A 72089-nucleotide genomic window follows, 5' to 3' on the forward strand; every position below is an offset into this window, starting at 1 on the left:
GAGTTAGTAGCACTATAGTCTCTAATTCAGTTATAATGTTCCTTCCTAGTAAGGGAGTAAGGCTCTCTGGTATTATCAAGAAAGAATGAGAAAAAATTAGTTTTCCCACAGGCATCCCTGGGGCTGAGAGAAAAATTTAGTTATAAGTTTTCTAAAGATGCCTCTAATCATTATGTTGCATTTGGATAGTTGGCCTGGAGTGGAAAGGAGGACAGAAAAGGTGGCTCCTGGTATTAAGAAGGAAAAGAACCAGCTTTCTAGTTATCTGCGTTTTCCAGAGTTATCAGAGGCTCTGGGCTCCCAATAAACAGTTAGTTCCAGTGAGCCACCCTGAAGAGCCCCAGGCCCCATCTGTCCCTTTCAGGGACACTGGTTATCTGAGCCCTTAAGATAGAGGTCCCCAAGGGCATTCAGGCTTCTGGTGATTGTCTCCACACAAGGGGCACGGCTTGTGGGGCTTTGACTTCTGTTGACCCTTCCTTGGGCAGCCTATTTTCCAGTGCCCACATAAGTAGCATTTGGTGCCAGGACCTATGGAAGTCTGGTCTGACATAGTGCCTAAGGCCAAGACTAAGGCCCCAAGTTTTTCCTAAGCCTCCCTTCATTTTTTATTTTTTTTATTTTGATCTTGGTTGTATATACCCACTTGGCAGCTCACAAGGGCTCTTTCAGGGTCCCTTCCAGGCCAACACCCAATTTTTGCATTTCCTCTGAATTTCTAGGGATGATCGAAAAATTTGTCCTTTAAAATAACCTCAGCCTTAGGGGTGTCTGAGGAGATAGCTATATATTTAAGGAGAGCCTCCCTAAACCTCTCCAGGGAGGCCATCGGACTCTCATTCTGTGTTTGTAAAATAGTGGTTAATTTAGCATAATTTAAGGACTTAAACTTGGACCCCCAGTTTCTCTAAATTTCTCTAAATTTCTTAATTTCTCTAAAGCACAAGCATGGAAGTCATGGTAATAGTATTTATTAGTGGGATGATCATAATCCCAATTAGGATCTTGGGGTGGAATTACCTGGGGACTAGTAGAAAATGGTAAGCTCCTATAGAGCCTCCAGTGGTGATAATTAAGTTGTTTTTTGTTTGTTTGTTTGTTTTTCAGAGTTTATGGATCAAAATAAGCCTAATTTTTCAGAATGCATCCCAAAGGAGTGCTGGCCTTGGTTGGGGAATTGCCCGTCTATAAGAAAAAGGAGGAAGAGGTGCTCCTTATCTTAATTTTCCATAGTTGGCCAGGAGAAGCCTCATCATCTGGCCCTGTGTTTTGGTGGCTATTCAACTGGCAGCAAAAAGCTTTGTCAGTCTTGTGAGGTGGTAGGAGCAGTCACTCTTATCAGGCTTGACCCTACATCCAAGAGTTGACCTTGTCTTCCCTAATTTCTCCTATCCCTCTGTTTTCTGCGTGTGGGGCTTCAGGCTATTGACTGTAGCCAAACAAGACTTCCCTGGTTGTAAAAGGATGCACTAATTTTGTTTTGGCCCAACAGTAAACCACTTTACAAATCTATTTTAAAAGGCTGGTGAAAACATTTTTTGTAGGGATAAAATTAACTGTCAAGGGAGATAAAAGGGCCAAAGTCAAGGTCTATTGTCTTGCCTTTTCAGCAGTGCCCATGTAGATGTGTTCCAGCCATGGGGATATCCATTTTAGACTATCTAGGTTGTTACAAATTGACATACACTGGGCTAAGTGTAGCAAAATGGCTCCTATGTACTCCAGTAAAAGCCCAATATAAATCATAGTCATCTATCCCTTATATGGCACAGGCATCCATTCCTTTGCTAAATAACATAAATGTGGAACATTCGGAGGCTGGCAGTGAGGATATAATCACTGTCTCCCCAGCCTTTGGATCAAAGGAGGGACAATTTCAACCAAGGCTTGGGAAAAACAACTCAAAACGCTGTGCTGTCCTGTTGTTCTGCCCTTTTATTTTAAAAAAATATATTTTTTCCATCTTTTTGGGCAGACAAAAGGGGAAAAAACTTTGTTTACCTTTTTTTTAACCCAAAGTACACCAACAATCCAAGAAAATTTTGACTTTTTAACAGAGAGTAAATCAGAATTTTAATCTTATACCAGTATAGTTTTAAAACCCATTTATTTTAACTTTAGTCCATCCTAACCACATATAAAATTTCCTTTAAAAATTTATCTTCAGAAACCTTCTACAGCTTTCCTTTACTTTCAGATTTTGACCTAAGCCCTTTTACTCCAAACAACCGGTCTCATCTAGGACAAAACTACTTTCACCTTCAACAAAAATGTATTCCCATTTCTTATATCTTTCTTACATACCTCCTATTTTTCTACATACAGTTGCTTTCCTTATTTTTGTCTGTCTTAATCACATTTAGCAGAATTTAACTCTTAGAAACCTTACTTACTCTCCAGTGAAAACTAACTAGTAACCAATTATGATCTGCTACATCAGAATTTTTTTAGATAGCCAACTTACGAAACCATTTAGCATAAAGCATGTTTCTTTTTAACAGATCTAAATATCCTTTTTTTGACATAAGAAGCCAAAAGCATAAGCATAAACCTATATTTAATAAGCAATGGTTTAGCATTCTATTCGAGTTGGAAGAGGCGTAAATATCCAATGAATTTAATTTAGTTTATCATATATAATATATGTGATATATAGGTTTTCTTATATGTATTATAATATATATTATATATAAGCAAAACTTTAAAATAATTGCACCCCTATACAACACTAGAAAAATTCAATTTGGCCTTTTTTAAAATTTCAATATATGAAATTATGCTAAATATTTAACATTTGTCTTTCAAATGTAAATGTGTTTCAAACTTGAACCCTAAAGGATTCAATTATACTAGTAAAACAAATGATGCATTTAAAAAAATTTAATGTTTATTTTTGAGAGAGACATAATGTGAGCAGGGGAAAGGGGCAGAGCAAGAGGGAGACATAGAATCTGAAGCAGGCTCCAGACTCTGAGCTGTCAACACAGAGCCCAGTGTGAGGCTTGAACCCACAAACTGTAAGATCATCACCTGAGCTAAAGTCAGATGCTTAACTGACTGAGCCACCAAGACACCCCTACAAATCATGCATTTTTAAAAGTAAACATACACTTATTTCAGAAAATAAATGCAAAATTTATTCTACTGCAATAAATTGTTGTAATGCAAAATTTTGTAATGCAAAAATTGTTCTACTGTCCTATTTATAATAAATTACACTCTTGTCCCATTGGAATCTGTGGAGCCTACTCTAATTTGAGAATCAAAGATAACTTCACATGCAAACGTTTCTAATAATATAAGCAGATCCTCTGATATTTAGACAACTGGAATAAATTTTCCTTAGATAATTTGACACTCAAAATTCCACCACCATGCTCAAATTGTAACATAATTTTGTCTTAAAATCAATAATAAAAACAGCTTACAATAAACTATTTTTAAAAAAAGAATAAAAACAGCTTAATACTGTAAATGTTTTCCTTATGGCTTATTAATAGTTTAAACTTAGTACATCTGTCTGAGTAATTAGTAAATTCAATTGGTTAAAAGTAATCAATCATCACACACCAGGAGTAATCAAGAGTCAAAATCAGTTTTCCAAGCTAGGGTGAGAAACATTTTGATATTAATTAAGGGAGAACTAGAAATGAAAAATTTTTAATCAAACCCCAAATAAAGGTTGGGAAAAATTTTCAAACCGAAACCATAAGAAACAACTCAGTCATTATTCTAAGGCCAGATCCAATTATTTGTGGAGCAATAAATCATAGTGGTTGGAGGATTATAGGACTAATGTAGACACAAACTTCACAAAAATAGACCAAAAATGCATGAAAACCCTATGGATTTGACAGTAATATGATATTTCTTTTACTCAAAAATTTCTATGTCAATCTATTTCATAAGTTTATTAGCAAAACTTCTTCCTATTTTCTAGAAATTTGTGACAAGGACTCAGAGCTGAGGATGACTACCACCATTCGTTTTTCACTTTAGGCTTCAACTGGTATACAGAACTCAGGGCTAAAAGAGTATAACTTTGTAGGAGAAATCTGACAAACACCACCTCAGCCAGGCAATCAAGATCAATATCAAGTTATAAGTCATCTCAAAAGTATGTATGAACCCTACATATGAAAAGATGGAAAATGGTACTTTACCCCTGCTTCCTCCCAAAACCCATAACCCCAGTCTATGAGGAAACATCACACAAACCCCATGAAAGGACATCTCAAAAATGCCTGACAAGTGTTCTTCAAAATAGCCAACTTCATCAAATACAAAGAAAGTCTAAGAAATGGTCACAGTCAGGAGGAGCCTAAGTAGGCTAAACGTAATATGATACCTTGAATGAAATCCTGAAACAAAAAAAGAGGAGGTTAGGTAAAAACTAAGATCTGAATGTTTAAATAATAATGCATCAACAATAGTGCTTTACTAATTGTGACAATGTAGCATATTTATATAAGATTAATATTAGGGGAGTCTAGATATGGAGTATATGGTGCAACTACTAGTTTTGTACTTTTCCTGTAAATATACAATTTTCTAAAGGAAAAAAAACTTATCATAAGCAAAACAGAAAAGAAAGTGTAGAAAAAGTAGTAGACATTAAAATACAAAGGAACTTATTAAAACAATTTTAAATGTTTCATTCACCTAACAAACATGAATGAATTGCATTTTTCCTTTAAAGATTGTCAAATTGGCTTCAAATAATCCAGTAATATTCAGTTTTAAAATACACAAATATAGGTCTAAAAATAAAATTAAAATAAAGCACTGTATTTTACCTATTTTAAGCAAAAGAAATCTAGTATGTCTAAATTTGTGGTAAAGGATTTTATTGCAGAAAACATCTTTAGTAAAGAATGTTGTAACAAAGTGAAAACACCTAAAGCAATTTATGACAATAAAATGTTGAGATACAAAATATGAACCTCTCAATACACATAAAATTTATAGAACTCATTATGGATTTATGGTAAAATTAAATAAAATAGGAAGAGAAAATATTTTGTCTTATCCAATCATACCATTAGAAAACACTTGCACACACCATCCAAACTCGGTTACAAAGCATTTCTTAAAATCAGACAAGATAGGGACACAATTGCATTTATCTTTGTTGGTGCCAGCCTCATAAGGCAGAGTAAGAAATTAAAGAATTTTTTTACTGTTTATTTATTTTTGAGAAAGAGAGAGAGCGTGAGCAGGGGAGGGGCAAAGAGAGAGGGGGACAGAGGATCTGAAGCAGACTCTGTGCTTACAACAGAGAGCCTGATGAGGGACACAAACTCACTAATCATGACATCATGACCTGAGCCAAAGTCGGACACTCAACTGACTAAGTCACCAAGGTGCCCCAGGAGGTAAGAATTTTTTACTGGAATGTAGAAAGTAAAACCTGAACTATTAATCTGCAAACATAAAATCCACTTTACCAAAACAAACACTAGAAAATATGTAAGAAAATACAACTTACACTAGCATAAAAAGCCAAGTACTGTATCTAAGAATGAATCTAACAAAGGAGATAATATTCCCTGTGAAAACTTTTGAAGTTTAATTCTGAGATGCTTTTAAAAGGCTAAACATGAATATCCCATTTTATAGGAATAATAAAGTGCACTATTTTGCTACAGTGCAAGCATAGAACATAGACTTTAGAAGCCTAAAACCTGAATGTTCTTCATTTTTCTAAGTTTTCTTGTTGTTTGATGTGAATAAATCCTGCTTTTTGGATTGCTGAGATGATAAAATGGTGGTAAAGCAAAGCTCACAGTTCTTGAAACATAGTAAGTTCTTATTTAGCCCAACTATTAACATTAAAAAGACAAATTATAAAGTTTGAAAAGTGACATGAAAACATGTTTATGAAAAAAATCTCTAAAAAATGGGCTTTTGAGAACACTAGAAATCTGAGGATCAAAGATATTTTTGAAGGGTTCTTAGCCACTGATTTGATTTGAATTTCTAATTTAAAGTGAAAATGTGTCTCTTTGCTAAGGTAGAGGTTGTTCTATAAAATAGGAGATTCAAGTGACTATAGATATTTCTTTAATGGACGCATACAGATTTTTTGTAAACCTCAGTGGTGAAAGTGCAGTGACAACTGAGCTCATCCTCTCCAGCAGGTCATTTCCTGGGTCAATGTCATAGCAGCAGCATGCCTTCAGTTGGAACTCCAGAAATGTGGGGGACCATGACATACCAAGTCTGTTCTTGTTCACTGTGGCCACCTTGATTCTATTACTTTCTATACTCTTACTTAAAATATCAGTGACTTGATCTTATCTTACAGGGGGGTATGTGTGATATCAGTCACTGGGATAAAACATTTCATGTATGAAATGATATTAGGGGACAATAAATTAATGCTTGCAAAATGACTGCAAATTATACAAAGAATGAGATTTTTTTAAAACTTAAAGCATGTATGTTATTTTGGTGGTTTCATCAATTATGTAATTATAATGTATAATACTTAATTCAATTAAATTTTAATGAAAATAGGAATAATTGTACATTTGCTTGAAAATAAATTGTTTCTTCAAAGGAATCCCTTAAGAACATGCCAGGTAAACACATTCAAAACAACAGAAGTGATTGATACAATTTTATTCTTCACTGCTCTTTCTGGACAAATTGGATCGCAAAGTATCCCTACCAATATGTTGCTGATTTTCAGCCCACAGCACTGTATCAATACAGAGTGTGGTTCTCTACAAGGATTCTTATAAAGAGTGAGGACCTCAACCAAAAGTACCATTAATTAAAGAGGTTTGCCAAATAACATTTTGGAGTAGATAACGTAAAACAATGTGATTACTTTAAGAAGGAGATATATGTGTTGTCTTCAAGAACATAATTTACCTTCCACTTTTATGTGTCTTTTGAATAAATATACCAAAGGATTTTAATTATTCAGGGCAAGGCATTTTCACTTTGTCAGCTGAATTGGTGCTGGGTATGTAATCAAATGGTGGCAGGGAGCAACTCTTGACTCATTCCAGATCACAAGCCAGTGGTCAGGACTTTGAGACAAAGAACACAAAACTATTCCTAGTAATCTTCATGAATGTTGAATCAAGGGAGATATTCCACCCATATTGGTTTAGGCTGAAGTTATATAGCTCTAAGTATGCTAGGATGATGAATAAAAAGTCCATTAAATTTCAAAATGTGGCTTCTGCAACCATATGAGACAGGGTTGAGGGTAATGTTAGGTTATGCAATAAAATCATTATTAAGATCAAGATATAGCCATTCTGATAATTATCTGAATCGTGCACCCTTTCATGTCCAGCCCCTGCACTTCTAAGTCTGGAAAAGAGCCAATACTTGTATAATCGCTTAAGGCCTTCCTAGCTTCAACGTGGTGAAATAAAGTATCATTGCTTTTAACAGCACCCTTCTATAGATCTACAGATCTAGAAATAACATTTAGTAAGACAGTATGTTTAAATATGTTCAATTCTTTCAAGATATGGTTTTTATTAGGTTTCCAAAATGTTAGTCAATATATAATATCTTCAGTTTGCAAATTATTTTTTAAAATAAAACAAAATCAAATAAACTGCAGATAATATATTTCCATATCAAGTTTATACTGTCCTTTAAAAATACTAGACTGAAGATAGTTTTACATTTTCCTGAATTGGGCTTTCATAATTATTAATAAGTTTATTTAACTTTGGATAAAAACCAGACATAGTATATAAATTTAGAATTATTCCATTCATGTATTCATTCAACAAGACATTTATTGAGAACCTATTATATGCCCAGTACTAAGATGTTCTATATTTCTCTCTCTAGTCAAGCTGGTTGACAAGCATAAATAAATCCAAAACGTGCATATGTGTTTCTCTGTGTGTATATACTTGTATATGTTACATATACACATATATGTAAGGGTATTATGAAGACAGTTAGTTAGACACTAACTAACTGAAAGAGGAGAGGAGAGCATTCCTAAGAGCACTGACCCTTCACAACCTCAGCAGTACTACAGCAAAACCACCGGAAATGGAAGGGAGAGCTGCGAATTACAATGTGGGCAGCAGCCTGATCATAAGGAGTTCTGTGTAGTCATAATTCAATATTTATGACTGTTTTTTCTATATAACAGTTTGAAATTCAAACATTCACCTCAATTTTGACTTTGGCAGGAGACTTTCAAAGGAGATTTGAGTAACAGACATGTTGTAATACTCAGATTCATATGTAAATACAAATACACATGAGGATATTAAAGGGAATGCACTCAAGCTAGAGAAAAGTCAAATACTAGTGGCTCTAACAATTTTAAAATAAACATTGTCTCATACCATCAACAACTATTTCTTCATATGTACAGGGTCTAGGTAATGTGCAATACAACACCATTTCTGCTTTTTGCAGGCTCCTTAGAAAGACACCAGGGTACTGATAATACAAATACATTTACACTCATACAATGGGAAGAGCATCATACACAAAAAAAATACAGGCTAAAACATAATACAAATTTCTAATTTATATTGGGCAAAAGGAAATAGCTCATAGAGATGGTAGTGATCAAACTGAAAACTAAGGATAGGCAGGCAGTAGCTACAGAAATAAAGTGATAAAGCATATTGTGTCTCAACCTGGCAAAAGGCATTAACTGATACTTTTAAACTTCACCGCTTTAAAAAAATAAATTGAAGATTAATAAAATAAAGAACTTTTATAAAGACTACACATTTTGAGTCAATTTAGTTGAAAACTGAATTTCACAAGTTCAACACTCTGTTCCGCAACTGAATTTGAGAATTTCTCCACTGGACAATCTGATAGTTCCCCTTCTGTTTTCTTTCATTAAAGATCTATTAAATTCCTGAAGAGCCAAGAATGCTGCTAAATGTGGAGGAAATGATCCCTGAATTTATAGACCTCACACTATAGCATGGGAAACAAATGGGAAAATGTAAGGGTGTTAATGTTGGAAGTGCCAATTATACATGGTCAGTAAAATAAGCAGTCGCAAATTCAGTTCTTGGGTTAGCAGGAAAGTTTAGAGCTAAAGTTACAGTTTAGAATGGGTACTGGAGTTGAAGGAATGGAAATGAATGGCATATCTCTCCCCAAATTGTGTTAAGCAGAGGTGAAATATATAGCCACTCCCCAAATGTACCTGTCCAGAATAAGAACTCCAATTCCTAGTAAAAATCCTATGTATAATCTTTAGGCTACTACTAACATATTATTAAAAAGACTTTTTCTGGCAAGCCTCATGGCATAATTCTGCTCTTGCCACACTAGACTTGATATCTTTGAGGGAGGTTGCAGTCAAAAGCTCAGGCCACCTTGGCCAGACATGCATTGATGCATTTCTGAAATACTAATGCAAACATCTCCATTCAGAAAGAGCCTCCATTACCAAGGGGCCTCCTTACCATGGCCAGCCATGCCCTGATGTATGCCTGTATTCCTAGTGTAAGCTCCATTCAAAAACTTCCTTGCTGCAGGGTCTTGGCCTTCCCCAGGCCCCTCTGCTGAGATCTTACTGGAAGTAAGAGGAGGGCCTTAAAGATACTCTTAGTATTCAATACTTCTCCTCTTAGCCTTACCCCTTTCCCTACACCAGGGCCTAGCGTCTATAAAACAACAGAAGCCTTTTGTAGGATGTTCCCTCAGCAGTGAGATAATCCACATTGTGTGCTAATACATCTGAACCTCCTCGGTGTATTCTTTTGGTGGGGGAGGATCACTGAGGGAGCTGGTGCTTCCCCCTCTCCCTGAAACTAGCACAGTGATTAAAGGTTTCAGTGTACTTTTATTTTGGTGTGTTGTCAAAATCCAAAAGACCTAGCAGCTCTTCTCTCTGGGGCAGCTCTTAATACACAGTACATATTCATAATTAATCATGGCACTCCTTCATGTGGGTTTTGGATAAGCTCTCAAAACTCTTCCCAACAGTTCTTCAGTCTATCAATATCAATTGTTTAAGGTAGTCATGCAAATTAAAATCTACTCATTCTGGATATGTAAAGTAAAAATGAGCATAGAGTTTAACAACACATTAATATTTAAATATTTAGAAAATAATAGACAGTGGGAAGTATCATCATGTTTCAAGACTATGAAATTGCTGACAAAGTAATTCCATGGTCTTTAGAAAACCTCAATTAATGTCAATGCTAATGATGTTAAATATGTATAGGGGCTTACTTCTTACAAAGCACTTTTCAATCAATTTCCTCACTGACACAGAAGTGTATTTCGTAGAGGTGGAAACTGCCCAATAAATGGTATGATCTTTAACATCATTTAGGCTATTCTACAGAATTCTGTTTTTGCTTTGATATTTTAAATATTCAAGCCAGTTCTACTGTAGTGGCCCTTAACTGTAAGAAATTAATTATGAATATATTAGAAGATTTTATCAGGTGACCATCAATAATGATCACAAAGTAAGGTTTCATTAATTCAAAAATTTAAGGTGTAGGTTATGTATGAGTGGTTCAGACTACAATGGGTTAAGAATAAAAATTAATGGACATGGGTTACTTCCTTCTAATTACAAATGTTGAGTAGGTTTTCATCCAAGGGACAAATAAATTTTTTAACTGAGTTTTAAAAGCAGTTGTATTGATTAAGTCTTGTATCTTTTAAAGCTTTATATGGAATATATATATACAGTTGACCTTTGAACAATGCAGGGTTAAGGGCACTGACCCCCTACATGGGCAAAAAATTTGTATATAACTTGACCCCCCCCAACTTTGCTAACAGCCTACAATTAGCCAAAAATCTTACCAATTACCTCAATTAACATACATTTTGTATGTTATATACATTATATCTTATAGTAAGGTAACCTAAATATGTTGATAATCATAAAAGAAAATACATTTCTAGTACTTTACTGTATTTATTAGAAAAAAAACAAACCCGTGTTGTTTGAGGAGCAACTGTACTTAATTCAGTGCCAAGGATATATCACTGATAGACAGATATGGTAAACAGAAATGTATATGTCAATGTATGTGTCAATTCATTTATCAATAATGCATGCTATTTTCTTGATGTTTGAAGAATACAATAGACTTAAGTTACACAAAATTATACGATTGCGTATTAAAGGTACAGAGTGATCATATTTACTGAAAGGATAGGGAAAACTTTCCTAATGAATTTATTAAGATAAGCTTTGAATGAAATAAAGCATTTACCTATCAAAACACTAGAAGGAACACTGATGAGGAAACAGCATGGACACAGGCAGGAGTACCTTTGTTATGGTGGAAGAGTAGCAAAGGTAGAATACTACTTTGCTTCAAGCTTTTCTTAATTTGTGTTTATAAAATGATTTAACTGCACGTTAAAAATTGTCACATAATTTCACAAATAACTAAGTAAGTAAATATAAAATGGGACAATAATCTAGGTATGATTTCACTCACCTATTCAATAAATTAGATAAAACAGTAATATAAAACTCATATCCAAAGTATCATAATTTGCATTGTTCTGGTGGTTGTGACATAGCTTTAAGGGACATGTGCTTTAAAAGGTAATTTCGAGTGAGGCGCCTGGGTGGCTCAGTCGGTTGAGCCTCCAACTGTTGATTTCAGCTCACGTCATGATCCCAGGGTTATGGGATTGAGCCCCACACTGGGCTCTGTGTTGAGCCTGAAGCCTGCTTGGGATTCTTTCTCTCTCCCTCTGCACCTCTCCCCTACTCACTCACTTTCTCTCAAATAAAAAAATAACAATAAAATAAAATGAGTGCATGTTTAACAAAAAGAGTTACTTTTAAAAAAGGATAATTTTGAGAAATAAAAAAAATGTTGGTGTGGATATCAATATTTAAGGAACATGGGATTAAACATTCATTATAGAAGTGATTATTAGATACTAAGTTTGTTTCTATGCAACCCTTTTCCTTGTTTTCTTATTATTTTTACTTTTTCTACTTTATAATACCAGTAGTGATTTATCATCTCATTTATTTAAGGTTATTAGTAACTATTGTTTTAAAATGAAATAGGAAAGTGTTGAGGTTGTTTGATTTTAATAAGAAACATTTCTATCCATCCAGTTTGAGAAAATCATAGTTATGTGTAAAATAATGATTTGTTGCTAAATTATTTTAAAAATATCATTTCATGCTTAGAAATAATAGCTTTCATTAGCATATACTTTATTCTGCAGCACACAACTTCAATATTCCAGACAGATTATATGTTGACAAAATTGACCGAGTTTTCTATTTGAAAAAATGAGCCACAGTATGTTGCTTTCAAAAGTCATTACCTTTTAGATGGGCTCCTTGCTTCCTTAAATGCATTGACAATAATCTCAGGGCACAACATGTGGTAAAGCACATGGTTAAGCATTAGCTTTCTTATCAGAAAAAATCCAAATCTACATTTCCCAGAGATCCCAGCATATGTGGGCTCACCAGACAGAAATAAAATGATGGCAAATAAAGAAATAACTACAGAACCAACACCTTGCTTTTACTCTTAACTTCAAAGAAGGTCACGATGAGTTATGGGACTCATGGCCATCCTAAGGGACATGATTGTGGAACATTTCTCACATCAGAAATCAAATAAAAATGCCCAGAGCTGTCTTAGCAGAGAAAAGTTAGATGTGATTATGAGACTACAGATAAAGTATTCAAAAAATGGGGGATGCAAACTAGGGAACTGATTACAGGCCTGCACAAAGGTAATTAAATGTAAGATACTTTTAACTTTTTCCAGATATACATATGTGTGCCTGTGCACACATGCATGCATGTGAAACTAAACTAGACTCTTTTTCTGAATGATTGCTTCTCCAACTTTCTTCCCAGGTACTACTATTTGCTTCAGTGCAGTCCCCTCCACACCACTTTCCAACCTATCAGTTTAATTCAGAGAACTCCAGGAAAATCTGCAGATTTCAAGGAGGAAAGAAAGGAAAGGAAGATATTAATTTTACTCTTACTTTGCCTCAGCATCTATTGATTGCTTTTCTAAGGAAGCTATCCCAAATGACGTTGGTATAAGGTAAATGTCCTTGCAAGTATAAAACAAACAATTCTACAGCTTTGTTAAGGTTTCATAAGGTCTGCTTGCCTATTAGAACACCCAGTGTTCTCAGAATGTCAGATCAGCTACACTTTACTTCAGCCAAGTGCATTTATGCTTCTACGTTCTGGCACCCCGCCACAACTGAGTTGCTTTTCATTCATCAAACACTGCAGCACAGCACTCTAACTAGGCAACTGCTCCTCATTTCTGCCCAAATCTCTTTATCATGGAATTGGGCTCCTTTCAAAAAGTTTATCATGTTGAAAAGGGCCTGCAATGCAAAAGCAATGCCATTTATCAGCTTAGGCAAGGAGACTGCTAGAAAATGATAAATTTTCCATACTTGGCTGTAGTTTATCACCAGTTTATTTTAACTTACCCTTGTACTTGCTGGATACATTTGTATGACAGGTAAACTTTAAGTGGCTCATGCCCCTTTTCACTGATGAATGTGTTTAATAATGCAGATGTGCATTTATAAAGTTGTTTCCTACCATGGAGTGTACAAGAAAGGCAAACTGTAAGAATTATAAAATGTTTTAAGAATACATGATCTTAAGGATTATTCAGTCCAACCTTCTAATATGTAAATAACATCACTGAGTCATCGACGGTCAAATAAGTAATATAAGATCTTTAACACAATTTATGACAGAGGCAGGAACTCAAACCAGAAAAAAATTACTTCCTATTCTCTCACATGAATAAATTGATATACTATGATAATTACTTCATTAAAAAATACTTCTTAGGGGCTCCTGGGTGGCTCAGTTGGTTAAGTATCAGACTTTGGCTCAGGTCATGATCTCATGGTCTGTGAATTTGAGCCCTACATAAGGCTCCACACTGTCAGTGCGGGAATCTTGGGATTCTCTCTCCCTTTGTTTCTCTGCTCCTCTCCCACTTCTGCTCACTCTCTCTCAAAATAAATAAATAAATAAAGATACTTGTTGAATGTTTACTGGTATCAGATCCTGGTTACTATATATATAGGAAATATATGGAAAACATATTCATGTTATACTAGAATTTTCAGTGAGTAGTAGAGATGCTACACAATTATAAAAAATTATGATAAGTGCTTTAAAAAGTACAGTGAGAGGGGCGCCTGGGTGGCTTAGTCGGTTAAGTGTCTGACTTTCGCTTAGGTCATGATCTCGCAGTTCGTGGGTTCGAGCCCCGCGTGGGGCTCTGTGCTGACTGCCAGCTCAGAGCCTGGAGCCTGTTTCAGTCTGTGACTCCCTCTCTCTCTGACCCTCCCCTGCTCACGCTGTCTCTCTCTCTCTCTCCTAGAAATAAAAAAAAAAATTAAAAAAAAAAAGTACAGTGAGAAATAATAGGCAACTTAAACTCTGTTGGAAAATGTGGAGAAATGAACATTGGTGGCTGGTGGTCAAGGACAGGGTCTTTGCAGATTTGTTATCTGACATAAGACCTGAATAACACTTTTTGAAATAAAAGTTCGAACTTCCTTGTTCTTGATCATTTCACATAATGATCTTGTTCTCTGCCTAATCTTACTTTCTTCCATGATAATACTTCACTCATATTTCAACTGGGTGAACATTTTACAAAGCATTGAGATCTAGAATTCATTTTCTGGCTATGAACTCTCAGGGCTTCAGCTAACTTATAGTGTCCTTTCTCCAACAATCCTTGGACACCTCTGGGACCTCTCCCCAAAGTCAAAATTCACATAGCCATTGCTAGCTAAATATATCCATTTCAGTATCTAATGGTTATCTCAACATTTATATATGAATAAAATTATAAAATATAGATAGAAGATAAGATATTTCTAAAGAGGTAGAATAACAGGTAAGAAATTTCGTATCAGTTATTGGGACTTCTATGAAATTATAGAACTGGTACATATTGACATAGTATGATCAGTGGTATAAAATAGCAAGAAACAGTCCAATATCCACACTGAATTTCACTTGTGACAGAAGAGTAATATAAGATCATTTAGAACAGGAAAGACTAGTTGATACATAAAATTAGAAAAAAACTAGCAAAAATGTAAACTTACATTTTTAGAAGATAACAGAAAATGCCAGACTAAAATGCAAGAAAAGGAAGGAATAAGAAAAGAGCATAAAAGAACTAAGGCAATTTCAAAAAATGTAAGATACACATAATTGGAATAGCAGAGGGAGAAGAAACTAAGAAATATTTATAATAATGACTTAGAATTTTCCAAAACTCATGACAGATGCCAAGCCATGTTTACAAGAAGCTCAAAGAACATAAAGTAGGATAAATTTAAAAATGCCAAGAAAGCTACAACTATACATATTATATTCATGTTTGTAATAAAGCATCTGACATTTTTTTAAATGTTTGCTGAGAGCCGGTAGGCTGTGTCCTCCCTCTCACATTCTTTCTCAGGTCCAGGCCAGTTGAGAAAGCCAAAGTTTTCCCTCCTTTGGTCCCAAGGGGAGATTCAACCCTGTAAACCACTTCCCATTAGCTAGAACTCTCAATCCAGCTCTGTAACTACCATAAAAATTCTAAACCAGTCTACATTCTCTGATTTCTCAAACCATTTTTGGATTAGGTAGAAGGGCAATTGTATTCCACAGAAACTCATTATGTGAACAACAAGTTTTTTACACTTTCTTGGTGTGTGTGTATGTGGAATCATCAGTTCTGATAGTTGAACCAAGTTCTAGTTGTGGATTCACCCCATCATTGCAGGACAGTCCACACAAAACTACAGAGAAGCAAAGGTAGAAGACCTTGAAAGAAATCAGGCATGGATGGGGGAAGAATAAAACCAGATTATAATGCAACCCAGATTAGAATTACGGTGACCTTCCTGTTAGAAACCATATAAAAAAAAAAAAAACAGTGAGTGCAGTTTAATATTAAAATGTTGAAAGAAAAACAAATTCCAACCTAGAATCATACATCTAGTGAAATTATCTTTAAAAGAAAAATAAAACTTACTTTCATGAAGAAACTGAGCAATCATCGCCAGTTGATTTTTCCTTGAAGAAGAGGTGAGAAGTTCTTCAAGGAGAATTATATGGATCAGGAACTCGAATCTGCTTAAAGAAAGAGAAGCAATAAATGGAGAGAAATTATTTCCAATTGATCTAAAATATAATTGGTTATTGGGGTACTTGGGTGGCTAAGTAGGTTGGGCATCTAACTCTTGATTTCAGCTCAGGTCATGATCTCAGGGTCATGATCATGCTCAGCATGGGACTTTCTTAAGATTCTCTATCCCTCTGGTCCTCTCCCCTGATCACATACTCTCTATAAAAAATAACAATTCTATACTATACTATACTAGGTTATTTAAGGTAATAATGGTAAATGAGTTAGGTCATTATAGTATCTGAGGGTATGGAAATGCTTAAGGAAAAACAAATACAATCATAAGAATATACATAGGCTACACACACACACACACACAAACCAATCATACGAAAATAAAATCAAAAGAACAGAGATGCAAACTGAAAGATCTTCCAATGGCCAAAGCTGGAACACTTTAAGCAACAACAAAAGAAAATCAGGTAGTATTGGATTACAACCCAAAATATAAAATAACCATGAGTCCATATTGTTATAAATAAATGAATACATAAATAATGTGGAAGGAAAAACATTCTCCTGGTGAGAGAATTCCAAAAAAAATTATGTAGATATTTTGCCTTCAAGGACATAGAACACACATTCTTAATCTTTAAGAGTGGGCTGTATGCAGTGATCTCCTTTTCAAAAGTACAGTACAGAAAGGAGAGGTAAAGAGTAAGGTACACTTAAGAAACCTGGAAAACCTCATTCAGCTTATGAAGGTTAACATCAATGGTGATACATCATGTTGATATTCTGTATCCTTGATATAAGATGATGAAAATGATATGTTAGTAGTGGGAGGTAAGATGGCAGCATATATTAGGAAGACTCTAGGGTCCTCTTTTCTCTCCAACACAACTAGATAACTATCAAATCATTCTGAATACCTAAGAAATCAACCTGAAGATTGACACAACAAACTCTACAACTAGAGGGAGAGAAGTGGCTATGTCGAGGAAGGTAGGAAATAGTGACAAGGTTTGGGGGAGACACAGACCACAGGTACGTGGAAGGAAGGGAACACTAGTTGTATAGCAAGATGAGAGAGAGAAGAACATACAGAGGAACACAGAAGGACATCATTTTCTCAAAGCCACTGGGCGGGAAAACAATAGAGGTTTATTGTCCTGAGTTTTCCCAATGAGCTGGGATTAAAGACTGTAGTTTAAAGGTTGGTGGGTTTGGCTGGGATGGAGCCCTGAGGGCGCAACCTTAACTACTGGACAGAAGTCAGGAAAATAATCCCTGGACAGACAGCATGGAAACAGCAATCTGAAAAACACCTGGGACACACAAGGAGGAGATTATTTGCTCTTCTCAGAGTGGTTCCCTAAGAACAACAGACGTGGAGACCCCTTTCCGGGGACAATGGAGTTTGCTGGCGTCATTTCCCTTCTCCAACTATTTGCATAAACACAGAACCACTTGTGATAACACCACAGCACTGAAACTGTATGTCTAACCTGCTTATACCAGGTCCCACCCCCGGCTGTTCTGGAGATATTGCCCTTCTCTTTCAAGTTTGCCTCAGCTCCAGTGTGGTCAGCCCCTTCCTCAGAAGACCAGCAGAAACTGCTGCCCACACCATGTCTCCCAACCAAAGTTCTGCAAGGCTTCAGTTCTAGTAGTAGTAGTGTCAGGTCTCATGTAATAAGCACTAGAGCATACCTAGTAAAAAGTCACCACGCTCTGGCGAAGGTCCCAATGCAGTCCACAGCAGGAAGCCCCTGCAGAGGACTGACCTGAAGGATACAGTAGCCAAAACATAGCAACACAGGGCACACAGCAGACACAAGAAATGCTCCCTGAAGTGTCAGGCCTGGACACTATATGACCTGTTCTTCATAAACCCATTCCTCTAAAAGGCAGGACATAACAGGCTTTAAAATACAGAGAAGCCACATATATATTTTAGACATGTGTAGAAACATAACAATTATCAAGACAATGATATTCCTAATTTTGGGATAGCACTCACTTCCAACATAAGGATGCAAGCCAGTTACATAAGAGGAGGGAAATACTTGCATTAAGTGATTTTCAGTTTTGTTATACTTGAGTTGGTTTGTATTTGTATATGTGTATCATTGAATAAGCACACAAATTTATATACATTAAAATAAATATAAAAGGTTATAAATAGACCAATACTGATAGCAGGGAACAAACAAGGATATCAATCAATTCTTTGCACCTGAGGTCTATAGCAATTAGTCACATGTAAATGAATGTTTAAAATATTTACCTCTTATGCACACTTTACCTTTAAATTGTTACAGCAATACTGATTCCAGTATATTTCTAGTATTATAGTTATGCTTATTTTCATAGTTTTCATGTATTGTGCCAGAACAAAAAAGCCAAGAATATCAAAGGAAGAATTGCTTGCAAATAAATAACTGCATAAATTAAATTGTTAGAAAATGTTAAATGTTAGTGGTGTATAGTAAAAATGCAGACAATATTTAGGCTTATAAATGAGCCAGTATTTGATTACAAACAGAAACCCACTATGTCAATGAGAAAATATAACAACAGTATATGAGAAGATAACTTACAAAAAGTAACACTTACTAGGAAGCTTCCAGAAGTACTGGAATTTCAAGCTACTCTGTCAGAATCAAGTACATTTCAGGAGTGGTTCTTGATGAAACATCAGTGACACTCTCACCAGGCATAATCTCTAACTGTGACACTCTAGCCCCCCTAAACCAGATGTCCCTGAAGCTGGATTCCCAGGAAGACTCAGTGCAGTCCCTTTTTCATCCCCTATCTCCAGCTTCAATACTACAGTTCTGGGTAAGTTCACTTGTTTGGGGGAACTTAGTCTGCCTGTATGGGCTCAAATGCAGTGATGCTCAGAAAGAGTTTCTAGCTTCCATTTTAGGAGTACATGAACATTCACATGATGAAAAATTCCTCTGAACAGCTTTTAAAAGAGTCTTGCTAAACAACAAAGGTACATACTCTAATGTCTCGGGCAAAATTTGCTTTGTTTGTGATTATTTGTCTAACTACTGGCAACTCCTAGCTAGAGACAGCTAAACTGTGCTACTTGTATATTTCAAGTAAGCTGGGTGATATCAGATTATTAAGAAATAAATAAATTCAATGGAATAGGACCAGAAACCATTCTTATTTCCTGCCATCAGATAATATATAACATGTTAAGAGATTTATCCTAATGATACCAACTCTGGATGAAATACCATCTTAATGAGGAAGCATGATTTATAGTGAGCTTATACAATTCAGTTCATAATTGACTTCTGACAATAAGTCAAAGTTCAATGAAAGCTCAAAACAATTACAGTTCTCATAATAGAGTTCTCTACAGAACTGCTGCCTCTAAAGCTTCATTGCTTTTAGAATTTTGCCTGATAACCTTTGCAAGTGATCAAGTAATTAAATGGTATGAAGCATTTTACATAAAAGCTAGTGTGTAAATATATCTAAGAATGGAGAAAAAAGGCTGTTCTCTTTTAAAAACAAGGCAAAAAAACCACTTTTGGCTTGTTGCAGAGGATGCCAGGACACAGAAGTTCACATTAGGATACGTGTTTTGAATAAAATCAAAATCCAAGACTATTATGCTGTAGTTTGGGTCTTTTGGCAGGAAGGAAGCAAAAAAAAAAAAAAAAAAAAAAACAGACTGGGGAGGCTTGCATAAGCAGATATATGTTTGAGGTGGCTCACTGCTGAAATGCTGAGGTAACTTGGAAAGCAAACCTGAGATCTCCTGGGAATTTAAGTCTATATGAAGAGATGGGAAGCAGTGTTATTTGGTGTATGTTCCTTGCTATTATTGTTTTTGTAGACAAGATATTTATAAAAATAAAGTTATTAGCAAGAAGAAACAGAGATGAATAGAAGTTTCTAGAAATCTGAGAGCTTAGCAGTTGGTAAAACCAACTGCTTCTAAATTCCAATGAACAATTTAACAGTGGGAAAAAGTTTTTTTCTTTTTTCTTTTTTCTTTTTTTTTTTTACTATTTTTTCAGTTTAGAGAGAGAGAGTGCAAGTGAGGGAGGGAGGCGCAGAAAGAGAGGGAGACAGGCTCAGAGTAGGCTCCAGGCTCTGAGTTGTCAGCACAGAACCCAACACAGGGCTCAAACCCACGAGCTATGAGATCATGACTGAGCCAAAGCCGGCCACTTAACTGACTGAGCCACCCAGGTGCACCCCTGAAAAATTTAAGTGACAAAAACCAAACCAGACTTTTAACTGAACAGAAATTCTGTACATAGTTTAAATTACACTTTTTAAATCTAATGCTTTTAAATATCTTAAGATAAATATCATTGAGAAGGAGGAGGAAAAATGAGGTGGGGAGAGGAAGAAACGGGGAAGGCAGAGAAAAGGAAAGAAGCATGGTGTGTAAAGGTAAATCAGAAATTTGTAAGAGAAACTTTGGATTTGTTAACATAGCACACGGGACTAACCAAAATTCAATAAATAAGAAACCTAATAATATTTTTAAGAGAATTATATTCCCAAAGAAATCATAAAACTGGATAAAGGATTCTATGCTGATAATTTGAACTTCATTGACATTAAAAACACCATCTCTTTAAAAAAAAAAAAAAAAACACTGTTAAGAGGGGTGCCTGGGTGGCTCAATCTGTTAGCGTTTGACTTGGTTCAGGTAATGATCTCATAGCTGGTGAGTTCAAGCCCCATGTAGGGCTCTGTGCTGACAGCTCAGAGTCTGAAGCTTGCTTCAGATTCTGTGTCTCCCTCTCTCTCTGCCTCTCCCCCACTCACGCTCTCTCTCTGAAAAATAAACATTTAAAAAATTTTAAATACACTGTTAAGAAATGAAAATGCAAGACTCGATTGGGAGAAAATATTTGTGTGATTCATATGTCTGATGAAAGAATGATAGCCATAATATAAAAAATTCACAACTCAGTAAAAAATAAACTCATGCCTGAATAGACTTGAGACTTGAACAAAAATTTCACAAAATATGACAGTCAAACAGATAAAAGAATATTAGAGATTCTTAATATAATGTTTCCTAAGTATTTTTTATTTTACTTTTTTTAATGTTTATTTTTGAGAGAGAGACACACACAAAACATGAGTGGGGGAGGGACAGAGAGAGAGGGAGACATAAGAATCCAAAGCTGTCAGCACAGAGTCTGACACAGGGCTTGACCTCACAAACTGTGAGATCATGACCTAAGCCAAAGTTGGCCGCTTAAGCAATTGAGTCACCCAGGCACCTCATTAGTTTCCTAAATTTAAACCACAATGGAATTCATTTTATTAGAATGCTTCAAATGAAAAAGGTTGACCAATTATTGCTGAGGATGAGCAATAACTAGGAGCTTATTCAGTTCTGAAGGAAATTCAAAATGGTATCACCACTTCAGAAAACTATTGTTTTTTTTAAATAAAATGAAATATACACTTAACATATGACAAAGCACTTCAAATCTTAAACATTTTTCCTATGAAAATGCATATTTATACAAAGGCCTGTACAAATATTCCTAAGAGTTTTTCTCATTGCAGACAAATTGGAAGTAATCCATAGTTCTATAAACCAATTTTGGTCTATTAATACTACTCATCAATTTCTGTAAACCAATTTTGGTCTATTCATACCATTCAGAAACAAAAAGAAATTATTGACACAAGTACTGATACATGGATGAATCACATGGCCACATATAGATAAAACATTTGATAAACACCATCCCCAAATCTTCAAAATTACTCAGGATGGAAGCATGCTATAATTACTTACTAGCCATGAAGCAAGGCAAATGTCTAACAGTCTCTTCAAACAAAGACAAAGGGAATGATGGAAGAAGAGAATACAATCAGGGAGCAAGAAAAAGGAGTAACTCCCAGAAACCAGAATCAGAGCCTACTCAAGGAAGTTCTGTTCCACCAAGGTAGAAGCCTTCTCTTCTCAATAATTTTGCTTAAGTAACTCTTCCGGGTCTCCCATTGTTCCATTTTTGGAATGTTACACATCTGTTCACTGTGTGTGTGTGTGTGTGTGTGTGTGTGTTTAAAGGGTTGGGGTCTTACAGAGGTAAATTATTATTATTTCATAAATGTTAGAACTATCCTTAATGTAGATGAAAACACAATAGCCAGAACTTTTAGCCTTTGAGCAGAATCAAATAATTGGATGAGCCTTTGGTATGCCTCTTTTGATGAGGAAGAGAATGTACTTTGTGCAGGAGAAAACAAACAAGTGAGTAGTGAAAGAAGGATAATCTGTTGGGGGGGGGGAAGCATTCCTCATCCTTTGCCTATCTCCTTTTCTTTCACTGACATAGAAGTAAAATATATTTCTCAGTCTACCATTATTAAGTGGAGCTCAAACACTGGGTTCTGGCCAATGGAATGTTAGCAGAAGTGATACATGAACATCTCCGGCCAACTTGAAAATGACTCATGCAATCTTCTATAAGTTTTCTTAACTCCTATCTGTTAATTTAATGTCAACCCCAAGGGGACCTTGAGAATCACTTACTGAAGGAAGTACCACAAAGTTGAAAAGTAAATGACCTTGACTGTAAGCAGCAGAGCTCTCCCAACCATCTGCATTGGACCATGACATGGGTGAAAAATAAATTTTTATTTTGTTAGGCAGTGAAAATTCTTTTTTGTTGCAACACCTCACATTATTCATTCTGACAATTTCAGTGTTAAATCATAATTATACCAGAAAAGTTTATAAAAAGTATAAAATATTCTGATATTTGAAATCTACCATTCAAAATCCTTGAGAAGCTGTGAGGGCAAATATTCTATATATATTTATCTTTCAAGTACATTGCATTATGTGAAAGAATTTCCTGGAAGTACTCAAAAAGCATTTGAATTATAGTTAGCCTTGAGTTGTAAAGCTAAGAAAGATAAATATCATTGGAAATCTGAGCTACTGCAGTAGCTTTCACTAAATTCATCCTCTAAAACATTGGTCTTAGGCTCTTTCCTTCCTGTTACTCTAGTAGGCAAACTCAGGTCTTCACAGTGAAGAGGAGGTCTAATTTTATTTTGTTCAAGATTCTGAAGCAAAAAACATTTTAGAGTATCATTAAATCATAGCACGCTGGGTTCCTCTTCTGATTTTTGTTTTTCATGTTTTTAAATTAACATTTTCAGCATTTGGTTATTTTACTGCCTAAATGTTTTCTAAAACCACAAGACCTTTCCTAACATCAAATTTCCACAGGCAAAAGATGGATAAAAGAGGCTCTTCAAGGATGAACAGTCCAACAGAAAAGAAACTCTGCTTTGACACCATAGAAAAATTGTTTTAAAGTAATGTACTCTTCACCAAGCATAATTACCCAGTCTAATCATGAAGACCAAGTGCTTCAACTATACTCCAATAGTTGAAGCAGCATCATAAATTTATTACAAGTCAAAAATAACTATCTTAAGAGTGGTGATGATGTAGACAGACTTGATGTAATATAGCTGTCTATTAGAGAATCCAGCTCTGACAGAGAATTTCACTCTGGGTCTTAGGAAAACATGGGTAGATTTTCCTTAGGGAAATAGGCTCACTCAAGGGATGAACAGTATCTAAAGATCCAATAACTCAGTTAAATAAGGCATAGATATAAATTATTTATGAGCTTGGGCTACTGTAGTTTCAGTCACATAGGTTCATTCAAGGGTAGCATTCACCCATTTTGTTGAGTCCTGAAAAGCAGAAGCACAATGGCAGAGAGCTTAAGTTGTAAGCAAAATTTTTATCAGTACTGAATCAGTTACACAGTGAACAGAAACATGAACCATGGTGAACAACGTGTTTATAAGGCAGCTGGCCTTACAAGCTCTTGAACTTCCTATGTAATTTTGACCAAATTATTTAACATCTGTATCAACAGTAAGAAATAACATCTTATCTCCCAGTAAGAAATAATGGTAGTATTCATCTCACCAGAATTTTGTGAAATTAAATTGTTTAATTTAATACATGTAAATATTTAATAAAAATGACTTCTGTTTAATACATGTTAAATGTTTAATAAAATGACTTCTATTAACTCATATGCTCAACCAAATACAATTTATATATTTACTTGTCTCTTATTTGATGAATACTTATTGAGCACCTATATTTTCAGGTACTGGTCTACATGTTGGAGATGTAACAGTGAAGATCTGCACACAAATTTATGTTCTCATTCATAATTTATTGTACTGGGAGATAAACAATAAGTAAAATATTTACCATATGAGACCATGATAAGTGCTATAGGTTAAAATAAGGGAGTAAAATTTGGAAATAATGGAAGAAATTAGAATTTTAAAAAGGAGAGTACATTAGTTACTCAGGCTACCCTAACATAGTACCATAGACTAGGTAGCTTGAACAATAGAAATTGATTTTCTCACAACTCTGAAGCTCAAAGTCTAGGATCAGCATGCTAGAATGGTTGGGTTTGGGTGAGGGCTCTCTTTCTGGGTTGTAGGTGTATACCTTCCTGTGTCTTCACATGGTGAAGAACACTTTCTGGTATCACTACCTCTACTGATTAAGGGCACCAGTTCTATCAAGTTGAGGCCCCACCTTTATGATCTCATTCAGCTTCAATCACCTATTTATTTTTTTTTAATAGTTTATTGTCAAATTAGTTTCCACATAACACTCAGTGCTCATCCCCACAAGTGTCCTCCTCCATGCCCATCCTTCAATCACCTATTTAAAGACCCTATCTTCTACAGTCATATAAGGATTAGCACTTCAGTATATTCAAAGGGACACCATTCAGCCAAAAGCAGAGAATTCAGGAAGTCCTTATTGAAAAGATCATATTTAAGAATGTTTAAGGGAATATCTGGAAGTATGTAGCAGAATGACCAGGGGATTATGTGGGGAAGAATAATTCAAGGAAGAAATGAATTATTCAAAGATCCTGAGTGGGGAAACTTGCTGGGCAGGTAGCTGTAACAAATGAGGGGAAGAACAACCAGAAATGAAATAAAAAATAAGTGGAAGGGCAGATTAGATCCAGCTGTTAGACCATTATAAATATATTAATTTTTAACTATGAGATAGGAAGCCTTGGTAGCAAGTAAGTGACTAAGTTTTAACAAGTCATTCCAATTACTATATAGAGAATATATTCAAGGGGGAAATGGGAAGTATGTAGACCAGGTAGAAAGCTATTAAAATAATCCAGGCATTACAGTGGGTTGGGCCAAAGTTGAAGCAGTACAGAAAGTAACAAAAAAAGAAAAAAAAATCAAATTTTTAACGAATGCAAATGGTGCAGCCACTGTGGAAAACAGTATGGAACTTCCTCAAAAAAATTAAAAATAGAATTGTCATATGATCCAGTGATTCCACTACTAAGTATTTACCCAAAGAATACAGAAACATTAATTCTAAAAGATATACACCCCCAACATTTACTGCATTATTTATATTAGCCTAATTATGGAAGCAACCCAAGTATTCATTGATAGATGAATGCAGATGAATGACTAAAAAAGATGAGATATGTGTGTATGTATGTGTATACATATACACAATGGAATGTTATTCAGCCATGAAAATGAATTTGGCCATTTGTAACAATATGGGTAGATCTAGAGAGTATAATGCTAAGTGAAATAAATCAGAGAAACACAAATACCATACAATCTCACTTACATAGAGTGCAAGAAACAAAACAAATGAATAGGAAAAATGAGACAAACCAGAAAAGAGACGGTTAACTATAGAGAACAAAATAATGGTTACTGGGGGTAATGGGTGAAATAGGTGATAGAGATTAAGAGTATACTTATAATGAGCTCCAAGTAATGTATACAATTGGTGAATCAATATCTTGTACACCTAGAACTAATATAACATTGTTATGTTAATTATAATAACATTGTTATGTTAACTATACTGGAATTAAAATTTTTTAATCAATTTTTTAATAAAAATATAAAGATCTTTTGGTACAAGAGATGTAGGCTGTTAGAAAATAAGGAAATATATATTATATAATATATATATTATCTAAAAAGTCAAGTATATAATTAGTGCAGATTATCAACAAAAATTTCAATAGAAATCTATAACTTCTGGGTTTTTAATAGACAACTATAAATAAATCTAAAATTATATAATAAACTATGTTGTAAATATACTCTCTTATCTGTAAGGTCTACATAACAAATTATTATTTTTGGTACTGGTATCCTGTTAGATGTTTAAATTCTAACCTCAGTTAATAAAAATACAGAAGAAAGGCCATGAATAATTTCAGAGTATATTCAAAGCTGTATGGCTTCCATAGAGAACAGGAGTGAAGACCTGTATCATAATTCCTATTTTCTCAGTCTAGCAAGTACACACTATTTTGTAAGCATAGGCAACACATTCCATTGATGGAAATTAAAGTGGGTAACTGTCCTGCACAAGTTTAGCATTAATTTGCAATCTAGTTTACCACTGCCCTTAAAAATTGCAATGTAAGATGTTCTTAATAGCATAAACAGAAAGAACTTGTTACGAGGCCCTGTGAAATTCATATTATATTTTTGACCCAGCTAAAATCATAGCATGCTGAAAATCTCACAGAATTTATAGTGGTTTCATAGTCTTTGAGCTTGCATATAAAAGTAAATTCTTTCAGTATTTGTTTTCTTATTTAGATTTTACCAAATATACATTTTAAATACAAAATGTGTAATTGCCTAAGTACTAAAAATAGTAAGATATTTTATACTGACTTTATGTTCTGATGAGTAAATTATTTAATATTTTATATCTAGATTTTAATTACCACGTAAGTAATTTGACAAAATTTTAGTCCCTGCTATAAAAATGATATGAAAGTTTAATGTAATAAAGTATTAACACTTCAAGACATCCAAACTGAATCCAGTTTTTAAGAGCAATAAGGAATAAATTTAAAGAGGATATAGATTCGTTATAAAATATTTTAATTAATAATGTTTAGCACTTATACAATATTGCCTTCATGGTATTTTACATTTGATATTTCATATCTACTTCAAAGCTACCCTATGATATAGGTATTCTTTAGGTTTAGAAATAACTATAGGAGACAAGTACTTAAATCATAGGAGGTAGTAAGTGATAACTGTGAGATTTCACCCTATTTCTCTTTGATTCTAAAACCTGAACCATGAACCATAAAGTAATATTATTGCAAATTTTTAAAAATATTTTTGGTATCATATAATGTTAGAATTTTCAAAACATCTAAAATCTCTAAGTAAACTGTTTAAAGGTGTTTTATGTGAATCTAATTCAATCATTTAGAACTTTTGTTTTATGTTTAAACCACATACATTTTGGGTGAAATTCAGTGCTTTATTGTGTGTGTGTGTGTGTGTGTGTGTGTGTGTGTAACATATAACATATATATATGTAATCATAAACTTTCTTTAAATCTTACAGGGTTCTTCCTGATTATCCTCTAGTATATATAATTGCTATGATAACTGTTCGGCAGCAAGACCAGAAGAAGAATGGGGATATATCTTCACATTGATCGCTAGCCCTGATTCACCTGATCCAACTGGGTATATAGTGTCTCATTTTTCTATACTCCATGGATATACTTCCTCAATTAAAGTGCTTTTTTGAGAAGTATTACCTTTCAATGAAGAGTACAATATCCTTCAATCAAGGACATTTGACTGCATTATCCATGCCTTGTGCCTACGTACATTCTTCCCAGTCTCAAAGAAATAAATACATAGGTGTTTAAATAACAAATGGGAATCTAAGCCTATCCTAAATATAATGCTCAATCATCAGTCTTCATTAAACTTGAATTATGAGCTGTGCTGACGCAGCTGATCAGTCTCCTCTCTTGGGAATTTTTTCCTCCCCTTGTCTTTGAGGCTACTACATTCTGTTCAGATTTAAGACTCAGTTCCCTCCTCTCTGTCCACTCTCAAGCACTTAGTTTTGCCACTTCCCTTCCATTAAATTTTGACTACTCAAAGGCTCAGTCTTTGTACCTTTTCTTTTTACTAGTTATAGTCACTTGCTAAATCAATTCATTCCATCTCATTACATTAAATTCCCTAAATGAGATGATGAATTAAGTTTGTGTATCTAATCTGGACTCCTATGAAACACAGACTCATATTCCAGTGCCTGCATTACCACTGAAATGTATATTTACCATCTCAAATTTAAAACTGTCACAAGGAAGTGAGGATATAAATAGAAGGCTTTTGTTTTTGTTACAATTATTCCCATCACTACTAGTGAAATTCTTCCAGTTGCTCATGATTAAAATCTTGGTTTCATCTTTGTTATTCATTTTTCTTTCAAACCTTATATCTAATCTTTTGGGTAATCCTGTCAGCTCTATTTTCAGAATTTATCCAAAATCAGAACAGTTCTCATTTCATCCACTGTTATCTCTGTCCTCCTAGTTACCAGCAAAGATCACTTGAGGTGTTAACAATAGCCACCTCTTGATCTTCCTACATATACTTTTACAACCTTTATTCTCTTTCCTATTCAGTTGCTAGAGTTGTGAAAATACAAGTTAGACTGTGTCACTCCTCGACTCTGAAGTTTTCTCTGGTTTCACAGTTCATCAATGATAAAAGAAAAATTTAATAGCCTAATTATCTTAAAAATTTTTTATGTCCTTTTCCCGTATGACCTCATATCCTTCTACTAAACCTCTTTAGCCTCCAGGTTGTAGCCATAGGGCTGGCTTCCATGCCCTTCCTCAAATAAGCACACCCCTGCCTCAGGGCCTTGTCACTTGTTTTTCCTTTGAAAATACTGAAATACTCTCTCCTCTTGCTCCCCTACTTCAAGTTTGTGCTCAAGTATCTCTTCCTTATGAAATCTTCCCAGGCCACTTTTTAATAAATTGCTATCCCAAAATAATACTCTCTTTTACCTCTCTTTGACTTTTCTTACCACATATCACTAATGTAGTATTTTTTTGTTTGCTTATTTATCTTGTTTATCCTGTCTCTACCTACTAGAAAGTACTCTCCATTGGCACAAACATGCTTACCTCCTTTATACTATTTGATCACAACAACTGAAATATTCATTAGAGTATAATACGTAAAATATTTGTTGAAAGAAACCAAAAGATAACAATGAAAAGAAAAACATTTTCATATATGTTTCATTCAACAAGTATGTATTAAACCCTTATACTGCGATAAAATTCATTGTAAAGCTAAAGTAATGTAAGAGCTGACAAAACCCAGGGTCTTCATGGCCTTAGAATTTAGTCAGTGAAAAGGTCAAAAAGCCAACAAGTAAAAATTTTTTAAATATGTTCAAATTGGTAGTCATCACTATGAAAAAAATTACAAAGAATTCTATGTTAGAATGAGCCTCAGCTATTAGAAGCTATGTTCATTAGCATGATAAGGGAAAGCCTCTTTTCTATTTCAAGAAATGTATTTAAACGGAGACTTAAAAGATATAAATGAGGCAGCGAAGGCAAGATGTGTAAATATCATTCTGTACCAAGGATAAAGTAAGAACAAAATAGAACCACAGGAAGGGTAGCATAGGTCTAGGAACAAAAGGAATTAAGTGTAAAAAGACTGTCAGGACCAAGGGGAAAACAAAAAGGATTTAGGCAGGAAAGTGATAAATTTGGATATTTTAAAATTTCATTCAATGTGTCTCATGGAAAATGAATTGTAGTAGAACAGAAGTGGTAGCCAGAAGGTGACTAGGAGGCAATGCTCTTATTTAAGGATATAGATGACAGTTTTGAAGGCTAAGGTGAGGGTAGTGGAAACTAAGAAAAGCATATAAATTTGAGATACATTTTAGAAGTAGAGTCTACAGTACTTGCTGATGGATTGTATGGGAATAAAGGAAAGAGGAAGATAAATAATAAATGTTCAATTTTTAGGCTGGAGCAACTCTGAATTTTAGCATCCCCTTTAGGGAAAAATTCAAGAATTATGTTTAGTATACATCATGTTTGAAATGTCTATTAAACATCCTAGTGGAGATGTAAGTGGGCAATTATAGGCATCTGGAACTAAGATGAATGCAAAGCTGTACCTGCTGGAAATATTTGCTACTCCATCTCCACTGACTAGATCAGTGCCTTGCACGTAGTTGAAGATCAATAAATATGTTGAATCAAAGACTGTTCCTCACTCCTCCAAATATACATGTGGAAAATCTTATCTTTGTTTACAATTCCCAATATTTAGATCTTTAGCAGTTTACTCTCTACTGTTGGCAATAACAGGATCAAAATCTAAATCATTTGTTTTCAAATTATTTTCTTAAATAACTGAAAACTATTTCTTTAAACACAATGAAATTATGCTAATGTATGTCTAAACGACTTTTTTCAAAACAGACCATTTGCAAACTCCAAAACTATGTTAATTAATACATATATTAAGTCTTTAATAATCAAATATCTTGTTTGAAACTCTTCTTTTGGGACAAATATTTATGTTTTTCCTCAGTTTTATTTTGGAATTTTTGCTAGAGGTTTTACTCTTTTAAATATGATAAAAGCTTAGTATAAATGACAACAACACAACACAAAACTTCTATTTTGCTTCAGGGATCTAAAATCCAATTATATTTGATTGTGACAGTTGGAATAAACTAAAAAAAAAAAGTAGAAAACACCCAATACATCTTATACGTGAAGCAATTTCCCTAGAGACAAGAATAACACGTATCTTCCGACCTCATATATCTTAGCATTCAGAATACTGTGTACAAGATTTTAAATAAAGCCAATATGCTCATCTTTCTTTTTCCCCATGTGTTACTAAACCTTAAATAACTTCATTAAATGTTCTTAAATGTATAAAATGACATCCTGCCCCCTCTTCAGACTAGGCACTTAATCATAATTGTTGAATAAACATATAATTTCCCTGTCAAGGTGCTATTTATTACCTTCAGCTTTAGTGGACCATATACTTTTAGATGTGCACATGTTCTGATAGGGGTTTGTCTAACTGCCCCAAGCAATATCACATAGTCCCATGATTAGAATGTCAAAGTGGGACAAAAATCAAAGGAAATTGGAGAAAGGCAACAGATATTATGAATACATACATGCACATATGTTATAGATGTGCTTTTCATGCTATACTGTTAGAAATAAAATACTGTTGTATTGAAATATTTTAAGATTCTTCTAGACATTGATATTTTTAGAGCTTTTAATAGGCTAATTAAGTGGGGGAGGTAGCCTTATCTTATCCACTTTTGCCTGATTTTGACCAAATAAATCAATCTGATATTACAGTACAAACACAACCACCATTCTTTGTTGTTATTGTTGTTGTTGTTGTTGTTGTTGTTAAAAAACTAAAGTCCATACATTTAATTTTTGAAATTTTTTTAATATAATTTATTGTCAAATTAGCTCATATACAGGGTATGCAGTGCCCTCTTGGATTCAGGGATAAATTCCCATGATTCATTGCTTATGTACAATACCCAGTGCTCATCCCTACAAGTGCCCTCCTCGATGCTCATCACCCATTAACCCCTGTCCTCTGCCCTCCTCCTTGCCCCCCCATCTACCCTCAATTTATTCTCTGTACTTAAGAGTCTTATGGACAAACCACCATTCTAATGTATGGCAAACCGTATATTCCTGGAATGTTAAAAAAAAGGAAAATTAAAAAATAACACATGGATGTATATATTAGAAAGGTAAATAAAATTTAAAACATCAAACTGCACAAGAAGTTAATCATTATGTTTATTTTGTTATATCCAAAAACAATTATCATTTTCTTTGTAGTAAATATTGAAGTTTCAAAATCGTCTTTAGTGTGTATGGCTTCTCTCTCTAGCCTCCACTGCCACTAATACCCAGGTGCACAGGGGCTTTACCCTCACAGAATATCTTCCTTTCTTCCCTATTTCAATCTTTCCTATTCTTAGGGCAAGAAGAAGTTCACTTTGCTCTGTAATGCCTTTAACATTTCTACTGACTTTCATTTCCTGAATTTTATTTCATTTCCTCAATATTATTTTCTTCACATTTTCTAAAAAAAAAAAAATCCTGGAAGAAGGAACCTAAAGATTATTTAACTTATACATCAAGTGCTATATATATAACTATTGTCCCTTGTAACATCACTAATAAACATTCTACATGGATAATCATATGAGCTTTGATTCATATAATTCATGAGGCATGTCATTTAACACAGTTTAAATGTTTCTTCCCCCTTGTATAGATTCAACTCTGCTCTCTACTTGGTAAGTTCTTATCTCATCATTCACATAATATGTGAAACTTGTTTATCAATTCCTAGATGGAAAGAACACTGTGCAATTCAAGTTGAATAATGCCTGTGCTAAATGGAACAGATATTTGTTGACCTGTGTTTCAAAGCATAGGTTCTAATTTTCTAACCAATGCTACAGGTGATGTCTGGCTAGCATGTAGGGTAACATATATAGCACTTGCTTTGTGATGAACACCATACATTTATTTATGTGGACAACAGTTACGCTATACATTTTGGCAGAGCCACCAACACCAGCATTAAATTGTTTTGAACCTTGAAATCTTCCTCATATTTTGTGATATGTAGCTTTGCATCTCTCAATTTGAGATGTTTTAGCATAGAGTTACTATTTCCTGTTTATACAGCGCTTGATAGACAGTAGAACGTCCATATTTTTACAGAATGACCTTAGAATGAAAGAATTTATCAAAGAGTATTTTTAATCTTAGAAAGAAATGAAAATTCTTTAGAGATGTAACCTATGAAAGGAAAGCACCTAGACTGTTCTGACTTTGGACTTTCTCACAACTTCTTTTCATTTCCATACCCTAAACTTAATTTAAAAATAAAAACTAAAATATAGAAAACTAAGTAAAACAAAAGTAATCTTGCACAAACTCAGTAAAAGGAATATATAAAACATTTCCAAACAACAACAAAAGCAAAGTCCCAGCCTCAGAGAAATATCACCAGAGCCTGAAGAGCTGACAAATATGAAAAATTAAAAACTCATTTCTCACTTAAGAATTTATCAAAGTGGGCCTCAGGTGAAGGTCTAGGTTAATAACCCTTGAAGAGGAATCTCAGAGAAAGCTAAGGAACATAAAATTACCACAAACTTGGGGTCACACAAAGCAGGTAGTCATCAATGTCATTTATTTGTCAAGATTCAAAAACATCTCTCTTGTGCTGTTTACAAAAGTACATGAAATTCTTAAAAGTTCTTAATGTTCTAACTAGTATTTCCCCAATTATGTATTTTGTTTTTGCTGTAAAGCCTAAGACCTGTTTCTTATGAATTTTCATTTCAATACAGATCAACCAGTACTGTAATTGCCAATTAGAGATCATCTAGATCTTAACTTCGTCTTCCGAAGTATTTGTCAATTCTCCAAATAATTGATTAGCACTTCATTTATTTAAGCCATTCCTTTAAAAAAATGAATTATTAAGCAAGTTAGCAACTTACTGGTACAGGACTCTTACTAGAATAACACATATATGCTAATTCTCGCAATTTGGGAATAGCAAGTCAGTTACATAAGCACCTAACTTCTTATCATCCTGTATTTATCCCAAAGAGACCTTGAAAGGCTATCAAACACCTTGCCAAAATCTGGATCAGTGTACCCATGTAATTCCCTTATTTACTAGTATAATAACTACATTCAGAAAGTCAACTGTATCATAAGAACTTTACACTCAATTTTCCTCCTCTTTTGGGGACTAGAGCCAATCCTTAACTTTTTCTAGGGAGACTGAGATATTAATAGCATAACAGGATTAATTGTAACAAGAAGGAAAAACATTCATACACACCTGGCTCTTTGGTCCTTGGAGAATGGGTACGTTAGCCTTAAGAGTTAATCACTAAATAATCCAGATCAAAGATTGAGATGATGTGAGGGATTATTCTATTTTAGCTTGACTAAAAGTATTACCAGGTATATTCTCTCTATATAAAATACCAATGCCTCTAGGTCTCTAAACCCACCTGAAATGTTCAAGTATCTGTTGGTATGGAAATCTCCTGGATTTACATTAGATCCTTTTTTTATGTCTACACTCTTGAGATTTATCAAGTAAACATTAAGAGAGTATCATGGGGAGATGCAAGTATTGAATATGGGAGGAAAATATTCCTACATAGTTCTTGTTCCATTCATTTATTCAAATGTACATTTAATCATATGCTTAAAAACCAAGGTCTCTTCATATAGCGTTGTTCAGATGAAATATTTATGGTAAGAGTTTGAAGGTTATAGTATCCTAATTTTATTCCATGATGCTTTCAATTATGATGCATTACTATTAAAGGTTTGACTCCCTACCAAGTTAAGTCCATTTATAGGTCCTGATCTGGTCATCTTATTTTTCACTCTTTGTAACCTCATGAAAGAAGTGTCTTCTGTTTCTGAAAATAATGAAAATTATATATAATCACCATGCTAGAACAGATTCTTTGCAGTTATTTTCTTAAGACAATTAGTTACTAAATATAATTTTCTTAGAAATTTTTTTCCCATCTTAGGAAAGTGTGAAGTGAAAGACAGTTGTTAATTTTTTTCAAGGGATAAGAAGCTTGGCAGTAAACAAGCAGCTATGGGGAAAAATTAACTCATTCAAATCAATGCTCATTTGTGAAGCTTTTGTTTCCAAGTCAGAACTTAGGAATTGGAGAGAAAGTAAATCTTCCTCCTCAGAGTATTTATTCATGGAAGTGTTCTGTGGATTCAGAAGCTTTAGATTGTTGTCTTTCAACTTTCCTTTGAAAAGATTAAACAAATAATTAGCTATTAAGAGTAATTTAGTACTAGGGTAGTGATCTATTCTCAATAAATCACTAAATCTAATTTCTAGTCCTAAAAAGTTTAAAGAGATAAGAAAATATCAGTTAAGAAATTAGAAGTTTTTGAAATATCTGGGGTGCCTGGGTGGCTCAGTCCATTAAGCACGTGACTCTTGATTTCAGCTCAGGTCATGATCTCATGGCTGTGGAATCAAGCCCCATGTAGGGCTCTGTGGTGGCAGCTTGGAACCTGCTTGGGATTCTCTCTCCCTTTCTCTCTGCTCCTCTCCTGCTTGCAATCTTTCTCACTCTCAAAATAAACAAATATTTTTAGAAAAAAGAAGTTTTTGAAATGTTTGCTTCCAGTTTACGATGACTTAACTGATACTAATCTGAAACCATGGTATTGTATAATGGATGTTAACTTGAAATATAATGAGTGAATTTTAGAGGATGAATAGAGTACAGCAAACTGCTATGAGTAAGTCAGTTAAGGTCAATTCCAAATATTAGTTTTAAAGATCTTAGAGTTTGTGTCAAGCTTCATTTTTCCATTGTGTGTGTGTGTGTGTGTGTGTGTGTGTGTGTGTGTGAAGATCACTAAGTCACTCGTAGTGATATAAATTGTGTGTTGGTATGATTAAATATGTAAAATATTTCAAACTCAGCCATAAGCTTATATATTCAATTGCTCAAATGTAATTAAACTGTAAAATTTAATCTCTGTTAAAAAATATATTTGGATTAATAAAGTAAAACAGAATTTTATAAAATAATACTGAAATGGTTTTAAGTATTATAAACATTCTCATATAAATCACTGTATTCTGGATTGAAAAGTCTATGTAAGTTTCTGTAGCTAACATGTTTTTACCTTTTTGGTTGGTCCAGTGAGATTAAAGGAATTAAACAAATGCTTTAAAATATTCTTCTAGGGTTGCCTGGGTGGAAAAGTCAGTTAAGTGTCCAGCATTGGCTCAGGTCATGATCTCATGGTTTGTTAGTTTGAGTCCTGCATCAGGCTCCCTGCTGATAACACAGAGCCCACTTGAGATTCTCTGTCTCCCTCTCTCTCTCTGCCCCTCCACCACTTGTATCTCTCTCAAAAAAAAAAAAAATAGTAATTCTTTTTTAAAACATATATTCTTCTAGTTTGAGTGTTTCAGCTATAATTTGTTAGGACTAGATTTCACTGTAGTCTTATATGTGACTTAAAAAAGAAAATATTCTCAGACACAAAATAAGAAATCTTGTTTCAATAAAGAGTCCTGCTTTCTCATCAAACTTACATTCTATCTCAGGACAGAGATATTCATTTAAAAATTACATGCAAAATTATGAGGGTGACCAGAAAATGCTAGAATTTGATTCCATTAAAAAGCCTGTTTGGTTGTTTTAAGCCCTGTTTTTCAAGTTCTGGAAGGGGAACAAGCAAATTCAACTGCAAAGGAGAGTGCAACAGATGAAAGAAACCGCCATTGGTTCTGAATCTGGAGATTACAGTGATCAGTGATAAATAAGCTGTTGTCAGGAAGGACTAAAAATAATTAACTAGGATTCACAACAGGCAAAATATCAGAGCCAAGAAACAAGAAACCTAGGTGTAGCAAAATATGAAGAAACAGACCCATATTAGGCATCAGGAATGTCTATTCTGAAAAATCAAGGACTGAGCATAGAAAAATTCAAAAAATCACATTTATTCTCTCAAATCATTTACAAGGTGATAAGTAATACACCTATTAGTTCTGAAAAATTAAACCCACTGTTAAAAGTGTCTGTGTTTTTTATTTTTTTAATGTTTCTTTATTTTTGTGAGAGACAGAGAGACAAAGTGAAGTGAAGGAGGAGAGAGATCGAGGGAGACACAGAATCCAAAGCAGGCTCCAGGCTCTGGGCTGTCAGCACAGAGCCCAAGGCAGGTTCAAACTCACAAACCATAAGACCATGATCTGTGCCAAAGCTGGACACTCAGCTGACTGAGCCCCCTAGGAGTTCCTAAAGTGTCTGTTTTAAGCTGGTCAGCTGGGATCTAAGAAACACTATATGATGGGGAATAACAAAACCAACAAAGCACTCAGACCTATAGGAATGATCTATCACCAGTGCACTAAGGTGATAATCAGAAAAGGCATTCAGGCATCAAGGAATACAACTGGAAGAGAAATGTGGGATAAATTCTGGCCCTTGGAATAAAGCAGAAGCCTCTATCTAGAAGAAAAACTAAAGGGCAGAGCAAGTTAACAGCAGAACTACCCTGGATAGCAGACTATGAAAACTCACTTAAAAAATGATCCCTGGTAAAGGCAAGATTATTTTCAAATCCAGTAATCAGACTGAGATTGGAGGGTATAGATTAATCATGTCATCACAGCCTTCAGAAGAAAAGGTCTAGGGGAGGCTGGAAACCAGTGGATTATGAAATTTAAAGTAGATTTTACACTGTATTTTCTTAGTGTACATTTTTGGCTCATTAGGAACTGAAATTCTCTATACATTTCAACTATATATAAATCCAACATACCTCTATATCTTCCGCTTTTTTTATATATTAAACTACAGAAAAAGAGAAGTTGCTCTTAAAAGGATTTCCATCTTTGTTCACAGGGTGACTCAAATTCACACAGAAGATAACTCCACCCATCCCTTGTTTTAGTATTTCTGTACTTCAGTGTGCAAACTGAATTGAATGTGGAGGATGAGGAAAGAAAACAAAAATTAAAAAGGCATTGTAAATGCCCATTTCATATACAAATTTAAGTTGGAACTACAAGAATATTTAATTATATTGCCTACTTGCTACAAAAACACATCAGTTAAGTTTACTGCAATGATTATTGATTGTGTGTCTACTATTAGGCCATTCTGAAATAAATGAGGAAAAGGCAAAGATGGACATTTCCTCTAATATCATTTTGAATTTACCTAGGGATGAATTTTGATATATTAACCTTTATAATAACAAAAGTTATAACTGCTTTAATAGATGGAATGAAACAATTGCACAGTGGAGGAATCAGCAAACTTTATCCCAAGTTGATATTTTACTTATTATAAAGAATTAGATTTCAATTATTTTAGATAGAGAAAAACTCTGTAAAGAAAATAAGCACTGTCAGTAATACACAAAAAGGTAGCTTAAATCAATCAATATTAGTCTGATTATCTGTGTTGAAGAAATCAATAAATAACAAGTCATGTAACTTTTGAAGTATTTAGAGACCTAATAGCTTAAATGTCCTGTTAGTGTAAGAGAACTGGAGACAGGAAATATTTGAAAAGATAATAGCTGAAAAATGTTTTGAGAGCTGCTGAAGTATAATTCATAGACCCATGAAGCTCAAATGATCTCTAGATGGACAGGGAAACACCAACAAAAACTATGATAAAAACTTGTAGATTAGTCATAGTGAAACTGTCCTACATCAAAAGGGAAAAATCTTAAAATCAACTAGAGATAAAACAGATTATTTTAAGAGGAGGATCAATTGGTCTAACAAAGGACTCTCTATCTCAATAATAAAAACAAGAAAGTAGAAGAATATCCTAAAAGAAAATAGGAACTCAGAATTCTATTACCTGTCTTTTAAGGCACCATTATAAAGAAATAACTTGAAAGCAATTTCATCACCAGATTATACTAAAAGAAAATTAAAAAGCATGTATTTTACGTTGAAAAGAATTGACCCAGTGCGGTAAACTAAGAAAAAAGATAAGATTAAAGAATTCAGAAGGCAGTACACATGAAACAAGTACACATGTACTATAAAGATTAATAATGTCTATTGATGTTAAAATTAGATATAATCAAAATATATGACAACAATAATATAATTTCAAACAGTAGATGGAGTTTGTAAAGGTGACTGTATATTCTTGTGAGGATGTAAATATTAACTTTGGACTCTGGTAAATTATCTATAATTTTTATGGTGACTTAAGAAGAGAGAGCATATAACTCATCAGTTGGTATCCTATCCCCTGAGAAATAAAGAGAGAAACATCTCTCTTTATACTGGTGGTTTCTGATTTAAATCTCCACCTGAGTCTTTCTCTGGTTAAAGGAACCAACTAATCAACGATAAATGGGACTGTCAAGAAATTAACAAGTTTTCTTGCCTTTTGAGTGGTAAAACTCATTTTCTACAGATTTGCAAGAGGCCCTCATTATAGAACTAAGCCCCAGTTGCTCTCAGGACTATAATGCTCAGCAGTAACCCACCTATGTGGACTTTCTTCTTTGCCTGTGTCATGTCTTCATTCTCTATTAGCTTTCCTTTACAACCTCCCTTATAAACTACTAATTTATCTTACCCTCAGGAATGATTCTGAAAGAACACAACTTAAAACAAATTTAATCAAATACAGGGGAAAATAGAGCAAGAAATACTCAAGCATGAAAAGGTGGTAGGGTAATAGTAAAAAAGAATATAAACTTGTTACAAAGAAGAAAAGAATGTAATAGCATGTCATATTTTACTCAAATATACTATTTAAATATATTTGATAAAATATGGAAAAAATGCTTAGAATGAACAAAAAAAACATGCTTAGGTAACCTATAGCTCAAAGAAGCAACAGAAGAAGGAATTAGAAAATATTTTGAACAGAATAATAATGAAAATATAACACACCAGTTACTTTAGATGCTTCTATAATAAAAGATTTAAAAGAATGAGCAAAATATTTACTTTAAGAAGCTAAGGAAAAAGAAGAAATTAAGCATTATTGAAGCAATGGAGTAATACAAGGGGAGAATTAAATAACAAAAATAAACCCATAAGGAAATGTTACAAAGTCAAAAATTGGTTAAAATTGACAAATGCTTAGCAAACAACAGAGAGACAGAGAACACAAACTGCAAACATCAGGAATGGATATTTCTACAAATTATACAAGCATTGAAAGTATAACAAAAAAGTATTAAGAACTTCATGCCAATAATATTGACAATTTAGATAAATTAAATAAACAACTCTTTAAATAATATAGTTTACGAAATATGACCTGGAAGTAAACAGAAAATACAAATAGCATCCTATTAATTTCTAATTAAAATCATTTCCATTGAAGAAGACTCAAGGTTGAGATCATTTCACTGGTGAATTCTATCAAATTTGTAGGTAACATATAGTACCAATGTTAAAAAAATTCCCACAGAAGAAATACTTTCCAATTCATTTTAATTTTTTTTTTTTATTTCTAGGAGAGAGAGAGAGACAGTGTGAGCAGGGGAGGGTCAGAGAGAGAGGGAGTCACAGACTGAAACAGGCTCCAGGCTCTGAGCTGGCAGTCAGCACAGAGCCCGACGCGGCGCTCGAACCCACGAACGGCGAGATCATGACCTAAGCGAAAGTCGGACGCTTAACCAACTAAGCCACCCAGGCGCCCCTCCAATTCATTTTAAGAGAACCATATAATATAGGTACCAAAAGCTGATAAAAATAAGACCAAGAAAATTATAAACCAACAGGGGCTCTTAAGATTAGAAATAAAAATCCTCCCACATGGGCAAAACAAATCCAGTAATGTATTAAAAGTATAATATGCATAATGAAGTATGACTAATTCCAAGAAGAGTTAGTGTGACAATCAAACATCAATGTAACTTAGCAATACTGAATACAAGAAAAAATAATTTTAATAAATTCATAAAAATTGATAAAATTCAGTAACTATAACCATTTATGATAAAAATAAGTTTCTGATCAAATTAAAAGTGAAAGAGAAGGCTGTTCATGACTCATAGGAAGAAGAGGAACTTCTCTCTTAGCGTTTGTATCCATCTTAATGAAAATCTTAGAAAATATAATAAGGAAAGCAAATAAAACCAAAGTAAAATTATTAGAAAAGATGCAAGCCTTTATTCATAGTGGACATGACTGTCTAAAAAGAAAATCTGAATAAGCCCTAATAAATTTAGAAAAGTTTCCAGGATACAAGTTCAATACACACATTAATTACACACTCGAGCACTAAAACTACATAATATAATACTGTTTAAATAGGGTCAGTAGTAAGGATAAATTTAACCAAAGATGTTTAAGACTTCTCAACTAATAACCATAATAGATTGCCAACAAAAAGAAAAAGTAAGACAAATAAGTGAAGAGATATTTTTAGCTCATGGACAAGAAGACTCAATATACTTTTTTAAATGTTTATTTACTTATTATGAGAGAGAGAAAAAGAGAGAGAGAGCAAGAATGAGAGAGAGCGCGAGCGTGAGAGAGAGAGAGAGAGAGAGAGAGAGAGAACACAAGCTTGGGAGAGGCAGAAACAGAGGGAGACAGAGAATCCCAACCAGGCTCCATAGCTGTCAGTGCAGAGCCCAAAATGAGGCGCAGACTCACCAACCAAACCATGAGATCATGCCCTGAGCTGAAACTAAGAGTTGGACATTTAACCAACTGAGCCCCCCAGGCACCCCAACTCAATATTGTTAAGATGTAAATTCTCCCAAAGTTTGATCTATATAGTTCAATTCTTTTTAAAAATTCCAGAAGCTTTTAGTTGACCAACTGATTCTGAAATGTACATTTTAAGCACAGAGAAGAGCCAAGCAATCTTTAAAAAGAACAAATTTGGAGACTTTATTCACCTTGATTTTAAAACTGATTCTAAAGCTACAGTAATGATGAGAGTGGTCCTGAAGGAAAAAAAATGTCAAGTCTATAAAAGGGATTATACACTGAAGAGCAGACCAAAGTGGTTTAGACAAAGCCACCAATTCTATTTATCGGAAGATATAAAATTTTGCTTTGCTTTTCAGTTAATGGTGGTAATTAAACAGGACAAATGCATGGGAAATAAATTCTTGACCTCATACTATATACACTTAATTTATGATAAAATCATGGACCTCTGTAGACAAACATGAAGTAGTTCATGTAGAAGTTCATGAAAGGCGCTATCATTGATAATCAGGGAAATGAGAATCAAAATCAAATCTGGGTAGCACTTCACATTGTTATCATAAAGATAAAATTACTCTCACCCAAAAAAATCACACAAGTACTTTAGCAGTTTCTTATATAGTAAATATGCAACATCCTAAGACCCACCAATTCCACACCTAGGTATTTACTCAAGAAAAGTATAACATGTATTCATGAAAGTAATTATACAGTAATATTTATAACAACATCATTCCTAATAGGCCCAAACTAGAAACAACTCAAATATCTATAAAAAAAAAAAAAAGAAGAAGAAGAAGAAGTAATAGGGGCGCCTGGGTGGCTTAGTCGGTTGAGCGTCCGACTTTCGCTTAGGTCATGATCTCACGGTTCGTGGGTTCGAGCCCTGTGTCGGGCTCTGTGCTGACTGCCAGCTCAGAGCCTGGAGCCTGTTTCAGTCTGTGACTCCCTCTCTCTCTGACCCTCCCCTGCTCTCTCTCTCTCTCTCTCTCTCTCTTTCTCTCTCTCTCTCTCTCCTAGAAATAAATAAAACATTAAAAAAAAAAAGAACTAATATACAAATTGTGGTGTATCCATGTAGAATACAACTCAGTTAAAATAGAAAAGAAATATGGCACATGCCACAATATGAATGAGGCTCAAAAATAGCGAAAGAATCTAGATATAAAAAGTATACATTATACAGTTCCATGAGTTCAAGATTGAGATAAAGTAATCTATGGTTATGAATTTCAGAAAATTTATTCAGAATGCTGTTTGCAGAGATAAATGCTATATCTTGATCCAGGTAATGATTACACTGATACATGCATTTGCCAAAACTTACTGAATTGTACCTTGATATCAGAATATTTTACTGAATGAAATTTTATCTCAATTTAAAATATTTTGTCAAGATATTTAATTCAGCAGTATTACCCGTGAGTAGTAAGTCTGAATAAAGAATGTATATCCCATGCCCACAATGACATAATTTGCCAGCATTAATTTTATACTACTCTAGTTATTTTACAACCTTTGAGGAAATACAAAAATTTTTTCTTCTCTGAAAACAATGTGTTGCTAAATAAGTACACACACACATGCTGTACTGGTTTGGATTCAAAGAACTGCCCAATTCCTGTGTCATCACATGGGAAAGTTCTGTCTTAGTATCCCTTAGTGTTTGAAAATACTAGGCACTCAACCATAAAGATACATAATTTGATGATTGCTATGCCCAGAGCTCTAGAACTATTTTATGTAACTAGAATTACTTGAAAACCCAAACATAAGCTATATGTACTTCAAAACAACTGAACTTGCAAAATTTTTAAATTTGACTTATGGGATCTTTTGGTATGAATTAAGTCCTATGACTTAGCCCCGTGTGATTATGAGTTTAATGTTATTATTTTTTTTCTTTTCTGCTGAGGCTATATTTTTGTATTCAAGAGATTCTGTAAGTGGGCAAAATAAATAAATAAATACTGGTAAATGCAAATAAAAACCCCATGAATGGTTACAAAGAAGACTGTAAGTTAGACTCATCTCTTGGATTTACTTCAAAATATTACTCAGAAATAGGCAAGGTTTGGTCGCATATCCTTTCATTGTCACACTGAGTCATTGTTCAGTGAGTTCACACAAGAATTAAGCTGTTTATTAGGAGATAACTATGTTTGTGCTATTCACTCTTATGGGTTTAGAATCTTTTGGATAAAATAATTGAGAGAATGAGAATTGCTAGTTGACCTTCAAGCTGGGTCCAGGCAATCAGAGGCTCCTCACTCCCTGTCCTGTCCTTAAAAGGTACATTCTGTCCACTCTTTACACCGTGGGAGCTGTTTTAAAAAATGCAGCCTTGGGGTGGCGGGGTGCCTGACTGGCTCAGTCAATGGAGCATGTGACACTTGATCTCAGGGTCATGAGTTCTAGTTCCACATTTGGCATGGAGCCTACTTAAAAAAAAAAATGCAGCCTTAAGAGAGTAAGGTGTTGCTGAGACCACATGGACTGCATAGGTGACTAAACTCCATGAAGGCCTCTAAGTAAACTTTTAGGATTCTGGTGGACAGGTGTGTGAATCTAGTCAACTTTCAGCTGCCCATGACAAACCTCTGATGTAAATCCCCCTATTAAACTTGCTACCAAAGCTATCTGGAGTGATAGGGATCTTTCTTTAGTCTCCCCCTACTCTGCAAATGGGAGCCAGCTTTAGATTTCACATGGGAGCTCCTAAGGTTGTGAGCTAACAGAATCTATAAAGTTACTTCTTAACATGTAGATTTCTCTATGCTATAAAATTTATCTCTAAGATTACAATTATAATGTCCTTTAGAATATTAATCCATTTTCATCTCCAATTCAGCAAACATTTTAAAATTTATTTCCTGGTGAACTATACATATCCTATTACAAAAAAATATCTTTAAATAAGCTTTAATAATTAGGTTTTGAATAAGCTTTACCCTCATTAATAACTTGACTAAATTCTTTTATTTTTGCTAATTCTATATAAACATGAAAGTTGTGTCTTTAGCTTTTTAAAAATTATGCTTCAATAATGCTCATATAGAAACATAGTTTTAATGTATTACTTTATTCTAAATTTGAGGAATTTAATAGAGGGGGGCAAGATGGCGGAGAAGTAAGGAGCTCCGTACTTGCACTCGCGCCCANACTTGATATAAGGCCTTTAAAAATGGCTGGAAGTTCATATCAAGACCTCAGTAACTACTAAATTTGCTGCTACTAATTGTCTCTGTGTTTCAGGAGCTTTAGATACTAAGCATGTAAATATAATAAGAATAAATTCAAATAAAGCCAATTCACTGAAAAAATAAATAAATAAATTTGAGGAATTTATTCTACCGCATTTCCTGTAGAATATACACACCAATGTACACTATCTATTTAAGGAGTAAAATAATCTCCATGTTTTTCTTAATTTTTCTATGTGATGCTCCTTTAACTTCCTGAACTTTGCTTATGAAGCCTTTCTTCTATGCCTCTGAAAACAAATTAAAGTAGGACTTCTTTAGATGGCAACATAGCAACCCAAGAATACTTTAATTAATGTATCAAAATAATTTTATGAATGTGTATGACCTAGAGGTCAGGTGGGCAAAGATGGGAAGAAAGGGTACAGAGCCTAGAAATAGCAGATGATAGTTTTACCTTGAAGTATAGTTTCTTCTCATGATATTAAAATCTCAGGAAGGTTAAACCCATTAAATACCTAAAATCATTGGAATTATGAAGAAATTAGTAACAGGGCTCTATATTGAGGTCAAATTCATGTAGACAAATGTAACTGTCACTCGTAGTCAAGATCGTGGGTTCAGAGAAGCAGGATGTAGCATGCACAAATTCACAGAAAAGAATTTTTTATTTTTCTTGGAAATGCTTGTAAAATTTTGGCTCCAGATGTTGCATAGATTAAAAAAGTCAATTTGTGTGTTGGGGAAAAGACGACTATTTACATATCAGTAAAAATTCAATATTAGGGGCGCCTGGGTGTCTTAGTTGGTTAAGCATCCGACTTTCACTTAGGTCATGATCTCGCCGTGCGTGGGTTCGAGCCGCGCTTTGGGCTCTGTGCTGACTGCCAGCTCAAAGCCTGGAGCCTGTTTCAGAGTCTGTGACTCCCTCTCTCTCTGACCCTCCCCTGCTCACGCTGTCTCTTTCTCTCTCTCCTAGAAATAAATAAGACATTAAAAAAATGTTTTTAAATAAAAAAAATAAAAAACAAAAAACAAACAAAAAAAATTCAATATTAGACTTAACCAATGCCATTCCTACAACTTGGAATTCAGCATCTCTCTTGTCTTTCCTTCTCCTCCATTTCTCCTTATCTTACTTTCTATTCCATTTTAGTGAGAAATGCCAGCACAGATGCCCCCACCCCCTTTTCTTCCCTACTCTCTTCCTCTCAATGCCTCTCAGCCTCTTAGACTATAGATAGTTCTCTGGGAAAACTTAAAATTTGCTTTGTGTTGCAGTTCTTTGAAAGGATTACCTTGCATTCATAGAGGGGACATGGTTCTGAATTTTTAGTTATATTCATCTATAAGCTGGTCTCTGCCCTCCTAACCAACAACCTCCCTTCATTCAATTTCTGTTCAAATTATAAGCCTCATGAAGGCAAGAACAATGTTTTCATCACCTAAACAAGTACAAGATGAGCTAGTTCACTTAATGGCTAGCCACCAGTCATCACTTTTAGGATGAATATAGGGGGCCTTAGAAGGAGTAGTTTTCTTAATATTATATTCTAAACACATTGTTGAGCTTGTATTTGAACCAAAGCAATAGTGATTCCAGAACTGTATTCTCTATGCATTTTGCCTCTGACAACTATTGAATGAAAATCACTTTGCATCTGAATACATATCTTTCTCCTTTTCCCTCAACCCATCTGAATCTTATCTCTTGAAGTCTTCATTCTTGATTACATTCTTCCAACTCATTATGATTTCCTCTTTCTGACCTTCCATATTGCTTTTACACACAATTGTGATATTTTATTGCCATCTATATATATTTTATCTATATTGATTCATACAATGCTAAAACATGTTTATACAGTACTTAGGAAATTTCTAATGTCTATATGTATTATTACATTGATATTCCAACTAACATAATTGAAAATATATATATTGTTGTATTACATCCTGTAGCATGCAGCAGCGTTAAGATACACAGAAATTACTAAGTATTTTTATAGCAAAACTATCAAAAATTACTTCAAATAATGATTTATTTGAATTATGTATATTAAATATGTAAATCTTTTATTTCCAACTTCACATAAACAACCAATATTTAATTGGGCATACTGCCAACATTTACTACTTTAGAATTTATGGTAGTAATAAATCTAAGAGCAAAGTATCTTTTGGTTACAGGAGTGAGCAGATCAACTCATGCTATTTTTCTTCATTCCATCTATGTGCTTTGCTGTATAAGCAAAAAACATCCTATTTGGATGTCAGAGAGAGAACATGAATAAAAAGCCATTAGCTATAGCTGTTCCAAACGTATAATAGGCTGGGATTATGAAACTAACAAAACATCTGTTTTTTCCTGTGAGGTTCTGACAACTTAAACTCTAGTTGTGGTGGACTGCTATTAGATACCATTAAAGCCTGTACTGAATGCACATGCCATCTGTCATTATGAAGCTGCATTAACTCATCATTTAATTCTGTGCCCTTTTCAAATTGTGCCCTTTAACGTTAACTTCACAAAATTGTTCTAGCAGTTTTTTAAAAACTATATATCCTCTATGTAACAATGAGAAGTGTTCACTTGAAGCAAAAAGTCTTTTCTGTATGTGGAATAAATGTAGCTTCTTCTCTAGTGATTCATTTCCCTTTGTTCTTCTCCCTACCCTCACTAAGAGAGATAAATATGTATATGCTCGAGGAATCTAATGGCAATTGTTCACATGATCATCCCTAGAGAATTCCTAGAGAAGCAGTGTGTTTGCATCACAATCTACCCATTTTCTCTTTGATCATATCATGTGTATAGTAACATCTTCCTTTGTCTTACACAACTACAGTTAGCATTACATATCCCATTTACTTATGATAGTTACAAAACCATTCCTTTTAGAGTTATGAACTTCACGTTTTGTTTCTATATGAATACAAATGCCACTTGAAGTCAGTAACAATCTTTCCAAGAGTCATAGTATCTTGTTCTAAGTATGTGGTGAATATTAGAAATATTGTTCTAAGTATGTGGTGAATAATGAAGAATGATTTATAGGTGAAATCCAATTAATCCTAGGTAACTGTAATAAATTATAAAAATTAAGTTATTTGAATAGATGTAAGCATATCTTATGGAAATCCATAAATGAATATAAAGGCTAAGAGTAGGGTCAACTGGGTGGCTCAGTCGGTTAAGCATCTGACTTCAGTTCAGGTCATGATCTCACAGTTTGTGGGTTTGAGCCCTGTGTTGGGCTCTGTGCTGACAGCTAGCTCAGAGCCTGGAGCCTGCTTCAGATTCTGTATCTCCCTCTCTCTCTGACACTCCCCTGATCACGCTCTCTCTCTCTCTCTCTCAGAAATAAAAAAAAAAGTAAAATTTAAAAAAACATTAAAACTAAAAAAAAATTTTTAAAGGCTAAGAGTATAGCAATTTACAAGAACACAGATTTTCTCAATATAATTTCACAGATGCACCTTCTGAATTATTTTTGTAAATAAATTCTGTTCTGCCTAACAATATTGTGAGATTCTAGATTTATTATTATGATGCCTTAAAGTGCTCTAGAAAAGGAAAGAATGCCAATAAAAGACAGAATGGGTATCTGCTGATATTTTGCATCTTAAATATATTGAAAGCGTCACTGCTTTCATGATGTATAGAATATCCATATTTAAGTCACTGTTTCTTGCTATACTGTATACTAAAAATAGTGGGAGGTAAATTTATGTTGTTTTCATAGCATGCCAGATACAAATGTTTATAGCATTTTATTCATAAAATTATGTACCTGACACATAAATTTAACAGAGAAAATGTTGAAACATTCGAGCAACCTGATAGCTAGCAATTTTCCATGTCTTAACCTAAGTCACCTCCTGAGCTAAATAATGGCATTCCAGCTCCTCCTCACTGTACTACTTCATTTTCAGTGGATAGTTAATGTCTTTATAAATATATGATGTTCTGTTATTTTTGAAACTATTAAACCAGTATTTAAAATTGTACATTTTAATTATTTTCTATTAAAACAGTTTTCTGCTTTCTATTATTTCTATTCAATAACAACTGTTTTAACTGATTAATCAAATCAATATATTGAACATCAATCAGTAGTGTTTTGACTCAGTATATTAAAAAAGAGCCTATTAAATGAGCATGTGTCTTCTTTTCCTAATATCCTTTGCTATTACAATTGCTATATTATTAACTTGTTTGAAAACATCTCTATTAAGAGTTGTACTAACATTCAACTTGTTATCACAAGTAGTGAACTTTAAACCAAGGCATTTATTTGATCTTTACTGGATACTTTAAAAATTAATGGCATATACTTAAGATCAACTGTTACTGATTTTTTTCATGGTTTCCAGATTTTAACATTAATAAAAACAATATTCAATTTATTTAGTTTTAGAGCCATGGAAGTCTTCCTAGTTTCCAAAATTAAAACCTCATTAATATGATAAAAATAACACACACACAGTACAGTGCTGTGGATATATAATTTACATTAACCTACTTATAAAAATTGCTTTTGAAAACCTGGAATTAGATATGATTTCATATTTTACTAATTTTTTTAATGCTTTTATTTAGTTCTGAGAGAGAGAGAGACAGCATGGGCAGGGGAGGGTCAGAGAGAGAGGGAGACACAGAATCTGAAGCAGGATCCAGGTTCTGAGCTAGCTGTCAGCACAGAGCCCAACGCGGGGCTCAAACCCACGAACCATGAGATCATGACCTGAGCCAAAGTTGGACACTTTGGTGTCCCAAATTTTGGGCCAAATTGGGCCAAATTAGCCACCCAGGTGTCCCAATATTTTATTAATTTCTTTACAACTCCTTTCCTGTATCTAAGTTTGATTTACACCTCATCCATTTCATCTTTATTAGCTAAAATTAAATATTCGTTATTTCCAGACTAACATATTTCTACTCTCTTTGACCTGTGGTTCTGAGTAAAAACAAAGGCAAACCGCACTCCCCAAGCACACACTCTAAGCCAAGGCCCAACACCATGTATGTATCAAATAAAACATAAAGATAACATTCTATGACAACCTAAAGAATATGTTATACTGTAATTTCAAACATGAAACATGAATTGAGAAAGATGTTCTTTGAAAACATTGCACTTTGCAAAAAATTAATCTCACGATAAAATTATTTATCACCTTATCATTACTTAACACCTTGCCTCATCACCATATAATTTAGCTACACTGGATTACTTAACATATGAATAAAGTTAAAAACTATTTGGTGAGTTGAAAAATCACACTTATTGAAACAGAGGTGTTTTCTTACCTAGTTATGCATATTACTAAGGTTAAGAACAATTTCTACAAACTCATTTATTAAAACTTAATTTTTCTTTGTTTCAAAGATTTACATGTTTTTCATTTTGAGACTATATTTTTGTGTGTGCATTCATATATTTTTATTAACATTTTCCCTTGTATTACAAATAAATAATTTGGGTTTTAAAAGCCCTTATATAATAAAAGAAATGTTTATTCAGAGTGTAAATGTTTTTAAGATTATTGAAAACTATAATGTCATGTATTCTTTTAACATTTGGGAACTTTGAGTTTATAGCGAATATATAATTATAATAATCTAATGTACAAAAAGTTTACAAAAGCCTTATAAATAGAAACAACTTTCATGGTATTTTGTGTTTTTATATAGGAAGAGACTCTCAGAAAAATACAGCTTGATTGCCTAACACCTCTACTGAATCAAATACATCAGACAATAAATGTTGGAAAAAACTGGATACAGTCTTATGCCATTCAGTTAGCTAAAAAGGGAGATACAGCAAATTATTTGTTATATGCCATTCAAAATAGTTTCAATGTTATGCCTAATCCTAATAAAAATATTTATCCTTTCATCTTTCCATTTTAAATAAAAAATTACATTTTAATTTATTATTCTTTGTTCCTTAGCTGCCATAACTACATACTGACCATTTAAAAACATATTTTATAAGTATTTAATATTAGTTACCAGAGATAAGAGCTGAAGTGGATCCAGAAATATTATTCATTCCTTCCTGTAATGCAAGTTTAGATTAAATCTACTCTTTCAATTCAAATATAGAAATGTCACTAGGGAAAAAATGAATTCCTGTATTTACAAATTAAAGGGGAAATTTTTACAATCAAATTCATTTATTTGAAACTGAATTTCAGTTTAGATCAACTTTAGCTCGACACCCAAACTCTGAAGGAAAAATGGGTTTAAATCTGATCTCACACAGGAAAATTTATTCGTAAAACATTAATGTCATACCTAAGATGTTTCTATTGTTGGATATTCAATATTAAAAATTTATAGCAAAAAATTCATTCCCCTATAATTATTTTTATCCTAGCAACTGAAGGATAATACCGTAAGTAGAACTTACCCTATGGGGATTTGGGAGAATGTCAAGTGACTATGCTGGAGTGTTGCTTAACTGCTCACCAATTTGATGAAGAACAAGCTCAGAATATAGGTCTTATTTTTTTTATTTCTCAATAATCATCATCAGCATGTTGAGAGTAAAATACTTACTTATAGTGTGGTTCATCAGATAAATAAATTAGGCCCTTTGCCACTCTATTCAGATTTGCTAACTTTCTGAAATATGACAGTTTAAAAGATCCAAAATTTTTAAAAAAGTTTATGGTAGCTTCCGGCAAAATAAAACTTGACTTCTTTTAAAATATTGTAACAAGTAATAATTTTAGAAATATGTGTAACTTAAATTTGGTTGTCAGATTTCTGTGTTAGCCATGTATGGCTTTCTTTGCCATTCTTTTATACCAGATCATGTACAGAATATGCAGAATATAGGTAATTTTCAAAATCAGGCCTATTAGGCTGTTTAGTTTTCATTAGCCACATGGTTTTGTCAGATGAGACTCATCTGGGGGTCATGTGTTATTCATTCTTAAGGCACACAATAAGGAATTTAACAAGAGCAAAAGTGAAAAGTCTGCTAACATTTATCAAGCATCTATCATTTGACTTATAATGTACAATATGCCCTACTTCATTTATTTGACACAACAAATAATGAAGAATATATACTTTTACTTGGGATACAGTTTTAACCATGAAACAATATAATTGGATAGTAGCCAAACTAGAATTCACACTCAGGAAGTATTAGCTTAGTGCTGTGTAATAGTATTTCTACAATTTTAGCGTCTTAGTGTAACACACTTATTATCTCCCAGTTATTCTGGGTCAGGAATCAGCACAGCTTAGCTGAGGTCTCTCTTTTTTTTTTTAATTTAATGTTTTTATTTATTTCTGAGAGAGAGACAGACAGACAGCATGAGCAGGGGAGGGTCAGAGAGAGAGGGAGACAGAATCCAAAGCAGGCTCCAGGCTCTGAGCTAGCTTTCAGAACAGAGCCCAGTGCGGGGCTCCAACCCACAAACCCTGAGATCATGACCAGAGCAGAAGTTGGCTGCTTAACCGACTGAGCCACCCAGGCACCCCTGAGGTCTCTTTCTTTATACTAATGTCTCTGAGTTTCTGAATAAAAGTGAAAGTTAACAACAAGGCCCAATTTCCCCTAGACTCAAGTGGAAGAGGACCAGATAAGAAAGGAGATCAGTTCCACTCTTGATTAGAAACTAGGGAGCTTTACTGGAAAGAATGATGTGGAAGAGTATTCCTAAGATCTTAAACTCAAAAAAATGAATTCCCATGGGTTAAAATGAAGGCTCTAATACTGCTTTAAATGTTATCTGTACTGCTAAAATTTGGCAACTATGTACTCAGTATTAACAGAGATTTTGTGGTACAAAATGTTGATTCTAGGAAAATGGATCCTAGATCTCTCAAAGAATCTGAAATTAAGCTATACAAATAGATCCCCTCTAATAGGAATATACAATAATGTAAACATAGTATATTAATATATGTTTCAAAATCACATGAGTGTATAAGCTTTTAGGATTTAATGTAAGTTTTAACTTGTTACTAAACCAGAATCAAATTATATACCAATAAGTGGATTCCAATTCAAGGACATACCCTTTGACAGTTGTTACTTTCTTATTATAAACAACATCATAATATCCCAAAAGATCCCCCATCCAAGAAGCAAACGTTCCACAGAAATAAAATTCAAAGGACTAATTATACTTTAGTAAGGAATATATTTAGTACAGTATTATATTATCATGAACATTTATGCATCTAACGTGATTTAACAAGTAGAACATTCATAACATTTACATCTGCCAATGTGCTATCTATGTACTTTGTTGCTACCTGATTCCTTCCTCTGTGGTTGCCACTTCTAACTTTCATGTTTATCACTCTCAGCTTTGGGAAGTAATTTTATTATTTGTACCTTTTGTTTAAACTGTATAATATTAAAACAGTATTATAATGTATGTAATTTTAAGGAACTTGTATTTTACATTTAGTACTCTGCTTGAGATTCATTCATGCAACATACGATGGCTAATTCATTTTTGCTGCTGTGAGATAATCCTTACCAAAATAGTCTCCTGTTGGTGGATAGCTGTTTCCAGTTTATTTACTGTACAACATTTACAATCAAATCTTTCTCTGCTGTAATGTGATTAGATTGCTTGGTAGGATATAAATGCAGTTCTATAGAGTCCCAAATTTTCAAAATTGATTATGTAAAATACACTCCAACAAAGTATAGGAGTTGCCTTTGATCCATATCCTTACCAACAATTGGTAACATAAGAATTATTAATATCTGTGAAATTGGGGTTACAAAATTATTTTGATGTGACTTATTGAGGTCTAATTTCATATGTATCTTATGTGATACATTTACGATTATGAGGAATTTTGTCATCTCTCCCATTTGATATTTCTTTTTGTTGTTTATTTTTTGGTAGAGTTTCATTCATCAGCAATATAGACAACAAAACGTTCCTTACAGTTTTAGTTTCTACTTTCATTTTATTTTGGTGCCTTGACAAAAACAATGTTCAAAAATTTAATGTTTTGAATCTAATTTTCTCTTCTTTTATGACTGGTATTTTTTTCTGCTTTATTTAATACAGTCAATCCAACTCTAATTCATTTAGTTATTCTCCCATATCATCATCCAATAATTTTAAAGAATTGTTATTTTCCATTTAAGCGCTTAATTAGTAGAGAATTGATTTTTGCATACAGAATGAGAATGGTTTTATTGTATTTTTATATGTATAGCATGCCAGCTTTTGAATATATATTTCAGTACATTTCTGAGTAGTCATTTTGTTCCCCAACAGTCTACAATGCCACAATTGTGATATAGGGTCTATAGAGATGTAGATTTATGGAATTTCTACTTTATTCCATTTATCAATATATTCATGCACTAGTATCACCAATCTCTATAATTTTATAATAAGAATATCTAGTTATATAATTGTTCCCTCTTTTATTTTCTGATAAGTGACTTGGATCTTCTTGTTCCTTGCTTTTCCATGTTAAGATCAGACAAATTCATTGAAAGAGACTTTGAAGACAGCTAGATAATGTTGCATTGAAAATATGGCCTTAGATTTTGATTAGAACAAAATCAAATTTCATGACACTGACTCTTTTATATACTATACTGCCATATAATGAAGTCTCAAATGATAGTCTTTTCAAGAAACCAGACTGGGAAGATTGGTTATCTATATGCAAAAGAATGAACTGAACTCTATTTCACAATATACAGAAAAATTAACTCAAAATCCAGTTTTTTTCAAGGATAACAAAAGCAAAAACAAATGGAATTACATCAAACTAAAGTCTTTTGTACAGCAAAAGAAACCAATAAAATAAAAAAGTAATCTACTGAATGGAAGAAAATATTTTAAAACAAATGGAATTACATCAAACTAAAGTCTTTTGTACAGCAAAAGAAACCAATAAAATCAAAAAGTAATCTACTGAATGGAAGAAAATATTTTAAATGATGTATCTAGTGAGGGATTTACACACAAAATATATAAACACTCCTACAACTCTGTATCAACTTCCCCCACAAAAAAACAAAACCCAAATAATCCCTTTAAAAAAAATGGATACAGGACCTGAATAGACATTTTTCCAAAGACTACATACAAATGACCAATGAGTATATGAAACAATGCTCATTAATAACCATCACAGAAATACAAATAAAAAACACAATGAGATATGACCTCACACCTCTACAATGGCTGTTATCAAAAAGACAAGAAACAAAAAGTGTTGCTGAGGATATGGAGAAAGGGGAATCCTGGTGCACTGCTGGTGGGTATGTAAATTGGGGAAGCCACTAGGGAAAACAGTATGGAGGTTCCTTTAAACATTAAAAATAGAACTACCACATGATCAAGCAATTCTACCGTTAGGTATTTATCTGAAGAAAATAAAAATACTAATTCCCAAAGACATATACACCGTTATGTTTATCATACCACTATTTACAATAGCCAAGAAATGGAAGTAACCTCAGTATCCATCAGTAGAGGAGTGGAGATAGAAAAAACTCAGCTGTGGAAAAAAAAATATTTTCTTGGAAAAACATGATTAGACCTAGAGGATATTATTCTTAGTGAAATAGTAAGTTAGAGAAAGACACATATGATTTCACTTATATGTAGAATCATAAAAGCAAAATAAATGAAGAAATAGACTCATATTCATAGAACAAACTGGTGATTGTCAGATGCTGTGGGGATGAACAAAATAGGTAAAGAGAATTAAGAGGTACAATTTCCTAATTACAAAATAAATAAAACATGGGGATGTAATGCATAGGGAATACAGACAATGATACAAAAACTCTGTAAGGTAACAGATGGTAACTAGACTTATTGCAATTACTTTGTGATATATATAAATATTGAATCACCATGTTGTACACCTAAAACTAATTAATACTGTATGTCAATTATACTTCAATAAAAAAGACTATTATAACTTAAAAAATTAAAATGGTCAAAGGATCTGAGTAGACATTTATACAAAGAAGATATACAAATGGTAATAAGCACAAGAGTTCAGTAAGTTTGATAGAGTTTGAGGTTTCTCAAATAATTGAACATAGAATTAACCAAATGACATAGTAATTTCACTTGTAGGTATAAACCCAAGAGATTTGAGAACATCTATGCAAAGATTTCTACACAAAATTTTTTGAGGGAGAGGAAGAGAAAGAAAGATGGCATGAGCACAATGGAGGGGGGAATGGGGTAGAGGGGGGAGAGAGAAAGGGAGAGAGAGAGAGAGAAAGAAGAGGAGAAAGAGAGAGAGAATCTTAAGCAGGCTCCATGCTCAGCACAGAGCCTGATGTGGGGCTCAATCCCACAACCCTGGGATCATGACCTGAGCTGAAATCAAGAGTTGGACACTCAACTGATAGAGCCACACTGGCAGCCCTGTACACAAATTTTTATGGCAACATTATTCAAAATAACCAAATTGAAGAAATAAACCAAATGTCTCTCAACTTATGAATGGATAAATATGTGGCATAACCATACAATAAATTATCATGCAACAATAAAAAAATAAAGGAATGAAGTACTGATACATGTTATAATATGTATAAACCTTGAAACCAGTATCTAACTGAAAGAAGCCATTAAATTGTGTCCTTTAAGGGGGTGACTTATATGATCTTTAAATAACATTTCAATAAAATATAAAAATATATGTATTCAAAACTTATTTGTATTATTTTAAATGCTTTGTTTTGAATTATGACTATATTTCTGCTTATTTATAAAATGCATGCATACTTTGTATATTTATTATATCCAGATTGTACCATCATTTGAATTCATATTGCAAAGATATACTTAGTGAGTACTTTACAATTAGACAAAGTGATATTTTTCTATTGTAAAACCTTTTTATGCATTTATATGCTGTCTGTCTCTCTATATAGACCATTATGAGAAAGAAACCCTTGATAACCCCAGTTGCTGTTCTAATAACACTACCGTGACATTATATGCCTCAAGATTCCCAAAACAAATTTCATGGTTGTCTACAACCCTATTAATGGTGGTCACTCCAAAAGTCTGCTAACCCCATGACCATCCTTTATCTTCAGCAGTCCATCCCGATAGAGTTCTCACATTCCTAATTATCTCTTTTTTTTTCCATTAGCTTCCAAGTCCTGAAAATTACTCATAATTATCTATCAGCAAAATGTTATAATCTCTGTTTTGAATCTTCCTTTGGTCTAAGTCTCATAAAGATCTCCCTTGAATCTTTACTGTTTTTTTCTACCTTTCTCACAGTGGTATATGGGGAGATGGGCAGTGTCCCTCTATATTACTTACAGTCATTTATATATAGACTCACACATCATCTCTTTCAAGTAGCTTGAAAGTTTTATCTTCAGGGTCCCTGCCATTAATTGCCATTAATATCACTCATACCTTGGTTTTTGGTCACTGAAATATTCTGTATATGATCCTTCCAATACTGTAGCCTCTCAAACTTTTGAAATCTATTCTGTCAATAAACCTGTCATTCTCTCCGCCTCTACTCAGGCTTCTGGCACTCCATAGGTCTTATTATAAACACAAACCTTCCTTTAACCCACCTCCAAGTAGCTCATGCCAAGCATCATCTCCCATCCTTCATGCTAAGTCTTTCTAGTACTCCATCAACCCTTCTCCTTTGACATAACCTCCAATCAATTTAACCCTTCTCCCTCACCCTTCTCTTGTTTTTATTTCTCTGTGGTCAACTGCCCTTTTATCCATATCCTAACTCTTTGACCCTATTTCTTCATTTCCAGAGCAGCTTTAGAAATTTAATGTCGTTCCCATCTGACTGTCACATTCTCCACAGATAAGGGGATATTGTAAGTCACTTCCTTACCCAGATCTTGATCTTTGCCTAAACACCTTAGGTTTTGCTCTACTGAATTTCAAGTAAATTTTGTAATGTCTAGATTTCTATTCATTCAAGTAATATGTATTGATGTCTTTCATTTAACAAGGCCCTCTTTAAGGTGCTAGAATACAACAAACAAAAACATTAAGTTTAAATGTCTTTTGAAGGTTAAGCTCTGCTACAAAAATAAAAAAAAATAGTATGATAATTTAAGATGCTGATAAATACCACAAAGAAAACAATCAAGGTGATGTGAATATGAAGTGGTTGGAACTGTAACAGAGTCAGGGAAAACTTTTCTAAGCAGGCTAGATTTTCAGTGATACCAAGAGATATTAAGGAATTGAACATACAGGTTTTGTCAGCAATGCTCATGGGTAAGAGAGCAACCATAGTTGAAGTACTGAGAATAATCCATATGCTCACATACCAGAAAGAAGACTAGCCTGAAACAAGATGAAACCAGGACAGAATGACAATGGTCATGAGCCTGTGTTGTTATTGTTAGTATATGACATAAAATCAGAGGAGAAATTATTTCTCAAGATATATATATACACATACAGATATGATTTTCTTTCCATTCAAATGAGACTGGTCTTTCTATTCAAGCCTGTCCTAAAATTGCTTCCATTGAAAAAAAACTAAAAAAGTACCTGATTCCTTTCACTGTAAACAATTTACTAAGCTCTTTGCCTGATTTTCAAGTTCCTATATGAACTTTTATTATTCTCCTGAGCTTATATATGGGATTTCCCAGATATTGACAACATTCATTCAACATTTTCTTTTGATTAAAGTTTCTCTTTACACTTCTAATTGAGTTCTACCACTTCAAATATTGAATCTTGCTAACAAGCTTTATCTTTTATTACTTTTTCCTAGGAAATGACATATATTCATATTATTTCAAGGCACTTTATTTGAAAGTACTGGCTGAAATATGATAGAAACTATCGTATCTGTCTTGTTAATTCAGCTATTTTCAATATTTTTTTATTATTGAAAGAAATCTTTGCCCTTGATTATACGGGTAAGCTACATAATATAAAAAGAAATTTCAGCAGAGAAATATAAGAAAATAAACATCATCACAAATCACATTACAGTGTAGTAACATGACTCTCAGTGCTGTTACGTGTGTTTATAAAATGAGAACATCCCTTGTCTGATGTTCTTTTATTCAATATATATATATAGTAGTCATCTTTTAAAATCATTAAATATAGAGTACCATAATCATTTTAACAGCTCTATAATAGCTCCTTATATTTATGATTGATTTAACTATGTATTATTAGATTCTCAAATTATCTATAATACAAATAAAGGCTAATTGTAATGATCAAACTCTATGTGTGTAATATATTGTACATATCACTATGTTAGGTGCCAGACATTGTTTGGGTTAGTCAAAAGTAACTACTCATACTAAGGGTACACATTCACTTACAATGACCACTAGGATACTTGGATTAATTCTCACACCCAGCAATGAATAGAACATATTTGCACTCTTTTTTCAAAGGTTACCTTATCTAACCTCTTAAGTACTTGTATTATTTTCAATTTAAAACAAATCATGTATCAATTTTGTCAGGCATGATTTTGATTGCCAGTAAAACTGAAAAGTTTTCATGTATTTATATTTTCATATAAATGCTTAAAAATCTTTAACCTTTTTTTCCAGTTTTAATATTTTTATACATTCCTTTGGGCTAGCATGATGCTCTTTGTCATATGTAATTCAAATATTTTGTTAGTACTTAGTGTGTCATAAATTTTTACAATTTTATAATCTATTATACAATCTTACTATTTGTGTTTAATCAAAATTTTTACTATATATGTTATAGAATTTTGAAATTTATACCTAATCAAAATGATTTGTCTAATAAATTTTTATTTTTTGCATTCCATATTAAAATGGACTAAGATTTATTTGGGTCAAAAACGATATACATATAACTAGAAGTTAGGGGACTATGGATAATGTTTGGAAAGTATGAGCCTTTATTTTCATTTAATAAAGTTGTGCTCTTTATTTAAAGTTGTCTTAGTTTATTTTAGTTGTGTGGAAGACCAGAGGATGTTTGTAAATATACTTTTACAAAGCCATCATCTTAATAGTAATTATGTGTAGGACGGTATTCACGATATTTAATAAGCACTAACTAGTCAAAATGATGCTGGATGGTATAAAGAAGAGTCCTGGAAAACCACTGGTTGGAAAGGTCTCATTTTTTTAATTTTTAATGATTTTTACCATTGACATATAACATTGTATCATAGAAGGTTTTTGTTTGATGGTAAAGAGGTCTTGAGGGACTCAGGAAAAACTGCATGACTAGGATGATCTGTGGTGAGGACAGGGAAGCACTTGAGGCTCAGGATGAAAATGATTCAGGGAAAGTATTTAAATATTTACCAAGTATGTAAATATCAAATATACTGGAACACATAAACTGTTAACATGTTTGTTCCTTCTCAATTTCATAATTTCATGGGTATATAAAGCAAAAATACTGAATTTATTTCAACTCAGATAGTCAATCAAATATCTATTTTATTCAAGTATCCTTGCTTTCTTATGAGGAGTGACTACCTGATTTGTCTTTTTCTTTTTTAACGTTTATTTACTTTTTGGAGACAGAGACAGAGCATGAGTGGGGGGAGGGGCAGAGAGAGGGGCAGACACAGAATCCAAAGCAGGCTCCAGGCTCTGTGCTGACAGCTCAGAGCCCCATGTGGGTCTCACACTCATGAACTGTGAGATCAAGACCTGAGGCGAAGTCTGATGTTTACTCGAGCCATTCAGGCACCCCTTATCTAGTTTATTTTTATGGGTACTAATTAAATAGTTAAAAAGTGTGAATTTATCATTTATAATAGTGAAGAAAGTTAACATACTTTTGTTGTTCCCATGTGTAAATTTTAGTAACTTTTTAGTTAAAAAAAAAAAGACTATTATCCCTAGTAAACAAACCACCGAATTTAAGAAGAAAACAAAAGATTTTTTTTAAAATTCACAGTAACTATATATTGAGACACATAAGCCACAATAGCCTATTTAATTATGTGAATCAACCAATAATAAATTAACAACTTTGACTATTTTATGTGCTTATGCACTTAAGAGAATAAATTAATCATCACTAAATGCTTCTAACAGGTATCTCTTTTATGACCAGGTGCTTACTATCTTTGCCTCAACAATAGACCCAAATATAGATAACTGTTTTTTCCAAACAGATTATATCTAATTGAGGAGCAAACAAAGCTCACGTTTCTCAAAGTAAAAATTTTGTCTGAATTACTTAAAAGGAAAAAAAAATGTCTTTAATAACACCTAAGGAAACTAAAAAAGCAATACATTCTCTTAAAAAATTACAGCTTTGGGGCGCCTGGGTGGCTCAGTTGGTTGAACATCTGGCTTCGTCTCAGGTCATGATCTCACGGTTCGTAGGTTCAAGCCCCACGTCGGGCTCTCTGCTGCCAGCCTGTTTCAGATTCTGTATCTCCCTCTCTCTCTGCCCCTCCCCTGCTCACACGGTCTCTCTCTCTCTCAAAAATAAATACAAACATCAAAAAATTTTTTAAAAAGTTACAGTTTTTCCCCTCTAATATAAAATTTGATACTCAAAATAACCCTGTAGTAAGTAGGGCAGTTTTATATCATCTGTTTTTTTTTTTTTTTTTAATGTTTAATTTTGAGAGAGAGACACAGACAGAGTACAAGTAGGGGAGGGGCAGAGAGAGAGGGAGACGCAAAATACAAAGCAGGCTGCAGGCCCTGAGCTGTTAAATTCACAAACCAGGAGATAAGACCTACGCCCATGTTGGATGCTTAACCAACTGAGCCACACGGGCTCTCCAGTATCATCTATTTTTAAATCAAAGCATCTCCTACAGTCAGTCCTGGCAAATGGTAGATAAAGAGATAAAACAATATAGTCTAACTTCTTACCCTAATTTCTGTTAAATTCTTTTTTTATTTTAAGATATGCCTTATCTATAGTAAAACTGGAAATCAGCTAAATTTTTAAATGAAATTTCTCAATATCTAATTCTGACATTTTCCCTGCCATTTCACATAATGTGGAATTAAATCCAAGTTAGCAACATGAAGATTATTGGTTCAAGTAAAGCCAAATAATCTTTGTAAATCTCACTTTATGGATTTATAAAATAGGGATTATTATCTCACAATGTCACTAAATGATTATTAAGTTGTAGAGGTTATTAAATGTGTCTGTACTAACACCTAGTACAAATTATTGTAACTAAAAAAATGGTTCTAAGAATAACTTTCAAAACTATTATGTAACTCTAAGGATCTGTTGATCACAGGCTTAAAATATTCCTTCATATGGCATATACTTGTAACATTTGTCAGATGTAACACCTGTTCAGATTGCTATTACACAGATACCACTTGAGATTCAGGATTTGAAATTGCCAGGTCAGTTTTTCAACCTCTAAATCCTAAACTTTGATAGCCACTTTTCTTCAGGAAAAAATTACATAGGTTTATTGAAAGTGAGGCAGCCTATAAATGAGCCAGGACTATTTCATGCAACTTTCTTTGATTTGATTTTACTTGTCAGCTTTTCCATTCTTACCCTTCTGGCATTCCTATTAATAGTACAAGCCAGGGAGTTCTACTTTTAAAATCTTTGAGATTAACTTTTTAAAGAGTAAAAAGAATTTTAATGAAGAAAATAAAAGAATGAATATATTTAAATCCTCTAACAAATATACTGATCACTACTTTTTCAAAAACAGAGCATTTCATTTGTCTTAAAATGTATGTCCTTATATCCTACCTATGATTAAAATGGCAATTACCTACACTGTTTACACATTTGTCTTTAGCACAATATGAGCTAAAATAAAATTTGTCTGCTTTCATGCACTATTTCTATGGATGATCTCATTCAGTTGGCGATCAACCAATATGGAATTAAGTGGAGATTGATGTCTATGACCTCTATTGCCTGTAAGCCTGTCTAACCCAGTCTGCAAGTGAGACAAGACATACTCAGTAGATAGCCATATAACTACTAGAAACTGGAGCAAGGCACCTCCTCCAAAACATGGAAAATTTTAAACAGAAAACAGCTAGAGTGACAGCACAATAAAACAAAGTGTCATTTGGCTGCCATCCACTAAACACTGAGCAGAACCTATTAAGGGAGTGAGTAAATGGATCATTTCTCATTCAGCTGGCTCAGACTGGTAACAACACTAGCTACTTGCCTATGTTTTCTAAGGATTCATTTCCGCTCCTCCGTGGTCTGTTTTGTTTTAGAGTGGCTGGTATCCCAAAACTACATTTCCAAAGTTATCTTGCCAGCTGCCTTCTGGTTGTTTGTGAATGGGATGCACTGGTGGAAAAGAAGGCAGAAAGAGGTAGGTAGCTCTTTTTCTGCTTCTGTTGGCCGCTCATCTAGCTGATAACAGACTTAGAATGATGGGAATCCCCCTGTCCCCCAATTTATTCATTAAACCTCTTTCTTGGTCTTCTGGCCTCCATTTCTGCTGAGAAGTCATCCTTTGTTCTTAACACTGTCCCACTTGTAATGTACCTATTTTCTCCAGCAACTTTTAATATTTTCTCTTTGTTCTCACTAGTTTAGACATGCTGTGTTTAGGTATAGTTTAGTTTGTATTTACCCTGCTTTAGGTTCACAGGCTTTCTTGGATAAGCAGGTTGAGATTTTTATCCATTTTCCAAAATTCTCAGCCATAGCACTTCTGATATTTTTCTCTGCCCTACTCAGTCTCCTCTCCTGGGACTCCAGTTACGTGCTTATTAGACGAACTGGCATTGTCCTACATATCTCAGATGCCCTTTAATTTCTGTGGGCTTTTTTTTCTATTTGTGATTTAGTTTGAGTCATTTCTATTGATCTATTATCAATTCTGTTCCGCTTTTTAATGTACCTAAGGAAGTCTCCATCCCTGATATTGTGGTTTTCACTTTTAGCATTCCTTTTTGATTATTTTAATCTCTACAGAAATTTCCTAGTGCTAATCGCTGTCCACCTTTTTAACTAGGATCAGAATTTTAGTTCAGATCTCTATCTTGAAACAGCATCCTGACCTTTTGTACCTTTTCTTGGTCCCTTGATAAACTTATTCATTGTTTCGCATCTTTCCCAACAGTCATTTTCTTGATTCTCCATATATTCTGTATTTAAAATTTTATACCTAACATAATAAACAGTGTGACCAATGTTTGGAAAACTTGCCATATGCTCTTTATCACTACTACTCAACTGTTATTTTACCGCAAAAGCAGCCAGACAGTATGCAAATAAGCGTGGCTAAATTATAATACATATTTATAGACACTGAAGTGAGGGCTTTACATAATTTGTCTCACAAAACTTTTTTTTTTAGGATATCAATATGTGAAAACAATTCTTGCCCTATAGGTAATGTTAAAACTTTGCCCCTAAGCCAGTTTGTTGATCTCTGGTATAGATTAACGGAAATGTTTTCCCATTCAAGAAGGCATGCTCTTTCTTTCCTCAGCTCAAATATACATTGGATTGATTCAGCTTGTGTGGGATCTTAATCAATCTAATGCTATTTGAACTGGAACTTGGCTTTTTTGCAACTTTTTAAGTTTACAAGTGAACTAAAGGTTTCAAATATTTTGAAGGTGGAATCAGGATTGATCTTTAAAAATCTAGAATTTTAATATCCATGAGACTTCAGAAATTCCATAGTTTTCAGATCACCTGTAACTTTCCAATCTATGAGATGTTTTCTTTTCTTTAAAGCTTTCGTGTAGGTTTTTTGTTTGTTGGTGAGTTCTCCTTGCACGTTATTTTCCTATACCAGAATTTTACTCCCAGATGATGAGGGTCATTGAAGTGCCCTGCTGAAGACCCAGAGTGCTCTGAAGGAAGTCATCTCTCCCAAACAAATGAGCTTCTGGTTTAGTATACTACTCACTCAGCAAAGGCCTCCAGAAAAGAGGTGCTGAGCACTGCACATTGACTCTGTGGTAGAAGCGCTTTGGTATTGTAAAATATCATAGAAGGCCATGTGCATCCATAAAAAAACTTCAAGTTATATTAAGTTTTTCCTTAGCTCCATTTAAGATGTCCGCACCTATTTTTATCTTTTGCCAGGATGAAAGCAGCTATCAATCTCTTTTCTTCTGAGAAGGTTTACTACTTACCAAAATTTTGTTGAGTTTTAAATCTGACAGGTTGTTTAAAACAATATTTATATATATAGTTTTTTAGTTGATCTAGCTTCTCTTATATAAAGTGGAAGCAATGACATTTTGCAACTTTACATGTTAATAAGAAAATCATACTTAATGGTTTTCATCCATGAAGTATAAGAATCAGACGTTTATTTTTAGTTAGTACAAGCATAAGGAAAGAAGCAGGCACTATATTTAACAGATGACATTAACATATGGTCGAAGGTTGTGGGAAGAGGACTGAAGTATATAGATCAAAGATATATTTATGATTCTTTATTCCTATTACCCAATACATTGTATTCTTTCAATGAAGATTTATAATGCATGTTAGAAAAACAAAAACCAAAAAGACACCTTATGAAATCTTATGAGACCAAGCATCAAAACCAGGTTCATATATGACAGACATGTTTTGACATTACCTGACAGGGAATTTTACATAATTGCAGTTAAAATGTCAAAGGCTAGTCTAATGGGAAAAAATAGATTTTATGCAAGAACAGTTAATGTAAGGAAATAGATGAAAAACTGAAAAAAAATTGGAAGTATTAGATATCAAAACATTAACATAAAAGAAAAATACCTTTGGTTAGGCCTATTAGAGTGCACATGGCCAAGAAAAGAATTATAGCTTATAGACATGCCAATAGAAACTTCCAAAATTGAATTGCAAAGGGAAAAAATGAAACAGAATATCAGGATCTATGAGACAAAAGGGATAATATATCTATAATACAAATATCAGAAAAAAATTGGTATAACGATAGCCAAGAATAACAATGAAAACCAACCACAGACCTTGAAATCTCAGGGTACAAGAAATAGACAAATGCAAAAAACAAACAAACAAACAAACAAAAAACAACAAAAAAACTACATGTGGGCACTGTATATTTATATATACTGCAGAAAAATAAACTAAAAGAAAATCTTGAAAGAAGCCAGGGAGATTAGAAACATTTTTAGAGAAACAAAGATTTGAATTACATCACACTTCTCATTAGAGACTATGCAAGCAGCAAGAGTAGAGTGAAATATGTAATATGTTGAATGGAAAAATCTCATCAACTTACAATTCTGTATCCAGCAAAATTAATCTTTAAAAACAAAGGAAAAATACACAAGTTCTCAAACAAAAACTCTGGAAATCTGTATCCAGTAGCTCTGCCTTACAAGAAATGTTAAAAGAAGTTCTGCACAGAGAAGGAAAATGATAAAGTTAAGAAACTCAAGTTTGTGGGGCGCCTGGGTGGCTTAGTCGGTTAAGCGTCCGACTTTCACTTAGGTCATGATCTCGCGGTTCGTGGGTTCGAGCCCCGCGTCGGGCTCTGTGCTGACTGTCAGCTCAGAACCTGGAGCCTGTTTCGGTCTGTGACTCCCTCTCTCTGACCCTCCCCTGCTCACACTGTCTCTCTCTCTCTCTCTCCTAGAAATAAATAAAACATTAAAAAAAAAAAGAAACTCAAGTTTGTTTATATGATACACTGGAAAAGGCAAAATTTTAGGGATAGGGAACAAATCAGTGGTTTCCAGTAGCCAAGAAGTTAAAGTAGGGGGTTGAGTCAAAGGGGCCCTAGGGAGCTTTGGAAATATTCTAATGATGGAAATATTCTGTGGGTGGATTGTTGTGGTGGTTACAGAACTGTAAGCATTTATCAAAATGTGTGTAACGTATACCTGAAAAGGTTGAATATATCACATCACTAAATATTATCTCAAACTTTGTTTTAAAATGGTTAAGGCTGATATTAAGCTTGAGTTTTCTAGTACCTTGAAATAACTAATTATCTAAATATTAGGTAATAGAAAAAGTAACTCCAAAATAAAAATAAAAATCAGAAAGTCTAAACTCGTGTCCCAATGTATACGTATTTATGGTTAATTCTGTTTCATGGATAACTTTTGTCTTTCCAAGAATTAAATACAGAGAGTTAAAATTTTTAAGAAACTTAGATATTTTAACATTTAAGGATCAGATTATACACATTTTTAAACTTATTTATAAAATTGATTTTTATACCTGTTTTAAGCTTGTTTGAAAATATTTAAAATCCAATAGTATATCATACCAGTTTTTCCCCTTAAAGTCATTAAGTTATAATTATCTATGCCTTAACTCATCACAAGCTTTTTTTTGTTTTCGTTTTTTTGTTCTGATTCTCTAGGCTTAGGTTGAGTCAGGTCTTAAAAGACTAGTATTGTTGTTTTTAAGTGTACTGATTAAGCTGAAATGGTATTGCAATGGGACTATGGAGAATTTATTGTTTACTTCAAAACATTATCTGATCTAACATCTTAAGCCATTGATTCCAAATAGCTCAATAAATGGATGACATTATAATAAACACTAAAAGGAAGAGAGTACCAGTTATATTTTTCTCCTGAATATCAAGTGTTTATGCTATGGATTATTGAAGGTTTAATTTTGCTTCTAAATGCCTTCTACTTGATCATCAAAGTTATAAGTTAAAATTGTTTCATAAAGTTTGTTAGTAGTTATCAGAAAAACCCCAAGGCAAGTCAGACTTACTATTCCATTTTATGGATTAGGAAATTTACCAAAAGCAGGAAAGTGGCTTGCCTCAAGCTGAATATTGATTCAATGGTAGAATAAAGCACTAAAGTCAAGCCCTCAGGCATTGCTTATTTCATTATGCAACAAAATCTCTTTGCTTATATTTTGCATGGAATAAATTTAAGTAATGATCCTGCTAGGTATGTATTAGTTTAAGGAAATATTCATTGTCAAAATAAACACTAATCTTTTTTTAAATGAATAAATCTCCATATTGAAACAGTTTATCAAGAAATAGGTTATTATAGAGTTTGACAAATTTGAGTTTCTCCCTTATTTTTTATGAGAAAAGAAGGTATGCTACTCCCTAAGACTAAAAGCACTAGCGAACAAGCATTACCTAGACTGCAATCCCAAGAGAATCTTGTCATAATGTTAACCTAATTTAAGAATTATTGGTTGGATTTTGTGGTAGATAAAAGTAATGTTTAGAATTGTAGGGAGAGATATAATTAACACACCTGTAACTGTCATAAACGAAGTGAAAAAAATTTAAATCCATTTTTAAGCAAATATTTAAGTGAATCAAAAACCAGTAAAGTTACATAAAAGAAAAGCAGTTGCCAGTACATAAAGCTAGTTTTTGTCCATGTCCTGATACATATCTATCATGTTAAAGACTGACACATACTTATGTGCTCTGTGGCTCAAACCCAAGTCTCTGTAACTTTTGCAGGCTCTCAAAGTTCTTTAGCAATCTGGGTTCTTGTCTTTAGTATCTTCCTTGCTGATTCTCTACCTAATCTCTTTAAAACTTTCAATCGTTTCCTAAGCCACACTCCCTCTCTCACATCACACAAGACAAAGAGAAGATCCACTGAGATCTAAGTTCTCCAACCCAGAAAACCTAACTGTTAGCCATCACAGTGTAAAGCTGTCTTTTTGTTCTCCTGTTTTAACGTCTGTGCTACAAATCTTTTTCCACTTAAGACTTAATTCTTCTTCCAGTGCTTTCCATAGACTCTGTTAATCACCATAAAGAGTAAAATTATTCATTATCACATGCTCTATGCAAACATGATTTCCTTCCATAATTGAAAACAAAAATAAAATGTTCCACCACTCTGAATACTCAGTATATCATTATTGTCCCTCTTTCCTTCCCTTAAACTTCTGGTAAGATAGGCTGTTGAAAGTGAGTTTTTGACTACAAACAACAAAGATAAATTTCTACTATTTTATGCAAAACTGAGAATTCCTGGAAAGAAATAGGGAGCTTTCAGAATTGAGAAAAAGTGAGGCCCTGTAAAATAAGTAGCACACAGACCCAACATTATAGCTGATTCTTTACAACTTTCATCTGTGTGGCTTGATTTTCCTCCTTTGATATAAGCACTTGATGGCTTTTTTTTCCCAAAACAGATCACTTTTATCAAAATTGAAAATTCAATCTAAGATACACACATTTATATAATGTATGTATTAAAAATTATAAATATAATTTATATTTTAATACAGAAGAAAAGAGTGTTATAGCTTCTTTACCTGGACTTTAAATCAACTCTGCAAGCCACTATTTGAATTAAGGTAAAGAACTCCCTGTATATTTGAAGTTGCTTTCTTCAGGCTTCCTCATCAACTGTGAAAAAGCTTGTAGTTGGTCACTTCAAAACAATATGTTATCCGTGGTGGAACATGTAGGAGTAAGAGTTTGCATAATATTGGTGTCATTCAACTGTCTACCAATCACACATGATCTAAAAACATTAGAGGAACACATTTCTTTAGAACAGCCTATGTTGTCTTATCTCTCCCATTTGTTTGTAATCCTCACACAAGCAAAAAATGAGTCTCTTACTTTCTAGTATTTATTCAGTAAACTTACACAGTGCCTGTACCACTCTGAGATACTGAATTTAATACTATAAGAATCAAGTGAATAAATAAAGCTTATTTCTGTTTCAGGTAATGATTTTCCTCTTTTTAGCAGTACTTTGCACAAATGAATGTCCCCGTAATTTCTAACCCACACTCCAATTTTGTCAGTAATCCCTTAGACTCCAGTCTTGTTCTTTTAGAACCATATTCCCTTTAGCTGCCATCACTCTTTTAAAAGTGCAAATCAGACAGTTAAACTTGTTTAAAGCTTCTTAGAGGCTCCCTGTTTACCTGCTGGGTGAAAAAGGGGTTTTCTTACAACAAGGATGCCCATCACTTGCGTAGTATTTATTTCATGAAACTTCATCACATGCCACTGTTTTACAGTTAACCCTCTGTTAAAAGTACACTGAGATTAGATTTGCGTAAACACCCTGCCCTACTCCTCTTATTCTCTTAGACTCCATCCCTACTCAGCCTTCTAAGGTCTTAAAGAAGCCTCCATTGACCATACCTGTCCCAGTTGTCCTCCAATTGCCTCAGAACTTCTGTGCATATACCCATTCACATGATTCGTACTTTATTTAATAGATAAGCATTTACCCATTTGGGAGTCTGCCATCAGACTGGAGAATGAGTCTATTTTTTTGCTTTCATATGCAAATAAATGACACTCACAGGGCCAGTGAACTGTATTTCCCACTTTCAATGAATTCAGAATATATTTGATTTAGGGGGTCCTGATGCTAAATCTATAAGTTGTTCTAATTCTTTCAAATTCTAAGTTCATATTTTTGACTGTCTTAAAGGAATGTTTATCAGTAATTCTCACCATCAGTGTGCCAAAAGGATCATAAACACATGCAGGTCTAGAATTTAACTTATCTACATTTACTCTTCACTGTCAAATGAACCCCTCCTCTTGCCATCCCTCATTCTCAAGGGCAACATTATTCTCTAAGGAATCCAGATGAAAACCTTGGAGAATGCTTGTGTTAGTTGTTTCTGATTAGCCCACATCCTAAGTAGGGTTACTTGATGGTGTACTATACATTAAACATTTTGAGTCAAGTGTAAAACAAAGTAAAGATAAATATTTGATATTGCATACTGGGCAAGAAGGCAATCTTGCAATTAAAAATTCTGGTAGAAAATGAGATGGAGTGTGGCATATAAAAGGAAATGTAAGATGAGCATCTTGAGTTTTACTTAAGTTTGTGCCCATTTTCCCAAGCAGGGCTATCAGAGGGAAACCAAGAGAATGGCCAGTATCTTTTCTGTTACCTGCAGGCCAAATGGAGAGCACGCTATGAATGGGTATTATCTCTCAATGAAGCAATGTCACCCTCTAGTGATATACAGCTAAAAGATGTTCTTCAAGATCCTTTTACAATATAGGTCAATACAGGAGTGTCAAGAGAGAAAGTGCCTATCCCCACCCAAATACGGTATTTCCCAGATTCTAATTTTTTTAATCTACTGATCTGAATAGACAAAGGTCAACCTACACATAGATTCTCTTAAAGAGGCTATTATGTCATTCAAGTAGCCATGATTTGCCTAAGACAAAAGATTAGCTTTATAACAACTACCACTGTTGCTTTATTTTTATTTCTGGAAGCAGGAAAAATGGCTATTATGCTTTTATTTTCATAAGTCTCTAAAATAGAAAAGGATATTAATGAACCTTACAGACTACTGCAACTTAGACCAAAAAGGAAAATATCTTCAATTCTCTGCCAGATTATCTAACAGCATTCACTGAAATGTAGATAATGAATTCTAACTAAAACAAAAATGATGACCCAGATTTAAACACAATCTCTTTCCCATTATATCTGTCAATGTTTTTTTGGTTTTATTTTTTGTTTTTCAGTTCAATGTGAGCAGGGGAGAGGCAGAGAGAGAGGGAGACACAGAATCTGAAGTCAGCACAGAGCCTGACATGGGGCTCAAACCCAAGAACCACAAGATCATGACTTGAGCTGAAGTCAGACACTTAACCTACTGAGCCACCCAGAGCCCCTAACAATGGTTTTAATATTTTAAAAAATAATAAATAATTGCTCCTTTAAATTCTGATTCTATTCATGCATTGTTAAATGGTTCCCAGATGCCAGACAAAAGTGGAAATTAACTTCAGCAGATGTAAATATATAAAAAGGGAACAGGACAGCATCTGGCACATGATACTACATCATTACCAGACCCTATTAACTCCCATATTAGTAGAGATTTTGCTTTTCAAAGCTCTAAATGTCTGTAAAGAACATATGTAAAACCTTGGTTTGCAAGCATAATACATCCTGGAAACATGTTTGTAATCCAAAGCACTTGTATATCAAAGTGAATTCCAAGAACAATTGGCTCAGTTGTGATCATGTGACATTCCAGTGTCATGTACAACTTGTTTGTCAAGTTAAAATTTATTAGAAATGTTTGCTCATCTTGCAGAACACTTGCAGAACAAGTTACTCTCAATCCAAGGTTTTACTGTACTGCAGTGGTTATATCAGTCAGAATGGACTAGCTTAGACTATAAGGATAAACAACCCTGGGCTTACACTCACAAAGCATTACATTATACTATTACATGTCCAACCCATGGAACTCTGCTCTATGTTGTTTTCAAACCCTTTGCCCAGGAATGAAAACTATAAATACAATCTCTAACAGCTCTAATCATGGAAATTTAAAATTCAAAAATTCACATATTTATTAAAATAAGACAAAAAATGGAGAAAAGGAACATATATTATTATGGATGAGCCACAGTACTAGGTATGTGAGATTTAGTCCTCACACTGGAGTAGCTAATATTTATCTCTATTTTATAGATAAGGAAACCAAAGTCAAATATTGTAAACAGTATTTATAACCTTACATAGTATAAGGTATTTAAATTTATTTAAACATAAGTGGCAAGATGACACCAGCTACAGATTGGTGGCTTTCCAAATATGCTTTTAAAAATTATAAAAATACACAGATTAGTATTTAGATATACTGGTATCCTAAGGTTCAATAAACACGGTGATTAAAGATTTCTATGAGATGTTTTACATTTTTGAAAAATCTAGTTAGA

Source organism: Crocuta crocuta, unplaced genomic scaffold (assembly GCF_008692635.1).
Source record: "Crocuta crocuta isolate KB4526 unplaced genomic scaffold, BGI_CrCroc_1.0 scaffold462, whole genome shotgun sequence".
Lineage (NCBI taxonomy): Eukaryota > Metazoa > Chordata > Mammalia > Carnivora > Hyaenidae > Crocuta > Crocuta crocuta.